This window comes from Amblyomma maculatum, chromosome 6 (genome assembly GCF_055883805.1).
Source record: "Amblyomma maculatum isolate TAMU_Amacu chromosome 6, ASM5588380v1, whole genome shotgun sequence".
NCBI lineage: Eukaryota > Metazoa > Arthropoda > Arachnida > Ixodida > Ixodidae > Amblyomma > Amblyomma maculatum.
The window spans coordinates 150,123,710-150,195,436 of NC_139349.1; the positions used below are offsets into that span (position 1 = coordinate 150,123,710).

General features: G+C 44.8%; 2 protein-coding genes, 1 long non-coding RNA gene and 1 pseudogene across 7 annotated transcripts; 2 read left to right on the forward strand and 2 right to left on the reverse strand.

Moving 5' to 3' along the window:
- Window positions 1–14,760: 14,760 nt before the first annotated feature.
- LOC146187023 (uncharacterized) lies at window positions 14,761–21,352 on the reverse strand. Of its 2 annotated transcripts, none has more exons than XM_084607554.1 (4): window positions 20,945–21,352; window positions 19,428–19,484; window positions 15,825–15,899; window positions 14,761–15,471 (listed from the first exon to the last, which is right to left on the reverse strand). In XM_084607554.1, exons 1-4 carry the CDS (start codon window positions 21,154–21,156, stop codon window positions 15,465–15,467), a joined length of 351 nt encoding a protein of 116 aa, XP_084463680.1. In that variant the 5' UTR covers window positions 21,157–21,352; the 3' UTR covers window positions 14,761–15,464. The 2 variants fall into 2 exon arrangements, with proteins under 2 accessions (XP_084463680.1, XP_084463679.1); XM_084607553.1 differs by having other exon boundaries at window positions 14,764–15,471; window positions 15,825–15,902; window positions 20,945–21,348.
- A 2,061-nt stretch (window positions 21,353–23,413) lies between these two features.
- On the forward strand, window positions 23,414–38,055 carry LOC146187024 (uncharacterized). 4 transcript variants are annotated; one of them, XR_014708208.1, is made up of 6 exons: window positions 23,414–23,699; window positions 24,837–24,925; window positions 25,636–25,690; window positions 29,467–29,558; window positions 35,319–35,504; window positions 37,908–38,055. It is a non-coding gene; the product is annotated as an uncharacterized LOC146187024 (long non-coding RNA). The 4 variants fall into 4 exon arrangements; XR_014708209.1 differs by having other exon boundaries at window positions 23,415–23,699; window positions 29,467–29,535; XR_014708207.1 differs by lacking the exon at window positions 35,319–35,504 and having other exon boundaries at window positions 23,422–23,699.
- A 19,810-nt stretch (window positions 38,056–57,865) lies between these two features.
- On the forward strand, window positions 57,866–59,822 carry LOC146187025 (uncharacterized; annotated as a pseudogene).
- A 345-nt stretch (window positions 59,823–60,167) lies between these two features.
- LOC146187026 (uncharacterized) lies at window positions 60,168–62,000 on the reverse strand. Its single transcript, XM_084608161.1, has 6 exons — window positions 61,776–62,000; window positions 61,505–61,715; window positions 61,174–61,423; window positions 60,892–61,030; window positions 60,573–60,793; window positions 60,168–60,522 (listed from the first exon to the last, which is right to left on the reverse strand). Exons 1-6 carry the CDS (start codon window positions 61,998–62,000, stop codon window positions 60,195–60,197), a joined length of 1,374 nt encoding a protein of 457 aa, XP_084464287.1. The 3' UTR covers window positions 60,168–60,194.
- Between the last annotated feature and the right edge of the window lie 9,727 nt (window positions 62,001–71,727).

The window sequence follows — 71,727 nt, forward strand, 5'->3', positions numbered from 1 at the left end:
TGATGGTGTCGCTTGCATTGCTCGGTGTCAATTTCAGTACGCAGATGTCTTGCGCATACGTGTTATGTCGCTACGCCGACTGTCTGTGTCGTTTTGCTTTCCTCGAGAATGCGAGCGTGATTAGCGATGCCTTGGGAAAGCCTGCGCTCTGCGTCGCCTCTTTCGCGTGTGTATCTATGTCTGCGCTATCGGATACCATAAACTCGTTTTCTAGCGAGGTCCTCGGGAATTTGCGCTCCCGCAGGCAGTCTTTGACCGAGAAGCTTGTTAGTATAAATAACGTATTGGGTCGTATTCACACGCTACTCGCCCGTCTGGCTTGTGTCTACCTTTCGACGAAGTACTTCCAACCCAGTTACAGGGTTAAAAAAGAAAAAGAAAAAAAGGCAGACAGGAAAGTAAATGGTATCTTTTTAACTGGCCAGGTTTCAAGGGAGCATGGCACCGCTGTTGTAGGATGGGTGGCAAGAGAGTTCTTTTTCATTTTTTTTTTGGCACCAGCTTCTGAGTTTGAAACTTTTCTGGTTACATGATATATATCCTGTTCTCTATAGACTGCAAAATACCACTAGGAAGATATTTGAGGAGCTAAAAAAATTCTGTTTGAGGAAGAATATGCTTCTGCATATTGGAGTTGGAGTTGGAGTTAAAAGTTTATTTCTTTCCTTTACAAGAAAGGGGAAACCAAGGCAAAAGGCGGCAAGCCTGACTGGGCCTTGGCTCCCAAAACAGATAACAACAGACAACAGCACACACCTCTAGTGTATATAAAATAAAAAAAAAATCGGGGCTAATAACTCGAGCATGGTACAAGAAGAGCCACTTGCCCTTTCTTTAGAGTCGTACACCTTTTTTACTAGACTGGGGAACAGCATATGATTGTCATTTTTATTGTGTTGTTTTAAACACGTTTCTTAAGATGTTACATATCCTTAGTAAAAGAATTGCATCATTTTGTTTTTTAAATTTCAGTTGCTAACTTCCTTATGAATTACTCTATTTGTACGCTGTTTACAGAGGCTTTCTTCACCATAATTTTCATCATCATCATCGTCAGCCTGATTATACCCACTGCAGGGCGAAGGCCTCTCCCATAGTGCTAGCTTCATACACTTGACCCCTGCGAACTTCTTAATCTAATCCGCCCACTTAACTTTCTGCCGCCCCCTGCTACGCTTTCCTTCCCTTGGAATCCAGTTTGTTACCCTCAGCGACCATCGGTTATCCTCTCTTCGCACTACATGTCCTGCCCATGTCCATTTCTTCTTCTTAATTTCTACTAGAATGTCGGTAACTTGAGTTATTTCTCTGACCCACTCTGCACCCTTTCTATCTCTTAATGTTACCCCTACCATTTTTCGTTCCATAGCCCTCGGGGTTGTGCTCAACTTAAGTAGAACTCTCTTGGTTAGCCTCCACGTTTCAGCCCCATAGGTGAGTACAGGTAAGATGCAACTGTTGTATACTTTCCTCTTGAGCGATACCGGTAAGCTGCTAGTCATAATCTGCGAGTGCTTGTCAAATGCGCTCCATCCCAATCTTATTCTTCTTGTTATTTCCTTTTCAAAGTCCGGATCTGCGGTTACTACCTGTCCTAAGTAGACATATTCGCCTACTACTTCCAGTATTTCGCTACCTAATGTAAACTGCTGTTCCTTCCCGATGCTGTTGAACATTACCTTAGTCTTCTGCATATTGATTTTCAAGCCTACCTTTCTACTTTTCCTGTCTAGGTCATCAATCATTATTTGCAGCTCATCTCCCGAGTTCCTTAGCAAGGCAATGTCATCAGCAAATCGCAGATTACCGAGGTATTCTCCATCTACCCTTATCCCTAACTGCTCCCATTCCAAGTCCCTGAACACTTCCTCTAAACACCCCGCAGGGGGCACCTGTTAAAGCAGGTGTTTGCGTGTACTGTGCGACACCACGGACCCCAGCACCCACGCTTAGCCGTGCGTGGCATTGCCGTGTCTGGGGAAAAGGGGATCCTGGTGGTTGAGCCGATGCCGAGTGTTTGGACCCTTAAGGCCCCTCGGCGGAGGCAACACACCACTTTGGCCCACGCTTCCCACAGACAGCACCTCCGGGCTGACCCACCCGGGGGAAATCGGCAGTCGCCTTTTCCTGTCCTCCCCCTTATCTTTCACTTTCCTATCCCTTTTCTTGGCCCTGTCCTGTCTCCTCCTCCTTTCTTGCTTTTTCTTTTTTCCTGGCGGCAAGGGTTAACCTTGTGTGGAGTAGCTACCCTGAGTTACCCATATTCGGTTATAGTAGAGGTGTACAGCTGGCGTCGGCAGGGCTTGTTGCAAGTTTCCTGTCTCGCCCCCTTGTTGGGCTCCGTGGTGGGTGGCTGGCACAACTACCGAAAAAGCAAACCCTTTCATGGACCCCGCAGGGGGCATCTGCTAAAGCAGATGTTTGCGTGTACTGTGCGACACCACGGACCCCGAGCACCCACGCTTAGCCGTGCGTGGCATCGCCGTGTCTGGGGAAAAGGGGATCCTGGTGGTTGAGCCGATGCCGAGTGTTTGGACCTTTAAGGCCCCTCGGCGGAGGCAACACACCACTTTGGCCCACGCTTCCCACAGACGGCACCTTCGGGCTGACCCACCCGGGGGAAATCGGCAGTCGCCTTTTCCTATCCTCCCCTTCATCTTTCACTTTCCTATCTTCTATCCTACAACTCTCCTGTCCTCTACTCTCTTCCGGTTTTTCCTTACTTCCAGGTGGCGAGGGTTAACCTTGTGTGGCTGACTACCCTGAGTTACGCCATATTAGGTTATAGTTACGGTGTACAGCTGACGTGGACAGGACTTGCCTGCCAATTCCTGCCCCGTCCCCTCGTTGGGCTCCATGGTGGGTGGCTGGCGCCGCGGCCGAACATCATACATTATTTATGGCTTCTTCCTCCAAACAAACTGATCGCCTTTCCAAGAAAAGGCGGACCGATGTATCAGCCCAGTTCTTTTCAGCAAAGCATGACACTTTCCCTAAATATCATGTGATCCACAGTGAAAGCCCTGCCAAACAAGCTCGGCTAATATCCCCCTTTGCAGTATCTAGGTCTCTCACAACCATACTAGGCCCAGGATACAAAGTTAGTAAACTGGCTAGCGGGGATCTCCTGCTTGAGCTGCAAAGCAAACTCCAGTACAGCAACCTTCAGCAACTTACAACATTTGGGGATATCCCAATAACGGTCAGTGCTCACAGATCCTTGAACACAGTCCAAGGCGTGATATCAGAGAATGACTTCCTGTCACTCACCGAAGAAGAACTTCTTGAAGGTCTTTCTGAGCAAAATGTGATCGGTGTACACAGGATCAAAATCCGGAAGAACAACCAAGAAATACCAACAAAGCACATAGTTCTGACTTTCAACTCCAGCAAACTCCCTGAATCCATTGAAGTCGGTTACATCAAAGTAGACATCCGGCCCTACATTCCAAACCCTAGACGTTGTTTCAACTGCCAAAGATTCGGTCATGGCTCCCAGAGCTGCCGTGGCCCCCTTAGCAAAAAGAAGTACGTTTGGAATACACAGCGGCATATTTTTTACGCATTTTAAATGTAATTCGTATTCACGAATGTGCTCAAAATATGTCTGAAATATGTTCATCAAATTCCTTGCTGAATATTCAAAATGTATTTTTAAAATGTGTCAAAAATATCGTATCTGAAAGTACATTTCGAGTATAGTTCAAATAGGTGAAAAAATATGTAGGCATTTTTTACATACTTAAAATGAATTAAATATGTACTTTTGCAAATATGAAATAAATTTGTCTGAAGTACACTTCAGGTATAGTAAATGGGTGGCCCTTGAAGATATATTTGCAGCACCCTTCAAGCATCCTTAGAAAAACCATGCTTAAAATCATATTTGGGGCAGCATCTTGAAAATGAATTTAAAATGTACTTTTGTAAATGTGAAAGCAATGTGCCTAAAGTATACCTCAATTATGAAAATGGGTATTCCTTGAAAATATATTTCAAGCACACTTCAAGCTGCCTTCAAAGATCAGTGCTCAAAATCATATTTGGGGTAGCATATTGGCAATGAACTAAAAATGTATTTCTGCAAATGTGTATTTAATTTGTCAAAAGTACAATTTTAATAAACGGACACTGGGGACTAAATTTAATGATAATTAGACCTTGTGCAAATAAAAATGCATTGTAATGATGTAGATGTGGATGACAGCTCATGCGGACTGGCCACACGTGCGCATCCGAACAGTGATGCCGTTAGCTGGAACGGTCAGGTAACGTGGCCGCGTGAGACTGGCATTCGGCAAGGCATCATGGTACCCTGCCAGCCGCCAGCCCGTATGTTATCTGACGCAAGCGCTCAACGCTGCAAGCCACATGCAGGCGACACACGCTGCTGTCCCACACCTCGCTGCCAGCCATTGGCATTAAACAATGCCATTCATGTAGGATGCTCTTTTTGTTTTATTGTTTTCCTGTCATTTTCGTTGCCGTCCGTGGGTCCACTACATTGCCATGTGTGTTCAAGCTGTCTCTGGCTCCTGGTGGACCTGGGGCCACTAACAATATCACAGACATTACACTACCTATTACCGCGCGAGCTTTTTTAAACACATAAAACAGTGCTTCGAATAGTGTGCAGAACCCATATTCATTGCTCAACCCTTAATTCCTTCTGTGAATTATTTCAAAGGTAATGAAAGATATATTTTTTGCATATGCAACAAAGCTACATTCACAGAAAGAGTGCTCAACAATTTCTGAAATTTTAATCCAGCATAAAAATTGACACACACATAGGCGCTATTGCACTGTATGGTGACAAGCAAAAGACATAATGTTGCATTTCAAGAAGAGAGCTTTGTCGGGCTGGCTGGTTCATGTTGAATGGAAGGAAGGAAAAGCTCAAACGGACGGGACGTGTAGGAAGGCGAGACAGACACATGAGCTGCTCATGCGCCTGTCTCGCCTTCCTACGTCCGGTCCGTTTGAGCTGTTCCTTCCTTCCATTCAATGTTGCATTTACCCACAAGCTCCTGTTCCAAGAAACTGCCAAAAAGTTCTTGCACAAAGTGAGACCGAGCAGGTCGGGCTTTTTACTCATTCTGGAACACACTTTTTTTCCAACTTTTGCATGGTTTTAAATATTGATAATGTCAAACTGAGCTACATTCATCAAGCTGACCATCTTTCCCAATATTTTTTCATTTAAAAGGGACTTCTTGCTTCTGCGGGTCTTAATCTCTGGCCATTAATGAGCTGGTGGCCAAGCAGCGCTGAATTAAGATGTGGGCTAAGGAGGCTGCGGCCCAGGGTCTTATCTCCGAAGATAGGAGGAGAGGGCCAATTTATTCTAACCTGCTTCATATATAGGACGGCAAATAACGTAACTTAGCAACAGGTATGAAGAGGAAAACTAAGAATGAGACGGGGTCCCTGCTTAATCCGACTGATTTGTTTAGCAACAGGAGAGACCTTGTCGAGCTGCAAAAGCAGGGATTCCCCACCATTCTCAGAGGCCCCTTTCATGTGAGGTGATCTGCACCTGCTTATATTATCACAGAAGTTTTAATAGTTTCCCCTCCATCCTGTGACATATATTATGTTGAGGCATGCAAAAGGAAAGAAAAATAAAGAGCCTCTGTCCGTGCCACAAAGTATAACGGGCTTCCATCCTGTGACAGTGGACTACATAAAAAAAAATTTAATTGAAAGAGCTGATGCAAGTAATTTTTTTTTACACCGCCACCTTCATCCCTATCACTATCGCCCTTCATCTCTCAAATAGTTCTGTCTGTTCTTTTCTGCTTCTTTAGGGGAGGAAAATGGGCTATGTCAGAGTGAGTGCCGGACTAGTCATGTCTGGCTGTTAATGACTTTGCTTCTGTTCTGTGTGGTGCCAAACTAATGCATCACTCTCGCACTAATTGCAATAATCACATCTTGTCCTTCTTAAATTTAATATATATAGAATAAAATGGGGCATATTGCAGAAGTGTAGGATAAAAGTGAGTAAGGACAAAAAAAAAAGGGGGGGGGGGGTGTTTAGGTAAGCGCTTTAGCCCAGGGCTATTTTTTAACTCTGCAAAAGCCCCGCAGGGGGCACCTGTTAAAGCAGGTGTTTGTGTGTTTTGTGCGACACCACGGACCCCGAGCACCCACGCTTAGCCGTGCGTGGCATCGCCGTGTCTGGGGAAAAGGGGATCCTGGTGGTTGAGCCGATGCCGAGTGTTTGGACCTTTAAGGCCCCTCGGCGGAGGCAACACACCACTTTGGCCCACGCTTCCCACAGACGGCACCTCCGGGCTGACCCACCCGGGGGAAATCGGCAGTCGCCTTTTCCTGTCCTCCACTTCATCTTCCACTTTCCTATCTCTTTTCTCAGCACTGTCCTGTCTCCTCCTCACTTCTTGTTTTTCCTTTTTTCTTGGCGGCGAGGGTTAACCTTGTGTGGAGTAGCTACCCTGAGTTGCCCATATTTGGTTATAGTAGCGGTGTACTGCTGGCGTGGGCAGGACTTCTTGCAAGTTCCTGTCCCGTCCCCTCGTCGGGCTCCATGGTGGGTGGCAGGCACAACTACCGAAAACACAAACCCTTTCATGGATTCTTTCTCCCAAACAAATGATCGCCCTCCAAACAAACGAGGGCGGACCGATGCTACAAGCCATTTCTTTGTGAAAACAAAAGAGACTTTCCCAAAGTTCCATGTCATACATAGCGAGGAGCTTGAAAAACCCGCTCGAAAAATCTCCCCTTTCATAGTGTCAAAGTGTCTCACTAAAGACCTGGGCCCTGGATATAAAGTATCAAAACTTGCAAATGGTGACCTCTTGCTAGAAGTACAAACCAAGTGCCAGTCCTCCAACCTGAAAAACATTGTGTCGCTTGGGGACATCCCTGTCGTCATCACTCCCCACCGATCCTTGAACATTGTAAAAGGAGTAATATCTGCGATAGACTTCATTGCTCTCACTGAAGATGAAATGGCAGAAGGACTAGCAGACCAAAACGTCATAGCAGTTCACAGAATAAAAATCCGAAAGGATAACAAGGAGATCCCTACAAAACATCTGGTTCTGACTTTCAATAGCTGCACCCTCCCAGAGTCAATTGAAGTCGGATACATCAAAATAAACGTCCGACCGTACATCCCAAATCCGAGGAGATGCTTCAACTGCCAGAAATACGGCCATGGTTCGCAAAGTTGCCGTGGCCGCAGAACTTGTGCGAAATGTGCTGCGAACGACCACAACTCTGATAACTACACCGCAAACCCACGCTGTGCAAACTGTGAGGGGGATCACCCCGCATACTCTCGATCCTGCCAAAAATGGAAAGAAGAAAAGCAGATCATTACACTAAAAACAACAAAGAACATCACATACAAAGAGGCACGTACTCAGTACAACAAAACCAAGAACGCATTTCAGTTCACAGCGAAACCAAATCTCGCCGATGTGGTGCGACAGGGCGGGGCACCACAACGGCCTTCGGCACCTACCCAGACCTCAAACGAGGCTGAGGTAGTGCCATCCCCTGCCCCGGTGGAAGCAGCTCCCGCTCCTCCACCACCCCCAAAACAGGCTACGCGTCCCTCAGGGTCGGCGGGCCACAAGACCTCCGCCCACGAGGCAAGGTCTAAAAAGAAAGAACACGTGCCTCTGGCACGTTCGTCCAGCACCTCAGACGAGGTAATGGACATAGGCCAGGACAGCTCTTTGCCGTCTTCGTCACAGAGACGGCAGAGCTCCTTGGAAAGAACCAAAACAGACAAGGCCCGAATCACGGGCCCTGGAAAAAACCTAACTTAATTTCTAAGCTTTCAACAAAATAAGATGGCATTCCTGGTACAGTGGAACTGTAGAGGACTTCTAAAGAATATTAATGACATAAAAGACATTCTAGATACAGTCTCGCCAGTTGCACTGTGCGTACAGGAAACAAATTTAGGTTGCATGCACTCGAATATACTGAAAAAATATCAAGTCTTCCGCCGAGATCGAGAGCAAGCAAGCAGGCTTTCGGGTGGTGCGGCCATCATATTGCAAAGTGGAGTTCCAGCTCAAGAACTGAAATTAAACACTCCCTTAGAAGCTGTAGCAGCCACAATAATTGCCTTTAAAACTCTTACTGTGTGTTCTGTCTATCTTGAACCAAATCTTAAAATAACACTCCATGATCTAGAAAACCTTTTTTGCCAACTACCAGAGCCCTACCTAGTAGTAGGAGATTTTAATGCACACTCCCCTTTGTGGGGAAGTGAAAAAAGTGATACACGTGGACAGCTTATCGAGGATTTTATTCTTAGTTCAGACATTTGCTTATTGAACTCCTGTAAGCCCACGTACTGTTCACCAAGGTCAGGAAAAATGAGTTTTTTAGATTTGGCTTTTAGTTCACCTTCCCTTTTTAATGATTTTAAATGGGATGTTCTGAACAACCCGTATAGTAGCGACCACCTGCCAGCAATAATCAGCTTATCATCCTCACCATCAGTCATGCCGACCAAACCGAAACGGTGGAAACTTCACTTAGCAGATTGGGAGCTTTTTAAAGTAGAGGCGAATCTAGGAGCAGTTTTCTCAGATGCCCTTAGTGTCGACAGACTAAATGAGTTGTTCACGACTTGCATTATCACTGCCGCTCATCTCACCATTCCACAGTCCTTAGGTGTGGTGCGACAAAAACACAAGACGTGGTGGTCTCGGGAATGTAAGGAGGCCAAAAAGCGACAAAATAAAGCATGGGGTGTTTTCCGAAGGTACCCTACACACGAAAATCTTACAGCTTTTAAAAAGGCCAAAGCTAAAGCTCGATACGTCCGTCGCAACTCTGAAAAAGAATCCTGGCAGAAGTATGTCACGTCAATAAATAGCTCAATGACGTCTAAGAAAATGTGGGAACAAGTTCGTAAACTCAGTGGAAACTTTTCCCCGTTTACAATTCCCATCCTCACAGCCCCTGGTATTCAGACTAGCATAGAAGAACAGGCCAATATACTAGGCGAACATTTCACACACGTTTCAAGTTCGTCACACTACACAGAAACATTCTTAAAATACAAAAACATAGCTGAGAAACAAAAACTCCCAACAAGTGGTGGCAGAAATGAATCATATAATAGTTTTATTACACTCCAAGAAGTAAAGAACATCCTTGCTGCTGGAAAACAGACTGCGCCTGGCCCTGACGAAATTCATTACGAAATGCTGGCTCATTTATCTGAATCCTCTGTAGAGGCACTTGTGAAATTCTTTAACAGAATTTGGACTCTGGGTAAACTCCCAGAGGCTTGGAAACAAGCTGTTATTGTTCCGTTTCTGAAACCAGGAAAGCCGCCGACCTCAGCGGGCAGTTACAGACCCATAGCTCTGACCAGCTGTTTAGCAAAATGTTTTGAAAGTGTTTTAAACATCAGACTAACTTTCATCCTAGAATCTCACAAACTTCTTAATGTTCATCAGTGTGGTTTTAAAAAAGGGTGCGCAACGACCGACCACTTAGTGCGTCTTGAAAATACTGTCAGGGAAGCGTTCATACATAAACAAAATTGCCTGGCCGTTTTCTTTGACATGGAAAAGGCATACGACACGACTTGGAGGTTCGGGATCCTACGCGATATAGCAGATTTGGGCATCCGAGGCCGGATGCTAAATGTTCTGAAGGACTTTCTATCAGGTCGTTCATTTCAAGTACGTCTCGGTACCACCTTCTCGAGGAACTTTATTCAAGAGAATGGGGTACCTCAGGGGTGCATTTTAAGTACAACTTTGTTTATTGTAAAAATGAATTCTATTAGCAAGGTAATCCCAAAATCCATTATGTTCTCGCTGTATGTCGACGACCTTCAAATAGCCTGCACATCCTCAAACATATCAATTTGTGAAAGACAAGTACAATTAACACTAAATAAACTAGACTCATGGGCTTTTAAAAATGGGTTCAAATTTTCCCCACAGAAAACAGTGGCAGTAATGTTCTCGCTGAAACGAGGTATACAGATCAATCCCAAGCTACACCTAAATGGGATTGAGTTGCCAGTAAAGAGCGAACATAAATTTTTGGGTGTAACGTTCGACAGAAAACTAACATTCCTGCCTCACATAAACATCCTAAAGAGGAAAGCCATAAAATCTCTAAACATACTGAAGGTTCTCTCTCGGAAACATTGGGGGTCTGATAGGGCGTGTCTTCTACATATATATCGATCTGTTGTGCGGTCTAGCTTGGACTACGGGTCCATAGTCTACGGGTCAGCTAGACCATCATATTTAAGGAAATTGGACCCGGTACATAACCTAGGTTTACGCCTTTCTTGTGGCGCTTACAGAACATCCCCTGTTGATAGTCTGTATGCAGAGACGAACGAGCCTCCACTGAAAGATAGAAGGGCTTCACTCACATGTGCTTATGTCCTTAGAATAAGATCACAGAAAAAACACCTCTGCTATCCAATAGTCTCAACATGCCGCTCACGAGTAATTTTCACAAATAAACCACAAGCAACGAGGCCACTGATAATGCGTTTCGAAGACATTTGCAGTGAGCTAGAAATTCTGGACACCTTGCCCGACACTGCACCAAAAAACAGGCCCCTACCCCCATGGTACAAACTTCCAAATGTCTGTGATCTCACTCTAACACGCTTCAACAAAAGCCAAACTCCTAAAGAACATATAATACAAGAATTTCGCACAATAAAAGAAAAGTACAGTAATTATACAGAGTTTTATACAGATGGATCAAAAACTTCTACTTATGTTGGCTGTGCCGTAGTTGAAGAGAACTGGGAACAAATAATTAGGCTTCCTCAGTGCGCATCAATTTTTACAGCTGAATCTTATGCTATCCTGACAGCTGTAGGAAAAATAGTGAATGAAGGCATTGGGAACAGTGTCATCTACACCGATTCGTTGAGTGTACTGACGGCTTTAAATCACAGAAATGCTGCCATGCCTCTAATCGGTGACATAATACATAATGTAAAAATGATCACAACACAAGGACATAACATAGTGTTCTGTTGGGTCCCTAGTCACGTAGGCATTGACGGCAATGAAAGAGCAGACAAATGTGCTGCACTTGCCCACAACAAATTGATTCAGAAAGCAAACATACCACATAGTGATTGCTTGAAATTAATAAAACATAAACAGATGAATAAATGGCAGTCCAGATGGCACAACCAAGAAAATAATAAGTTGCGTCTCATAAAGCCTGTACTAGGAGAATGGAAATCGAGCACACATCAACAACGTTTTATGGAAGTGATAGTATGCCGTCTTCGTATTGGACATACTCATCTTACACATAACTTTCTGCTAATGAAACATAACAAACCGACCTGTGAAGAATGCGACGAGATACTCACTGTAAACCACATTCTAATTACATGCTCAAAACTTGAGGCACTACGGAGAAAACATTTTACTATATTTTACAATCATACCATCCCATTTCATCCCACCTTGCTTTTAGGAGAAAGAGCACTTGTAAACCTAGCATCTGTTCTCAGTTTCCTAGAAGAAGGAAACTTTTTAAATAAACTATAGATTTAACATTAACCTTGCTCTTGGCGCATGATAGCCTTAGTTGCTTATGCGCCATAAAACCCAACACAACACAACACACTAACTCTGCAAAAGACAGAAAATTAACGCTCAAAATCCAGTCAGGCTCAGCAAAATGTGGTTATTTTCATCATGGTAAAAGAAAACAGCTTTTCTTTATGCCCTCTAACTTTCCAAACAAGTGTTTGTTGCAATCTATAGTTGTTCCTTTCTGTGCAAAAAAAAAGGAAATCTCTTATCTGGCATCTTTATTTTAATGAATTTGCAAAAAGCTATGAAGTTTCGAGCTCTAGACTCGCTGCTTCATCAAGTAGGCATGGCTGAAATCATATTTAAACAATGTGTTGAAACTTTACGGATATATGGAAGCACAGAAAAAGTGGAAATCATGACTCATGTGTCCCTTTGCAACTTATGAGCTGCTCAGTGATGTGTGTATCATTGTAGGACAATAATCACGAAGATTGCCAGACATTCAAAAAATTTTAAACATTTTAAACACATTTTAAACCAACAAAGAATGGTGACTGCACAAAGAAAATAATAGAATCAAAATATAACAGCACCTGTTCTACAAAATGAAATGAGTGAGAATACGAGCCATCCATTAGAATCAGCCAAGTGACACCCGAAGAGCAATGGAGTCAAAACAATAAGCTTAGCCCATTCACGAAGCCAGAGACAACCACGGCTTCATCTTGCGTTATGAGCCTTTGTTTTAGCCATCCTATGTAGTTCCCTGTAACCCAGTTGTTTGAGCATCAAAAAAAAAATTTAACAATCGAGTAAGACGTGCGAAAGCTTTCGTGCACAGGTGGCAGTTGATGGAGACGAGGACATCCAGTGCACAGTGCAAGAGTGTGTTGCAGTCTGCACATGGGGGGATCCACTGCAGTTATAGCTACAGCACTTCATACTTGCTTCCCATGAGTAATTCCTGGGTTTGAATCCACTATGTCCCCATTGTTTCTTTTTAGTGTGAAAGCACTACAAGCAGACACACAAGCATTAGACAATTTGGCTATGCCCTGAACCGCTGGATTAGTGCTAAATACATTCATGCTCACATAAGGCACAATAAAAGACACTAACTTCAAAGCATCCTGCCCATTCATAGCTGACCATATTTGTCAAAAGCTTAGACAGTCAAAGCCTAAGAAGCTGATGCCCACCTGCCCCCTTTGCCCCATTACTGCTGCCATAACACTCAACAAATGGGAGGAAGCCGCTGGCTTGGTAATCGCTGAACAATATTGTTATGAAGACGAAATAATCTACAATATTCTTACTGATATTGCCGCCAACTGACCCTGCCACTCTGTCACTGACACAACAGCTCTAGCCAACTTTGGCACCGACCCTGCACAGAACATGCAAGTTCCAACTGTTGACTTTCAGAATCGGCAAGCCTCGCTGCCTCAAGCATTCACAAGAGCAGTGAATGTTATATGACCTTGCTGGACTCCTTGATTGTGACTTTCAATGGCAACAGAAAGCTATTAATGAATAGATGTCAAGATGAACATAAGTATACCCAACAGCTTGCCTTTTCAGATCACTTGCCCCCCTCTCTCCCGTTTTATATCACCCTTTCAAAGCATGATGCTCCAAGCCTTCATTACCATTTAAAAGCTGATCAGAGTGGAAGCAAGTGCTTATAGTGCAGTTCGGCAAGCAACTTTTTCTTATAAAGGCAAGATCTTGTCAATGTGCCTGAGTAAGCCAGCAGCGAGGAATTCACTTCACCAAAGACAAGATATCTGGAACGTGCCCACTCTCATTACCTGACAAAGATATATTAGTAGCAGATTGAGGAGGAGGAACAACTTTTATTTCATTTATCTCTTTCTTCCCAAGTGGAGCCCTGCGTTCAGTGCTCCATGTGCCACCACTTTCCTCCAGGCCCGTTAGACTACAATTGTAAGAGGTGCAAAAGAAAAAAAAATGAAAGGCCAGAAAGTGAAAAAAAAACAAAACAAACAAACAAACATACATACAGACAAAAAATAATGGGAAAAAGAAGATGCACAGAGAACACATCCTTCACTACATCAGGTTTAAACTGTACCCAAATACTCGCCAAGCAGGCAAAATTAGGAAAGATGTATGAAAGGGTAAATGAAGCACAACTATAAATACATACCTCATAGAAGCCACATGACAGGAAAAAAAAAATAAGCTTACTTGTAACAATGGCAAAACACTTAGCAGGGAGAAGGAAAATGTACATATATATATGTATGTATACAATTGGAAAAAGAATGAGCAAAAATGACAAATGTAAAAGTAAAGGCAATAAAAAACTCAGTAAGCATCCATGACTGGAAAACTTCCAAAATGCATAAAGCTGCACAAGTGGAAACAAGGAGTGAAAGAGGAAACCGACACTTACTAAAGGTAATGCCTATTGCACCAATACTGCAGGCTTCTGGAGCTCAAGCCTCAGTGAATAACAGTGCACCACAGAGGAGTTATGAAATGTATCGACACAACTCGTGTAACTATTGTTAAAGCATCTAGCAGAGCTGGTTCAGTCTAAAGGAGTAACTCAGACCTGCACATCGCAGCACCTCCAGCAAAAAAATGATAATAATAGAAAATAAAAGAAATAATAATAAAAAGAAAGAAGTGGTATGCCCAAAGTACCTATTTGCTCGACAAAGAAGCAGGAGCCCTCCTTTGTACAGAGCATGGTAGGGGGTCTGCAGGGGGTCTGACACCTTCCAATTACCTAGCTCAGTCTTCAAACCTCATTGGGGTGCAGGTGATCTCTATTGGAGGTGAGATGGTCAACACCAGGCTATTTAGCTGAGTCAATTTGTTTCTTTTCTACCAAGGGCAGTCATACTCGCTTTCTAGCCACAGTTTGAGTAACTGTCACATGACACCAAAGCAGGCACAATGTTGGTAATCGGGGATGAAACCATCCACCACATCAAAACGAGGTCACGGCAAGGCAAGGTCCCTTGACTCTATTAATAAACAGGCACTTAAGATGTGCCTTTTCTAGCCACTTCAATATGCTTCACATCAGTCCTGCACACTGGAGCAGGATCTCAATATTCGTACGAAGAGCCCCCGGGGTAGTAACACCAGCCACACCCATAAAAACCATTAAATTGTTTATAGTTTCCGACTGCTGAACAAATGGCATCCACTGAATATGCAGCTGCAAATACCCTTATTTAGGCCTGTTCTCCATGTTTAACTAATGGAAATCCTAAGGAAAGCTTCTGTAGCTCCTTTGCAAAAAGTGTAAAAAGAGTGGTCATGTTTGGCTTTGAAAAACCAAAACAAATAGCAGGCATAAGCCTGTTCTGCTTTCAGACTGCAAGGTCCAGCTCAAGAATATCACACTGAACTGGCCAGATGTCAAACGTTAATTTTTAAAACACTTTAATTCTATCTGTATTCCACAATAGTGAAATATTGTGAGCTGAAAAATCAGCCGACAGCCTGGCATGTTCTATGCCATCCACTACGTCATCACACTTCCTCTGATTCTTTGCGGAAGCAACTTCAAGTTTTGCTGCCCAAGAATTCGTTGAAGCTGCTCTTTCAAAGGAATTACAAGGAAGGAAGAGCAAAAGGCTATGTCAATATCCCATTCACAGTTCTCGCAGTGAATCTCAATCTGAGCTGTACTACCCAAGTACCTGGTACAATCAAGACAATAGAAGTGGTTCTCAGCTTCAGGAATGTGTACACCCAAAGCTTTGAAAAGCAAGTATATTTCAATTTTTTGAGCTTTTCCCGGGTACTAGATGATATTCAGCAGGTCCAGCGGGTCTGTCATCCCCCTGGTCGCTGACTTTATGGCGCATCACATAGGACATGAGAAGGGCTGCAACTTGTGTCCTCTCATCAGCAACTTGCAAAGTACTTTGTTGAGCTCTGCAGTCAGCATCTTAAAATAAATGAGATATTCCACAAATATTAATTGGAGGAAAATGTTAGTTCACATCAAATTTTTCTACAGTCCACTTATACATAAGTGCCAAATAGCAGAGTCTAACTGATACAATGACAGGTGTATTTTACTGACAAACAGTGCGATATGGTTCCTTGTATGATAAATTTCATTTTTTTACATTTGTTAGGGTCAGCATAAAGGTGAGCATGTACTGAACATGCAAGCCAGAGAAAGGTTATCTGCCCAAAATGCTTAACATTTGCACTTCATTCAAAGCTTTTGGTGTCAAGATGGAATTATCTGGCATTTAAATCTTCAGCATTTCAGAAAAAAAGAAACATGCTCACTTGAGGACCTCAGTCTTCATCAGAACCTGAGCTGTCTGCATCACTTGGCACAGGATAAGGTACTGGCACTTCTTCCTGCTTTGATAAAAAAAAATGTGAGCCCAGAGGAGAAAATCTTGCCTCACTCAATAAGAACTTAGCCCAGCTTTCCTTTCTGAAATTACTGAAGCTTAAAATATTCATATCATGGTAAGCTTCATGAACAGCACTGCACGCCACTTACAACTATTATATGACAGTAGCATATTAATCAATGTTGCATGGCAGTTTCATTAAACCAAGGAGGGGGAGCAGAAAAGTGGACACAACAGAACCAATTCTTTAAAAAAAGAGAGGATGGCCACTACATGCAATTCATTTTTATAATCAGTCCATGAGGCTCGATAAACGTTTAAAGAGACAATAGCTATCCCTGCTAGTTTCCTATTTAACTAAAATTTGTTCAATTACTTTTTAAATCTTCACATAAAGGCTGGTTCACATGCAAGCAATTGAGTGAACTCAGTGGTGAGCGGCATCGACACAGCAAAAAATTTCCAACAGGTTGGAACTGGAGAGCTCGAGCTGCCGTAACAGCTCAAAATAAGTTTTTTAGTTACTCCGGCAGAAATTGCTGGAGTTCTCACTTGCATGTGAAAGGCTTAAGCGCTCATATGGCAATTATAATTTTAAAAGCAACTGTTATAACTGAAATTGATTGAAACGCCCACCTAAAGCCGTATATGTAAACACTTTGGATGTTAAGGGGAGTCAATGGAAGGAAAAGGAGAAATGCTACATGGTGAACGCTGGAAGGCCAAGTTTGCTACATGGCCGCTTGCCAACTACAAGCCAAAAAGTGTTCGTAATTTCAGTATCTGGAACGATATTCAGCCAGGAAGAGCACCTTTTTTAGTAGTCTTGGCGGCATTAGAGTTAAAATCAGCAATTCTCCAGAACTAAACATTTAAATAACTAAATGTACATTGGAAAAGTGTAAATCTTAAGCAACTACATTGCCATAGGTCAAGCACTCATCTTTTATGTCTTTTATGATAACCTGAGTCTCCTAACATTGTGGCATCCTATGGCAGACACGAGTAATTGTGTGCAGCGAGGGGTAATTATGGCGTGCTCTTGTTGCAGCAAAAACGTGAAGATGCACGTGGTAGCACTGACTGACCATGATTTTGCTTCTTCCAGAGCCACACATGGCTCCTCCTAATGGTCAGGCTAGATACGTACATAGATCTGATTCTGCTAAACAATATTTAAGTATATATTTAGCAATTCTTTGCTTCCACCTTGCGCAGCTGCTAAATTAGAGGAGAAAAGAGTAATTCAGGCCCTACCAATCTTGATGCATAGAAGGTGACAAAGCCCTGACTAAGCCTTGAAGCATATTTTTGTTTATCCACTTCCCTCCAAAATCACAGTGACATACCTCTCCAAGTCACTGAACTGCTTTTTTGCATAATTATCGCAGGCATTACTGATCACAGAATCTCACTCTTGGTAGCGCGAGTGACACTCAAGCTGAAAGAAAACTAAAAAACCTTCAGCGTGGTGCATATCAAAGCCACATCCCTGTTTATGCAACAATGTGACCAGGGCTTAAAGTGCTGTTTTGTGATATGGGTCAGGTATTAAAAGGTGGAAAAGAAAAAAATAAAAAGTATCTGAAGAGCCACTGACTTTTCAGTAAATCCATACAACTATAGGTGTGATTGGCATTAAAATTATGATTTTAAAGTCATCAATAAAGCTTGACAGAAGCAAATTAACAGACTTTAGTGAGTGACCTTATATTTATTGATGACCAACCTCACATAGGGTGTCCCCTAAGCATGGTAAACACACTTGATAACACTGTGTATTTTGGAATCTGCAACTTGGTGACATTGGAAACCCTGTCCTCCTACAGGTGCTCTCATTTTTCAGCTTTTGTCAAGCCATTTCCTTGCGTTAGCAGCAACTCAGCCACTAATTCCTGTTTCTTGCCTGAGGCTATCAGTGTTCAGAGCGATAAATGGATTTCAAACCTGCAAACCTGGTCCTTTCTCCATGAATATGAGCATAATACTATGCTTTCATACATAGTCATCTTAATTACTGCATTACGACTTGGGATTTCACATATCCTTCACACGTGACATCACACCACTACAACACGTACAAAACCAAGCTTTACGTATATTTACATTCAGCCCATACCGTGCCAATATTCCCAAGTTTTTTCAGCAACTTAACATTCTTCCCATCTCTGCCTTACTCACGTATAACTTAGGCCCTTTCACATATTGTTTTGTTAGTAACAACAATCTTCTCTAGTTTATATATCGTCAAGATCTTACTGACCCCAATACCATTAGATTTTCATCAAGAAGTAATTTTCTCCTGCCAAGAGTGTGCACTAATTACCGTAGTTGGATTCACATCAGTCAAAGCATGGAATAACATACCTCCGGACATCAAATCAAGTCTTTTGCTACATTTGTTTAATGGCGCTCATTTTGTTCTTCAATTCTTCAATCATTCAGTGCCATCAACTAATAAAATACTTCATACGCACTTCGTAAAAAGTTACTTTTAAAACTTGTTTTCTTGCACATGTTCACTTGTTTGTATAAATATTTGAATAATGGATACTTGTATTTTCTTGTATTACTTTACGCTATGCTGCTGTTCTTCCTTTCATTTTTTTTTATGATATGATACTACTTGTCGTTCTGTCTACGGCTACTTCTTTGTGGGGTATTCTATAATTTCAGAATGAATTTTTCTTCCTTGCCTCTATAACATTTATTTGTTATAGAGGCAAGGGAAAAAATTATTATTGTTATAACATACTATATTTTTACTTTGTTCATTTGCTGTAACCACTGCTCCCTTTCATAACTTGTTTTAATTAGCTGAGGAGGTCCCAGTACAGTACATTTCACTATGGGACTCCTTTTGTATTTATTTATTATGTATGTAATGCTATCATATATGAAGTGCAATAAACTTGAAACTTGACAAAAAAAAATTGAAATCTTGGACCCTGGTTGCAGTTTTAGTTTGGATCTTTAGACCTCAATCTTTTTTTTTTTTTCTACTTGCAGCACAATAGGTTACAAAAAAAAAAAAAGCACAAGAGCTACTGTAACGTTTCCATAACAAATTCTGGGACAGGCCAAACTAAAATGTTACAATTTTACATGCGCTGTTGCCGGCTGCTCCAGGAGAGTGTCATGCACATCTGTGCCTACTGGCAAGCACTATCTTGCTTTGGCCTGGTGTAAGAAAGGCAGGGTTATTGGTTATCACATTTATCACTTTTTAGTGGCAGCTCTAATAGGACACCAAGTTTCTCAACAGAGAAATAAAAGGTATTTTGAAATATCTCAAAATAAAGACCATCAAGAAAAGAATGCAGTGTGAGATGTCATGTGTAAACTATGCTAACTGTGCTTAGTTTGAACTGTGCTGAAAATTAGATACCAGATTATAAATCGAGAAACTTCGTACTGTGCGAATATGAAGTTCCTTGTAGTGGGGGCAACTGAAACAAATATGTAATTAAACACTGACAACTTTGTGCCATGAGCATTCTGTTTCTCTGCCAAAAAGCCTTTTTCATACCTGGCATCAATCCAGGGGCACCTCTCTATCCTCGTCTTCATCAATGCTCTGTGTAACCTGGTAACAAAGAGCATAGATGTTAGACATTAAATCAGCCGACTTCATGAAACATCGGGCACACCGTTAACATACATTCAAGTAAAGCTTCGAATGCAGAGCTCTATGCAACATGCTGAAGTGCATGTGCCCCCCCCCCTTACACACACACACACACACACACACACACACACACACACACACACACACACGCACGCACGCACGCACACACACACACACACACACACACACACACACACACACACACACACACACACACACACACACACACACACACACACACACACACACACACACACACACACACACACACACACACACACACACACACACACACACACACACACACACACACACACACACACACACACACACACACACACACACACACACACACACACACACACACACACACAGCGGCCCTTCCTACTATGCTATATATCTAATAATGTAAATAATATATCCTGGTTCATATGTTAACCGCATGGAACTAAAATAGTAGAGTTAGGGCAAGGGTGATGCATTAGTTTAATTTCAGCTCACAGAATCCAAGCACAAGCTATTTAACAATCAGACGTGGAGGTAATGCATAAAAGACTAGTCCTGGACTCACACTAATATGGCCTGTTTTCCTCCTCCAAAGCGGCAGAAAAACATTGATGGAACTATTTGAGAGATGTAGGGTAATTGTGACGGTGGTGGCAGAAAAATATTTTCCTCATTATCTCATTTATTGTGCAGTTCCATTTTTTCAATGTTGTCTATCACCACAGGACTGTGAGATTCCCAGTAAACCATTAAAATCACTTCTCAAGTCACTAAGCAAGTGCAGATCACCTCACAAAAAGGGACCTCCTAGAAATCCTGTTTTTGCATCTCGACAAGGTCTCTCGACAGCTAAACAAAGATTATGCGGGGTTCTGGTTTTCTCTCTAAGTGCCTGTTGCTGGAAGTTCCATTATTTGTGATTGCATATATGATGCAGCTTAAAACAAAGCCCCTTCCCCCCCCCTCCCTCCCCCTCCTCCTACTCTCATAGGTTGCAGCCCACTGGGAGCAGAGAGCTTATTTAAGATGACACTTAGTCTATGAAGGTGCTGTACGGAATACCGTGCCAATTACTGTAAAAGGTCAGTAAACATGGCGTCAGTGTAATGTCCAGCGCCCAGGCAGTGAGAGATTCAAAGTAGCAACTTCCCTGATGTTTGGCGTACTTATAACCCCCCCCCCCCCCCTCCGCCACTTTTTTTTTTTTTTTTTTTTTTTTTACGAGAGATCTCGACTGCGCACACACTTATGCAAATGAGACGCTCCTCAAAGATCGCGCTTTCCGACCCCAAAACAATTATTAGACTCGGCTCTATGTTTTCAAATGAAATGAATTAACACCATGAAAGCAAGCCCAGATTTGAGTCTGTCCGCGCGTCTTTAGCCAACCGAGTTCGAACGTATATATTTACCTCTCCGGCCGCCTTGTACTACTGCAGAGTGGTCGGTAGAACTGTCGTCGTCGTAGATCTCGCCAAACTGGGGGCGTCGAAGTCAGAAGCTCCACCGCTCGAAGAGGCATGAGAGGTCTCGGCAGCCATGTGCATTCTGAACCGCCGATTTTCTGTTTTTCTGTGCATGAGCACATATCTTGCTCAAGGTGGCGTTTGCACCTTAAAGGCATAGCGCGCGTCGTTCCACAGGTTCCACAGTCCCCCTTTTGTCACAAAACGCACATCGACGAATCAGTCCAATAAAACGTATCCAGAAATCGTCCTGCCTTTACAGCTAGGCCTAGGCCTTCCCTTGGCAAAGCGGTGTGTGTTTGTCGATTAACTCTATGGATCTATGGTTTGGTGTGGTTGGTGTGGTGATTAAATAGATAACTGCCACTTATCTGGTGAATAGTGTAGATCATGAACGTAAATGTACATACCACTGAAATTAAGTGGTACTATGCGCCACCTGCCTTTTGTATTTTGTGAAAACTACCTTGCAACAGTAGCCTTTAAGCCACAGAATCCTTGGCCTACATCGTTTTAATTCACTCGTTTTCATTCTCGGGATAAAAATTCAAACGCTGAAGAGCGTGAAGGACTGTCCGTTGAACATGCATGCATGGGTACATGAGCGCAGCCGCGGTATCCAAGTTGAAACGGACGTTCAGGGCACAAGATTAATTCCCGGGTCGCTCGAAATTGAATTTGGCTTTCCTGCAGTAACGCACTTGCACAAATGAATCGCTGAACGATTATGGTCTAATTGCCATAGTTTTTTTCTTCAAGGACCATATATAGTTATACTGCCCATGGTAAATTGCATGGTCTAATTTGTTTATAGAACTTAATTCCCAGTTGATATATCTGGCTGGCTTATAGAAATTTCTTGCAAAAAGGGTCCTGGGTTCGCGCTGCAAGCTTTCATGCTCTACGTGCTTCCAGCATTAACACACGCTCGACCCCATGACTAGAGCACTGCACCTGATTTTCCGGTCCGGGCCCGGCCCATGCCCACCGTTCAAAGGCCGAGCCCAGCCCGGGCCCATAACTCCAAGCCCGGGACTGGGCCTGGCCCATGCACACATGAACCAGGCGCGTACCTGGCCTGCGTTTCCACTAGGCCCGCCCCAGGCCCGACAAAGTCTGCATGCGCAGACGCCTTAAAAATGTACTGCTTACCGCCAGTACACAAAATTGGCCAAGATGAGACAAAAAAAAAAAAAAAAAAGAAACTTACAGTAATAATATTCTCAACAGAGAATTAAGGGCAGTAGTATCTGTAGAAGCAAAGGTTTCGTCGAGAGAGTTTTGGGAAGACATTTTACTCCTTTGTCTACAATACGCTTTCTTTTATTCGGCGTCAAATAAATCACTGGACCAAATTCAGCGGCAGGTTTCCTTCATTTCCGAAAGAAGCTGTATACACAGAAAGCCCCGGCCCGCGGCCCGTTCCCATGCAGTGTCCTACAGACCCCCTGCCCCAATCCCGATCACGTATATAACACAGGCAATTATACGGGACGTCATGTCAGACACGTATGGCGAGCTTAGTACGGATCACGCATATGCTCTTTCACATATGTACTACAATCAGCTGAATACGGCAGCGACGATGTCTTGCGATGTGTTTGCTAACACGTTGAAATGGCCACAGAGCGTAGCGTGGCGGAACGTCCGTGGCCACGATGGCCACGATGCCGATCTTCTCTGTCTCTTACTCAAGTGATTAAGAGGGACTCACGTATACCACTTTCAGGACTAGATCATACCTCCTAAACCTCCTGCGTCCCTTTTGTTTTCCTGAATACATTCGAGGGGTGCACATACATCATGAGTACTGATGTTTTGTGGTCGTGTGCGCCTCTCAGCTAGCAGTTCTAGTGAAATGATGCCGAGACAGCGAGAAAGCCGAATTGTTATCCTCTCGAACAATCGTCCTCATAACGCTGCGGACGAGTTCTTCGTTAACTTCCGGGCAAAAGGAGCAACATGCAGTACGACTTGTCTGACGACGGCGACCGCTAATTGACAAAAAAATAAAAATAAAATAAGAATGGAGTTGATAATGAAATTGCTACGCCTTTGTGTATGAAGCTGTACACATTATGGTGCGTTACAAAACCTAAGCAGACACAAAAGCAGATGCAGAAGGAGCTGTGTAAGAACATTGTGTGTGTCAATGTCAAGCGAGACAAAAATGTGTCGTGTAGGCCTATAAAATTTGAAAAATAAATATATAAAAAAAAAGTTGCTTGTATTACGGCCTCCGAGATTACCGTTGATCTCGGAGGCCATGCTTGTATACATGGTAAAAAGATGTCATAAGTGAAAAAAAAAGATAAATGAAGAAAAAGATCGTTAAAATAGAATAACAAGGGCTATATTTAAATGGTGTGAGTTACTACTAAAAGAAGAGACAGAAACATTATTTACTCCTTATAGGTGGCGGGTGCGACACACGTGCGATTAGGCCATTTTGGGATCCATTGGTGACATGTGATACCTTGTTCAAGTTCGCGCTGTTCCAATTTCCCGATGAGTCTTTTGCTGTAGAGTATGTTAATGTAATTCAGGGGCACGACGCAGTCGTCAAACGTAACTCAAAAACCTTGCCGACGTTCAGCGGCCCTTCACAGAAGGTCAATCGGATAAACGTTGCGAGAGGATAAAAAACGGCGGGCAACTGGCTCATCAAAGCTGCTCGTCGCGCAAGCTGTCAAGTTCAGCCGTAAGTATGCAGACTGTTATTGTATTTTTTGAAGATGTAGAACTGGCGCCCTTGCATTGAGCCAGATAGCGTTGCTATTTCGCTGTGGCGGTATGCATGCATGTTTATCAAGAAGGAGGAATAGATTCGCGTATCTCCTCCACCCGCGTCTGGCGCTTCGCCTCGGATGCTGGCTGGTGCGCGTTGTTCTTCGGTCACGTTGATCGCGCCCAGCTGGGTCTCAGGGTCAGAGCTGTGCAGGGTCTCCCAGGTTCTTTGGTTATTTATATTTACGGCCCTCCTTGGGGAGAAGGGGCATGCACGTAGTACTCAACATGTCGACAGTGCAGTAATTTTTTTTTTCCCCAACGTTGGTATTAAGGGAGAAAAAAATACGATGTCACACCACAGAAAGACTTTTGGCACATATCGCAGTGTCCGGATTTTGCAGTGACGTAAACAAGTGGAGCCATGGTTAAAATACTTTATGCTTGTTTCTGTACTCTGAAGGGACGGAAGAGGAAAGTTTTTCGTCAAGAACTGGTCCTAGATACCAAAAACCGGCGTTATTGGGTTTTTCAGATGCCGTAATTTTTTTACCGGCGAATGTTTATCAATGTTTTTTGGTTAGAACCGGAAAGTACATTGCCTGCTTGTGCCGTCTGTTTTCTTTTTTTTTCTTTTTTAACGATATTTACTGCCTAAGGGCATCAGTAGGGTATGAGATGAAGAATGAAGAAATGATTAAATTAATGGAAAAAGGTTGGGTGATTTTATGAAGTGAAGGAGTGAGCATGATGTCCCTCCGTCCAGGTGATATACGAGGCAGGATTGTTTGCTGGTAGGCTAGCTATCGCCAAGTGCCGGATTCGTGTCAATTTCAGTGCTGGGCAGTCCCACAGCAAGTGGTGAATGTCGGCTTCAACATTTTTGTTCTTGCATATCGGACACCGTGGGTGGGGATATAAGTGTCCCCGCCCAGGGTGTTCGATATGTAAAAGCAAATATGAACGTAGTCATTGCTTTTTCAGAGCAAGAGCTCAATTTTGAACTGTGCCATTTGTATGTTAAGGCAAGTGATGTCATTCACAAGCCATAATATAGAGTGAAGCAAAGACGGGTATGAGAATGTCTGCTAATAGGCTTTCTTCTTCCTAGCTGTGCGCAGCAATCTGGAAATATTACTGAATGCAATGCTTGAGGAAGAGGAGGGATATGGTGATGCCCATCGACTGAAGACCAGCAAGGTTTCTGTCTTCTGTACCTTCCATTCGTGTGTTATAGGCCATAATGAGAAAATGTTTTGTATTGCTTTTTAGATTTCTGTAAAAATGTATTGTTTTCCTTCTTTGACAACAGCATAAAATGCTTACGTTTGCAATCTAATCCCTGAGACAGAGTCAGAAATTAAATAGATCTGCAGGCCATTAAGATATGTTTTAAGATCATCATGTAGCAACTTCCTTATTCGAGTTAGCAGTGTGCTGCAGAAGCCTGTTTGAGCCAGAAATCCTGTACAGGGTGGTCGTGAACCCCATGTGTATCGGCCAGCTCCACAGCATCTTGGAGCTGGTAGATTGTCAAATTATTCAGCAGAAAGCTTTTTATGTTATTCAGCAAGTCTGGCACACCAATTTCAGCGAGTTTAACATGCAGTACATTGGCAAAATAAATTACTTTTCTGAGCCTTAATGGGCAGCTTGGTGGCATCACCTGTTGCCTTAGTGTTGATGCTAAGCTTTCACTATTCTCTTAAGTACCACAGCTTGCTATTGAAAATAATGTTCAAATTGCATTCTTCATTATACCATTAGTCTCTTACATTCCTCCAGGCCTCTTATTGATGAATGACTGCTGCTTGTTAAAAGCTAGGAATCAGTTCTAAATTGTTTGTGTTTAAGCAGTTAAACCTCATTTTTGAAAAAAAAAATTATGGTGTTTCTTTTTTGTATAATAGAAGCCAGGAAAACGAAAGGGGGAGACAGCATCTTAGGCTGGAATTAGATCAAAAGGTAAGCAACTACATGTTTTTGGCTATGTTGAAGTAGTTAGAAGGCTTATCTATGCATAACTCATATTGAATAAAAAATTGTCATTGGCAATTTAAATACACTTTTGCAATATTATGATCCTCCACATAAATAAGAGTTAAAATCAGTCAAAAATTTTTCATATTGTGTCTACTGGAGAAATGAATGGCTTGTTTGCAATTTTAATGGCCTGGGAATGCAGCATCATATTATGCATGTAGTGATCACACAGCCTCAGCTCTCTGTGTCAATTTCTACAGGTCATGTTACAGCTAATGATTACTTTTGTAAATGGGGAAGGATTTTCACGGTACAATTGAGTGTCACAATTAAAGAAAGGCCTGTGATCAATCATTACATGGCACTCTCTGGCACATTAAATGATTGGCATGGTGCATGTGCAGAATTAGACATATGATGAGGAATGTTTTTCAATGCCTGTCCCAGTCATATCTGCCATCACTGCAAATTTGTGACTGCCTGCAACCCAGTATTGATTTCAAAGCTCTGGCTTGACTTATAAAGGGGTCCATTCACAGCTGGTTCATTTATTGCTATGTCTTGAAGCCGGTTAACCATTGGAGGGCCTGTCTAAGAGTGCACTGTCTTAGCTCAGCGAAACTAACAATAAACGAACACGCAGCGTAGTGCTAATACAGTGGAACCCCACTATAGTAAACTCGGATATAGTAAAATGAAACTGAAGTCCCAGTTCCTCTTCCATAAGTGACATCTTTTGCCTAAATGGTAAAAACATTTTTGGTAACAATCAGTTGTCGTAAAGTGCACCTGGCCACGGGGATGTACTTCCCTTGAAATTACATCACTGCACACGCACTACTTAAAATCGAAGGGCAGATATAAAAAAAAAAATGCAAAGCTGCTTTTTTAATGGCTTTATCATCAGGCTCACCAACACTAAGGAGCCAACTTTACATAAGCCTTAGAACCGTGAAGGAAAGAATGCAGTGCATAGGATAAAAAAGTAAAGGTGGCTATGAATATGGAAGGAAGGTGGTGCAGTTCACTCAGAAGTAAAAGAGCGGAAAAGCGTAGCAAGAAGTAGGGAAAGAAAGAAATTTCCGAGCTGCAGGGCGAAACACAAGGGAGTGATGGCAAGAAATGTAGGCGCGGCATGTTCAGTTTTGCTGTGCTTGACTGTCACATACATTTCTCATCTATTGCCTTTTGAATACCCTAAACAGTGGAGCGCAGTGCCGTGTACATTCAAGGCTTTGGTTTTCACATGAAATCACTCAGTTGAACAATAATAGAGTAGAATGTTGAGCTAATTGGTGTAACATCTTGGAAGGAGGCAGCAGAGCAGGGGAACAAGACCGAAGAAGCGCACACAGACACAAGGACAACGCTGCACTGACAACTATATTGATCTGAACCCGCGCATCTTTTCTCCCTTCACTTTACCTCTGCAGCTAACTTATTCCTTATCTTTAACATCCTGCCAACAAGCGTAATCTGATTCCTTTTTCAACAGTACCACTGAAGGCGTGGTAACACACTGGTCTTCCGAGCTCCTGATTGCACGTGCTTCGAAAATTTCCCTTGTTAACCTGTCCTTATTCCTTCTCAAAACCTTCACATTGTGAAGGTCAGCTGGACATTTTTGGTCTTTGCAAATACAAATAAAGCAGCCTCTGCAGTGCACTGCGAGGTTGGTGTCTGACTTCTCCGATATTGCTGCAGCGTGCTCTCTAATTTTGTCATTAATGAATCTTCCTGTTTTTCCAATGTACTGCTTGATGTCGATTTTTTTTTTCTTAGCGCAAAAAAAAAGAAAAAAAAAACCCTACATCAAGATGAACTACCAACTCGCCCAGCAGGAAGTTTTAATCAGTGTATTGCTTCCTACTATGTAAGAGAATCTGGTAGACAATCCCCTCGATACAATCGGAGTACCTTGTCCGGTGCGCAGTTTATCATCTAGACTTAAACTCCTGGTTATTCACTCGAGCAAACTTGCCTTTGGCTCTGTTTTATGTCGCAGGACACAATCCGGATGCCATGTCTGTGTCCAATCTTCATCAAATTATGGGTCAATCCATGAGTATATGGTACCACTGACCACTTATTTCTTTGTTTAAAGAAATAATGTAAAGGGCATCCTTGGAAAGAGGAGCCGTCCAAGCTTACTTTGCGTGCGCCTTTACTGCTGATTCTGATCACATGTTGGTGGCAGCACTTTGCAAAGTGTGGAGGCCACGTGCTCCTGTGTTCTCTCTTATATTGCTTCTAGCTGTACTATGTCGCATAATTACATGCCAAAGTTATTGGCACGAGCACAAGACTGCCTGTCTTGTTTGCGTGATAGAAAAAGTTATGCGTTCACATAACCTTTACTGTGTTGAAGAGCTGGAAAGGAGCAGACATTTTCTGCCAGCCAAATAGTCTGTCTCATCATCATTATCATCATCCTTTTCTATCCCTTAAAGGCCCCAAGTGGGGTATTACATTGGGGGGGGATCGATAACATATGTATCAGCGGTCAGGAAATGAAAAACGAGAACAGGCACTACAATGCAGTAATACAACAGCAATACAAGAATACCATAAATTGTACCTGAGCACAATTCAAAAACTCCTAAAACAGACTATGGCAGTATAAGAGCAAAAACAAATGCAACATAGACCACAATCACATAAACTCGAAAGAATAAAAATTGCACAGAAAGGAAACCATTGTAGTTGTTCGTTTAGATCGGCAGCAAGTATAGCCGTAAATTTAAATGTCATGCTTGGAGGCTATTGATTCGGATAATTTATTCCATGCTGCAATTGGTCTAGAAAAAAAGGACCTGTTGAAAGCATCAGTGTGACCATGAAGACGCTGAACGCTCATTGAATTATAATGGCAACAAGAAGTGCCTAGTGGCAACTCTAAGAGCAAGTTTGGTCAATGAGGACAAAGTTGTGCAATTTTCCGTCGGAATTTCCAGTGGGTGAAGGTCAAGGGAGGCTTTGATACCAGTTATGTAATCCAAATAATGTGCGCTAAAATGTTATCTGAACACTGTTGCGATACAGTGCTTGTCGTTCAGACTTAGCGCTGTATGCGACTACCTTTTTAGAGTACAAACATTTTCGTTGAATTGGGAACCAGAAATCTTGCATCTAGAAAGAAAAGTGCAAATTTTCTTGGGCTCACTCATTCAGAATGCACCTTGAATATTTTAATCTGAGTGCTCGCTTTGTCTGTTTCATCTGAGGCAGTTGAGACCATTGCGCATTATTTTGAGCAAGTGAGTCCATTTAACTGAGCAGCTGGCGGGTGCGTATGTAGGCACACCTTCTTCCTGTAGGTATTGCTTTATGTACACTGGAATATGGACACTGCCTCCTTGCATTCCAATCTTATAGTTGGTGCTGTGCAGTGGTAGCTCAATCGGCGTTGGTTGTACAATACATAGCTGCCTTTTGTGGTGCCACCTCGAGGACGATTTCTAAACTCTGCAAGTGATACCTTTCTGATTATGTCTGCAGACCTTGTGCAGGAGCAAATGAAAAAAAAAAAAAAAAAGGTTATTTTCTAAGGCCCAGACAAAGGCAAATAAGTTTTACTCAGTAGCATTGTTGGTTGCTGCACGACATAGTGCAAATGAATTCTAGCTGAGTAGCATCTTTGTGTTGCTCTGTGCTGTCGGTAGCTAAATAAGTTTGCGAAATTTAAACTTCACCCATCTGAAGCTCCAATGTGCAGTGTTGCTCATGTTTTCTTTCTGTAATGTTCTGTTGTTTTATAGAGTTGCCAGAACTTGTTGACGTCTTCAATACTTCTGGGATGGCTGGTGCAGCAGCAGGAAATACTGGAGGTACTGAGTGTTTTGGCTGTCCTGTAAGTGTTGATTAACTGATGCAATGAAAATTAAGTTAACCTGTAGCCCTTTATAAGAGGCACCTATTCTGCATTATTTTTTTATACCCGTTGCTAAGCATGATTCTCTCAGAAAGTACTGTGTGTCAGTACTGTGTGTCAAGTTGGGTAGTGTAAATGCCTCATTGGGGCACTGAAAATTGACCTGACAGAGCTGCACAGTCTAAGCAGTAAGAAATCTAATCATCCCAGATACACCTTCAGTTTTACTATGAACAGAAGAATTTAACATCAAGTCTAAACAATGTTTGTTGCGCTGTTGGGACCATGAAGGTGGCACATCTATTAGATCAAAGTAGGGAATTCGCTTGTAGGATGAAAGAGCACTGAACAAGTGTAGAGGGGGAGCCTCAGTTAGCAAGCCGAGCCAACATTTCGACAAGGGGACTTGTCTTCGTCTGGCCAGCACAATTACTGGTGGAGGTTTTAAATACGGTTTTGCTTCCGAAGAAGACAATCTAGGGAGGGGGGAGGGGGGGGGGGGGGAGAAAGAAGCAGGGCGAGAAGTGAAAGAATGTTTCCTTGGGTATGAATTTCTATGAGCATGGAACCAGTGCTTTCATCATCACATGAAAAAAAAAAAAAAAGGAAAGCAGCAGCAGCAAGAAAATTTAATGTGCAAAGTAAACGATTGTCAGCACCTAAAGCAGGTTCGATGCTGACACGTGTTTCTTGAAAGGGGACAGGTAGAACGAAAGGAAGATGGTTTACCCGGTATGGAGAAGTACTGAACAAGGGTAAAAGGGGTGCGCCTCAGTTCACAGGTCGAGCCAACGTTTCGACAAGTGGACTTGTTTTCGTCTGGGCAAAGTGATTATCACTGGCAAGGGTTTAAATATTCTTTTGCTTTCGAAGAAGAAAAGATTAGGAGGGGAAAGTGGGTGAGAAGAAAGTAGGTGAAGGAGTGTGGAGGGGAGGATGGGTGAGAAGGAAATAGGTCATGCAGTGAAAAAATAAATAAATCTTCAGTATGTATTTCTCAGCCTGGAACCAGGGATCTTGTGGTGGCCTGCAAAAGAAGTAAAAGCAGCATACCAGGAAAAACTAAAATACCGGGTAGATGATTTGTCACCACTTAAGAGGGACAGGCTTTGCAAAGGGCCCTGATAAGGAATATATCTAAGGGGGCCAATTCTTAAAACTTTCTGCAAAGCTGGTGGTGGTGGTGGGGGGGGGGGGGGGGAGGTTAGTACAAAGTCACAGGATAATAACTGCACAGTGAACCACAAATGACATGCAAAAGAAAAAGTTTGAGGACAAACTCAAGCAACAAGTGATAAGGGGGAAATGTGTTTGGAGAAGCATGTACAGCTTATGCTATTGCAGAAGGGAATAGAGTGTACATGCGTTGTGAATAAACTGTACAATTAACGCTATGTGGGATTGTTTCCCCGAATAGTTATATTGCATAGGGAATATACTTAAGGGATTCTCTTAAGTGGTGACTAATCATCTACCCGGTATTGTAGTTTTTCCTGGTATGCTGTTTTACTTCTTTTGCTGGCCACAGGATCCCTGGTTCCAGGCTGAGAAATACATACTGAAGATGTTTTTTCCGTTCACTCCATGACCTACTTTCTTCTCATCTTCTCACCCATCTTCCCCTCCCCACTCCTTCACCTGCTTTATTCTCACCCACTTTCACCTCCACAGTTTTTCTTCTTTGGAAGCAACAGCGTATTTAAACCCCTTCCACTGATCATCGCTTTGCCCAGACGAAGACGAGTCCACTTGTCGAAACGTTGGCTCGACCTGCAAACTGAGATGTACCCCTTTTACATTTTAGGAAACGTAGCGCAAAGAAGACAAGGACAAATGCAAACGCACCAACTCACCCAATTCAGCATTCTTGTACCCCTTTTACCCTTGTTCAGTGCTCCTTCATACATTGAAAGGGACAAGCATTCCAAAGGGACCTGATAAGCAATACAGCTAGCTGCATGGGAACAGCTATCAAGAGGTTTTGGAAAGGGGAGAGAAGGACAAAAAAATTAAAATAACAACAAATCAGAGTATACTACAGTAAAAGCTCGTTAATTCAAATTCCACGGGGCCGCCAGGCCAGTTCGAATTAACCAAAATTCGAACTAATGAAAGTGAGCAAAAATGAAGGCGTTTGATGCCCGGAGGGCACGAAAAACATTTATTTAGCAAAAAAGTCTGTTATCATCTTCTGCTTCTTCTCTCTGAGGGCTACCGTACTCACTCGGTCTTCTAGCATGCGAATGCGACGCAGGGAGTCTTCTTCCCCCTCTTCAAAGCTGAAGAAAAGGCGCGCGACATTCAGCGCTCCCATAACTTCTGCCGCGGATGGACGCACGGGCTCTTGCTCCTCGTCGTCGTCCTCGTCTTCTGCCTCTTCTGGGACAGACTGCTCCCCAACAATTTCAGCGACAATGTCCTCATCACTTAGGGCACCGCACACTGCTGCATCGCTGTCTACTCCAACATAATCATCAAAACTGACGTCCTGCAGCACAGCACGCACAGCCGCAGGCGGAGGCTCCGGACTCCCATCGTCGCCACTTTCTTTCATACTTCCGGCAGCAAAGCCACAGTGGTGGAAGCAGTTTGCAATTGTGGACGGCGTGACCTGCTCCCATGCACGCACCAACATGTGCATTGCTGTGAGCAATGTGATGGTGCTGGTCTTCTGGTTTCCAGTGCACAAAGTCATGCGCTCGATCATGTGGCGCCTATAGAAACAGTTGATGTTTCTGATCACCCCTTGATCCATCGGCTGCAAGGCCGCAGTCGTGTTGGCGGGCAAAAAGACGAGCCTTGTGGCTTTCAGCTCGGCGTCGACTTTGTGTGCCGAGCAGTTATCCACAATGAGGAGAACTTGACGCTTCCCTAGCTCCATCCTCCGATCGAATTTCAAGAGCCATTTTTTAAACAATTCGCCCGTCATCCACGCCTTGCTGTTGGCGGAGTATTCCGTCGGCGGCGTCCTAATGTTCTTGAAACATCTAGGCTTATGTGCCTTGCCGACAACAAAAAGAGGGACCTTCTCCGTCCCGGTCATATTAGCGGCGACCAGAACAGTAATCCGCTCTTTGCTTCGCTTGCCGCCAGCGCAGCTGTCCCCTTTAAATGTTACTGTTCTGTCGGGCTGGAGCTTATAAAACAAAGCCGTCTCATCAGCATTGAATATATCATGTGCCGAGTAGCTTTCTAAGTACTGCTGCAGAGCACCGCTTCGCCACGTGGCACAAGTTTCTGCATCCACTTCTTTGGCTTCTCCAGACAACACCCGGAAGACAAGATTATGTCTGTCTCTAAAGCGGTGAAACCATCCTTCGGAGGCGACAAAATCTTCCACATTCAAGCGCAATTATCATGGCCGCCTTCGCCATGACAATTGGGCCGCTCAGTGGAATGTCAGCGCTTCTCATTTCTTTCACCCACGTGATCACAGCGGTCTCAATTTCCGGATACTTGGCTAACCGAAGCCTTTTTCTGTTGCTGGCGAAATCTTCGGCTTCATAGGCATCCTCGATGGTTTTCCTATTTCGGACGTACGTCGACAACGTGCTTGGTGGAATCCCGTGCTTTTTCGCGATTTCCACTTTGCTGGCCTTCCGTTCATCCACCTCGCGTAAAATAGCCACTTTCTCCTTCACCGTCTTGGCACAGTATTTCCCACGCGAACACATCTCGCGGACACAAGCTCACAACAAGCGGCGTGCAAAACGAGGGCTCACGAAATGCAACACGAAACCGTGGTCGATAACACTAAAACGTCGTTCCTCGAAGGAGTCGCGGCAGGAAAGACTGTTTAGTACTTGTTCCAGCACCCTAGCGGCGCCCCGATGGTTGTGCCATCTATCGTTCTGCCGTGAAAGCTTCCAACGATGGTTTTTAACAGCGCCGCTTGGCGGCGCGCAGTTCGAATTATGGGTGGCGGCGCCAATTTTTGAGTGAATTAACAAGCTGTTACGCGCATAGACTTCTATGCACTGCGGACCGGACCACGATGACTATTTCGAATTATCCAAAATTTCGAATTAACGAGCTTTCACTGTATACCTGCCAAGCATGGCATTATCTGAAACGATTCAAGGGGGAACCAAAGTAAGAAGTAATGAGAAACGAACATGTTTGAAAAAACACTTGGAGCTTTTGCTATTACAGGAGGGGGGGCGGGGATACAGAGTATGTACATATGCTATGAATAAAGTGTACTATTTACACTTTATGGGATTGTTGTCATGACTAGTTGTGGCAGAGAGGAAATATATTTAAGGAATACTAATGCTTCTTTCAAGATATTGTTGCAAGATAACGACAACGAAGTGTTTCCTTCACTTGCCTCTTGGAAGGGACAAGGAGATGACAACAAAGTGGGCCTGGTTCCATGTTGCTGCTTGCGGCTATGCTTGTTGAGGCTGTTGTAAATATACTGTAAATACATAGTTTCCACGTAACAATATTTGCTCCTGTTGGTTCCAATCTTCTAAATTTATGGATTAGATATGCCACCCTATATTTTGTGTCCCTTGAAGATTTAAAGCCCAACATGGAGAATAAATAAATAAATTTCAATAACCTTACGGCCCGTCTGATTGAAATGCTGGGAAGCTGCTTTTGGGAGGTTTTTGCCTGTGTCTGCCCGATGTTCATTTACCCTTCTGTTCATTGATTGCCCAGTCTCTTTCGGACAAGTTCGGAGCCATAATTGAAAACCTGCTTGAAAAGCCATGCCCTTTGCTGGCTGCAAATATCGCTCTGTAGGATGAGTAAATGAATGCGCTTCTTCGACTGCGATGGGCAAGGCACTGATGCGTGGGGTGCAGCACAGATGTCCGCACAGCTTCTCCGCACCTCCAGTTCCCCCAATTTACTGCATGTAACACACTGCTCCCCTGCAAGTCCACCGTCGTCTGGGGAAGCCATCGCGCAAAGCAAGCCACGAAACTTTCGCTTACCAGTGACGACTTGAAATGTGCCCATGCCACAAAAGTGTAATGCGATGATCAATTACAGTACTGGTACTGGCAGCTGATCAGAGTTATCAAAGCTTATGCTACGCCGCACGTTCAGACTATAAGGATGGTCGACTCTGGCAAAAAAAAAGAAAAAAAAAACAGATCTGCCGCTCCAAGCGGCCTGGAGTAGAAGTTGCAGTGAAGGCATGTCGTGAATGTGGCAGTTAGTCTTACCGCCATATTCACGACTGCGCCTTCACTCTAACTTCTACTCCAAGCGGCCCCCGAGGCCCGTTTTTCGTTTCAGAAAACAACCTCCACTCGAATAACTCCCAACAGTGGCAGAGAGAACTCGAGTTTTCTCAAGAATCTCTAGTCCACAGTGCCGCTGCCTTGGCGCCGCTCCTCGACCACTGCACTTGTAAACACTGAGGACATCACATTGTTTGCTCGCTGTGTGGACTTTGTTCTACCGGTATACCAAACTTCACGAAAGTGGATATGACGAGGATGCACCAAACCTTTCTCTAAAGCATTGGCTGAAAGTGACAGCGACCCAGGACATCTGGCACGTTATAGTTTTACAGGTGTGGCCGTAGCCTCTTGCTGCCCGTGCTGAGCTTTTATAACTGTGATCAGCCGCCGGTACCAGTACTGTAATTGATTATCGCATTATGCGTCCGTGATGTGGGTACATTTCAAGTCGTTGCCGATGAAGTGAACAACTTTTCGGAGCCTACTGAGTGCAAAGTTGAGGCGCGCATTTCACGGTTAATGGTGAGCTTGCTTGCAGGTGGACTCGAGCTGTGGGGGAGGCGCACTCCTTCCATAGCTCGCCTTGTCTGATGAACGGCGGCAAACTTGTCGTGGGGGAACAGCATGTCACATGCAGTAAGCTGGGGTGCACCGAAGGCGCGGTGGGGCTGTGCGGACATCTGTGCTGCACCCCACGCATCAATGGCTTGCCTGTCACCTGAGGGTACGTAGTGCGTCTTCGGACGCGCGGCACTGTCGAGGGAGTGCATTGGTGTGCTTGTCCTACGGAAGGATATTCGCTGCCAGCGAAAGCATTCTCTTCAAGCACATTTTCAGTTAGGGCTCCGAATTCAGTGTGTATGCGCTGAAACGCACTGTGAAGCAGCATGCTGGTTTTCACCGTTTGCCCCCGAGCCCTCTGAAGGCCAAAGCCATGTTCATAGAAAGTGCCGGCTTTTACTTTTTTTTTTTTTCAAATGTATTTTGATGTCTGTCAAAGCATGGCAATAAAAAAAAAGGCAAAGCAGCAAAGGGCGAGAAGATCTCACACCAAAGAAATAAAACTCTGTCACCAGCAGCGACTGTTGCCAGGCGCAAAAGCATTTTTGGTAGTTTTTCACAGCCACCCTTTTCATCTAGCCCGCAAAACAAGTTCCACTATGCTCTTAACATTGAACTTGCTTGCGAAGGTTGTTGACTCAACATGAAAAACCAAGCGTGCTACTTTAGCACACAGTTTTCGGGCTAAAAGTACGCCTTAATTTCATCCCCATACGCCATTTGCGCTGCTTCGAGTAGAGAGAGAACTTGTCAGAGGAAATGCCGAGTTGGATTCATGAATCCTAATTGGCCCTGAAGTGGAGGAGTGGCTGTTTTCTCCACTCCAAGCACTGGTGGTAGAGCGTCGAGTCGAGGCACGTTTACAATATGGGCGCTAGTTTGCATTCATGTGAGAAAACCATTGAGAACTTATAGTACAAGAATCAAACTGAACTTGGTGGTCTATATTGCTGAGCCTTTCAGTTTGCACATCCCATTCCTATTATACCTGCAATGCAGTTGCAGGCTTTCAGGCACCGTTAAAACATTCACAGTGCCATTTGGTTTCGTATTGAATAGGAGCACCCATTTCATGGCAGTTGTATCAACACATGAAGCTTATTATAATTTTTGATGGCAATGTTTGTACCTCCAGCCGTCAGTCAGGATTTTAATTGAGATGTCCCAAGTTTGGTCAAAAGGTTTTCTGTGGGTAAAATTAATGGTAGAGCACCTGTTTGGAGCAGCTTGGCTCCACAGAAAATTTCAACTGTACTGATATTTTGAGGTATGCAATTGTATGTTACCAAAGCTTTACTTGTTTCGTTTGCTGTTTCTTCCAAATTCGCTTGTATTATAGTCACAAATGCATGCACTCAAGATTAAGCGGAAAGGGAAGGGTTTGAAAACTTGGGTTTTGTATTTTCTACACCGCTAAAAGACAAACTGTTCATGCAGTGAAGTTCGTAATATAACAGTGTTTTTTTTTATATAAATGCTGCTGTGTAAAAACAAAATTTCTTTGTAAATTAGTATGGATTAGGGCGGACGTTAAGAAGCGGAGATTTCTTTTTTCTTGTTTTTTTGCCAGAGTCGACCGTCCTTGTCGTCTGAACGTGCGGAGTAGCATAAGCTATGGTGCATGCGAATGTTAAGAAGCGGCACATTTTTCTTTTTTTTTTTTTTTTTTTGCGAGAGTTGTCCATTCTTGCATTTATAAATCAACGAAAGCATGCGGTCAGCTGTGATCATGACACCGGCTTTTAGAAGGGCGGTACTGGTATATCTAACCTGGCCAGATTCGGGCTGCATTTGAGAATTTTATTCACTTATTTTGCGTAAATAGGGGCTGCCATATTTGTTACAGCTTACAGTATTTATTATTTTGTTACAGTATTTGATTGTTTTAAATGTTAAAAAGAGGGCTTTAATTTGTGTCTTGTTTCCTTCCTCTTCAGTTCATGCGATGTCAAAATTTCCCCACCTACCTTACTCTATGGTCCAGAGTTTTTTGCGTCACAAATTCAACAATGCAGCGAGTGCATTGAAGAAAGCAAGTAAAGAATCATAAGCAGGAAGGGTCAGGGTTCGGGCTAGTGGGTAATCTACATGAGGTTCCATAGTGCACATTAAAGAAGGGACAGAACACGAGCGCTCGTGTTCGGTCCTTTCTTTGATGCACGCTATGGAACCTCATGCATAAATGGGAAGTATGTTTCATTTCTCATTCTCTGATAAAAAAAAAAAAAAAATATGCTTCCAAGATTCTAACCCGCACTCCTTTATTCTGAAAAATGGAACTATTATATTCATGTCAGGATCAGATAAAAAAACAGAATGCCCCATTGTGGTTTCCATTACAGGTTGGTGGCTTTGCCATAGTCTACATTTCAAATACGGCGTTTCAGACATTGCGGTTTCCAACTCCAGCTCAGCTTTTTTACTTTTGTTTTGTCATCATTCATAACCATGTTAAGAAGGAACGAACCATCTGGTTTCTAAAGCTAGTTCTTGTAGCAGTATATGATTGTTAATTGGAATGTTAAAAAGCCTACTTTAATTTGTGTCTTGTTTTCTTCCTTTTCAGTCCACGTTGCGTCCAAAGTTTGGAACCTATCCAGATCTGCGGTCCGGACTTTCTACTTGCTTTCGTTTAGCACGAGATCAGTGTTTTGTTACTCTATATATTGGTGTATTGTAGCACTGTTTCTTGAAAATTAAACTCTGTAAATAGATATTGAGTGGCATAGGCGTATTTCTTTTCCATGGACTGTATTGTGATTTAATGTGTGATATGATATGGCCGAAATTGTTTGCTGCGAGTACTATGAAAGACTCCATAGTAAAGGGCTTTGGAAATTTCGACCACCTGGGGTTCTTTAATGTGCACTGACATTGCACAGCACTCAGGCGCCTTGCTTTCCACCTCCATCAAAAAGTTGCTGCTGCGGCCAGGATTCGATCCCACATCCTCGGGCACAGAAGTCTTGCACCCTAACCACAGCACCACCACGGTGGGTCATTGTACTCAAATGCTTCAAATAAAGATATAAAGGAAGTTGTGTCCCATATATTCAGACTGGGTGGGTAAAATACGGACGGAAATAACGGTAAGTTAGCTTAAGTAACATTGACTTTTGAAAACTGTCAACCAAGGAGCATGAAAAAGGGTCATGACAATGGACACAAATGTCGCATTGAGGTGTTTGTCGGTATTGCCCTTCATTTATGTTTCTCGGTAGCTAGTTTTCAAAATGTCGGACGTATTTTCAGCATTTGGCAGCTATATTTTTGGTGCATTTTTGCAACATTTTTGTAATGCATCAAAAATATGAGCGCATCACATTTTTCATGTATTTTTAGTGCATTCCGAGAATGGTATAAATTTATGCTTTTAGTATATTATTAGTATATTTTTCTTGGTTTGGAAAATATAACTGCAACATATTTGTAATGCTCCAAAAAATATGAGCGCATCCTATTTTTCATATATTTTTAATCCATTCCAAGGGTACTTTCTCCCAGCATGAAAAATAGGTCAAGTACATTAGTAATACTTTCAAAGTACATTGTCAGTCTATTGGTGCAAGATTTTGTGAACCCTGCCAAGCTGAAGAAAGTACATTTTCAGTATGTTAGAAATATGCTCAATAGGCGAAAAGCATATTTTAAACATATTTATATTAAGATATGCAGTGTTGTACTCCTAGTATATTTATAACATATTTGTATGGCATTGGGACAAAAAAATGCGAAATTAATATGAAATAAATACAATGCGTTTGAAGTACATTTTTAGTGTGCCTGTTTTTTGCTAAGGGCCGACAAACATGTGCAAAATGTGCCTCAAATGAACACAAATCTGACGAGTGTGAAGCTGCGCCACACTGCGCAAACTGTGCAGGTGAACACGCCGTGTACTCACGGTCATGTCCTTCTTGGAAGAAGGAGAAGGACATCATTACCATAAAAGTCAAGGAAAACATAACGTTTAAAGAGGCACGACAGCGATATCTTGTTAAACAGGGCACTTTTTTGTTCACAGCCAAACCGAACTATTCCAATGTGGTGGAGCATGGGGGCAGCACACCACAACAGGATTTGGTCTCCGCCGAGGGTAAGCCTCAGGCAGGGCCATCCTTGCCCCAGGCAGAAGCAGCGAAAGCTGCCCTGCCATCGCAGAAACAGGGCACACTGGCCCCAGAGCCAACAGCCCAAAAGGCTTCTCCCCCAGAAGGGAAGCCTGCAACCAACACTCCTAACTCTCCCCAAACGTCCAAAGCCCCTGAGGCAATGGACACAACCCCTTCCTCGTCCACGCTGCAGCGGCGGCATAACTCTCTAGAAAGAAAACGGAGAGAAAAACCTCGTATAACAGGACCAGAAAAACCTGAAACCTAAATTCAGGTACATTCAAAAAAAAAAAAAAATGGCGTTCCTCATACACTGGAACTGCCGAGGTCTCATAAACAACTACAACGATATAAAAGACATTTTACATTCATTTTCTCCTGTAGCCCTTTGCCTACAGGAAACTAACTTAGGACCACACCAAAACATTTTAAAAGGACACAACGTTTTTCGCTGCGACCGAAAAGAAGCAAATAGGTTATCTGGAGGTGTCGCTATTGTAGTGCAGAATGGAGTAGTAACACGTGAAATTAGCCTCAAAACCAAGTTCGAAGCTGTTGCTGTCTCTATCATTCATTATAAAACAATAACTATATGCTCACTGTATCTCCAACCGCACCTAACTGTAACCCTTCATGATCTGGAAGAGCTTTTAGAACAACTGCCAGAACCATATCTGGTTGTTGGAGATTTTAATGCGCACTCCACTTTTTGGAGAAGCGATCAGACAGACACTAGAGGTCGTATATTAGAGGATTTTATATTATACAATGATGTCTGCCTGCTAAATACAGGAAAGCATACATACTGCTCCCCAAGCACGGGGAAAATGAGCATTTTAGATTTATCATTTAGCTCCCCATCAATTCTTACTGATTTTTAATGGGACGTCTTTGACAATCCTCTAGGAAGTGATCATTTGCCTGTCATTATCAGCCTAACACCCTCACCCTCCATCACTCTAAACAAACCCAAGCGGTGGAAGCTGCACCTTGCGAACTGGGCTCTATTCCAGTCTGAAGCCAGCCTGGAAAAGGTCTTTTCCGAAAAACTCAGTGTTGACGAGATAAATGAAAAATTTACGGCCTGCATCATTGACGCAGCACTTGTAGCTATACCACAGTCTTCAGGAGTGGTACTGAAAAATCGCAAAGTCTGGTATTCTCAGGAGTGCAGAGATGCAAAGAAGAAACAAAACAAAGCTTGGGGAACCTTTCGCAGGTACCCTACAAACGAAAACCTCGTAAAATTCAAACAGGCGAAAGCTAGGGCACGGTACATCCGCCGAAACGCTGAGAAGGCTTCTTGGCAAAAATACATATCATCAATAAATAGCTCAATCACATCAAAAAAAATGTGGGAGCTTGTTCACAAACTGGATGGCAACTTCTCCCCGTACACAGTCCCCTTTCTAACATCTCCTGGCACCCAAACAAACTTACAGGAACAGGCAGATATTCTAGGCGATCATTTTTCTGCAATTTCAAGCTCACTACACTACCCAAAATCTTTTATAACATACAAAAACAAGGCCGAAAAACAAAAACTGCCAACAAGCGGAAGTACTAATGAAACATATAACAAGTTAATAACACTACAAGAAATAAACACTGTTCTATCTGCCGGCAAGAAGACTGCACCTGGCCCAGATCAAATTCACTATCAGATGCTAGCACATCTTTCTACACCTGCATTAGAAGCACTTCTGAAATTTTTCAACAAAGTATGGGTATCCGGGAGTATTCCTGAGGCCTGGAAACAAGCTATTATTGTGCCTTTCCTGAAACCAGGAAAGCCACCAACGGCCCCCAGCAGTTATAGACCCATAGCACTCACAAGTTGCCTAGCAAAGTCTTTTGAAAGTGTTCTTAATACCAGATTAGCCTTTGTCCTTCATTCCCAAGAACTTCTAGACATACACCAATGTGGGTTCAAAACAGCATGTTCTACCACGGACCATCTAGTCCGCCTTGAAAACACTGTTCGTGAAGCATTTATTCACAAACAGCACTGCCTTGCCGTCTTCTTTGATATGGAAAAGGCGTACGATACTACATGGAGGTTTGGCATCCTCCGTGACCTAGCATATTTAGGCATACGTGGTAGGATGGTAAACTGTCTAAAGGACTTCTTGTCAAATCGCTCATTCCGTGTGCGTTTGGGCTCAACTTTTTCAAAGAACTTTGTACAGGAGAATGGCGTACCACAGGGATGCGTCTTAAGCACAACTCTCTTTATAGTAAAAATGAATTCCATAAGCACAGTTATCCCGAAATCCGTAATGTATTCAGCTTATGTTGACGATCTACAGATTGCATACACATCCTCTAACGTATCTACATGTGAGAGACAGGTGCAGTTGACCATAAATAAACTAGCAGCATGGGCAGACACAAACGGATTTCAGTTTTCTCCTCAAAAAACAGTGGCTCTCCTATTCTCTCTCAAACGAGGCTTACAAACAGATCCTACACTACACCTGAACAAAACGAAATTACCGGTGAAAAACGAACACAAATTTCTAGGCGTAACTTTTGACAAAAAACTCACCTTTCTTCCTCATATAAATGTCCTGAAGAAAAAGGCTTCCAAATCTCTAAACATACTAAAAGTTCTTTCCCGTAAACACTGGGGCGCTGACAGGACATGCCTTAAACACATTTACAGATCTGTCGTACGCTCCACCTTAGACTATGGCTGCATAGTGTATGGGTCAGCTAGACCATCATATTTAAAAAAACTAGACCCGGTACATAACACAGGACTTCGACTCTCATGTGGAGCATACCGAACTTCTCCTATATCCAGTCTGCTTGTGGAAACAAATGAACCTCCTCTTGAAATCAGAAGCACTTCACTTACATGTGCCTATATATTTAAAATCAGATCTCTGCCAAAGCATATCTGCTATTCTCTAGTAACTAAATGCCCTTCTAGAACACTATTCACCAACAAACCCAATGCAGTGAGACCACTGCTCTTAAGATTTGAGCAAATGTGTCAAGAGGTTGAGCTACCGGATTGTTTACCTAGCATTGCCAAAAGACCTAACCCTCTGCCTCCTTGGTACCTGGTCCCTGAAGTTTGCGACCTCTCTCTTACACAGTTCCAAAAAACAATAACCCCACAAGAGCACTTCATACAAGAATTCCTTCAGCTGAAAGAAAAATACAGTAACTTCACAGACTTTTACACGGATGGCTCGAAAACAGATCATTATGTCGGAAGCGCAGTTGTTCAAGGCGAATGGGAGGAAATAATGAGACTTCCACAGTGCGCGTCCATCTTTACTGCTGAATGCTATGCTGTCTCTGTTGCCATAGAGAAAATAATGAAAGAAAACCTCAGGAGAAGTATTATTTACACAGATTCCCTAAGTGTAGTCACAGCCCTTCACACAAGAAATGCAGTTATACCAATACTTGGAAACATCATACACAGCATAGCAACACTTACAGATGAAGGACGAAGCATAAAAATTTGCTGGGTACCCAGTCATGTAGGAATCCGAGGTAATGAAAAAGCAGATATGTGCGCTGCCAAAGCTCGAGACAAGAAAATAAAACAAGTGCAGATACCATCTCAAGACTGCATGAAATTGGTACAGAGTAGACTGATACAAAAATGGCAGTCCACTTGGAACACTGAAACAAATAACAAGCTACACCTCATAAAGCCTGTAATAGAAGAGTGGAAATCGAGCACCCATCCTGAACGTTCCAAAGAAGTGGCTCTATGCCGTCTTCGCATAGGACACACACATTTAACACATAGTTTCATTTTAACTAAACAGGATAAGCCCCTGTGTGATTCATGCGGACACGAGCTAACAGTCATCCACATTTTAATCTCATGCAGACAACTTGAACAACTGAGGAAAAAACATTTTACACAGTTTTACAAACAACACATTCCTCTTCATCCAGCTTTGCTTTTAGGTGAAAATGCGCTTGTTGATTTGCCCTGTGTTTTCAGGTTTTTAATAGAAGCAAACGTCCTAAACAGAATGTAAGATTAAATTACATAAATACAACACTCTTAACCATGAAATTGGCGCATGATAGCCTAAGTTGCTTATGCGCCACTAAACCCAACACAACACAACACAACACCTTTCATGGACTCTCTATCTTCAACACATGATCGCCCTCCAAACAAAAGAGGGCGGACCGATGTAACAGGCCAGTTCGTGCAAAAACAAAAAGAAACCTTTCCGAAATACCACATTGTTCATAGTGAACAGTCAGAAATCCCAGCTAGAAAAATCTCTCCATTTACGGTATCAAAATGTCTCGCAGGAAGCCTAGGCCCCGGTTACAAGGTAACCAAACTAACAAATGGTGACCTCTTGCTTGAAGTCAGGACCAAACATCAGTTCTCTAATCTGAAAAATATTGTGGCACTTGGGGACATACCCATCTCCGTCACACCCCACCGATCTCTCAATACTGTCCGAGGTGTTATATCAGAAAGTGACTTTTTGTCCCTGACTGAGGAAGAAATGGCAGAAGGACTTGCTGACCAAAATGTCATAGGTGTCTACAGAATCAAGATCCGAAAGGATGACAAGGAAATCCCCACCAAACATCTTGTTTTGACTTTCAACAGCAGCACGCTCCCAGAATCAATTGAAGTGGGATACATAAAAGTAAATGTCAGGCCATATATCAGCTAAACCGCAAAATCCTCGCAGCTCAAACTTCGCGCAGGAATGGCATTTTGCCGTTAGTATTTTTATTACTAAATTTTTTTGAAGAACTTGCTTGCTTCGATCAGATGAAGTCGAATGTTCCCATTATATGCGGCGGCGGCGATGCAATCGCCGCCGCATACGATGGGAACATCCGACTTCTGATCGAATCAGGCAAGAACCATACCATCGACAAAATGCCATTTCTGCCCGAAATTTGAGCTGCCAGGATTCCACGGTTTAGCTGGGAGAAGCACTCTACGGCACGCCAGTATATGTGCAACGCGCTCTATTTGGCAGTTCATTGCAGCAGGAACAACGAGATGAAAAAAAAGAAGAAAAAACGTACCGACGTTCGAGCGTGTCATCATTTTGTAGAAGGAAAGGACCGGAAGAGGTGCGTGTGTGTGTGTGTGTGTGTGTGTGTGTGTGTGTGTGTGTGTGTGTGTGTGCGTGTGCGTGTGCGTGTGCGCGTGCGCGTGCGCGTGCGCGTGCGCGTGTGCGTGTGCGCGTGCGTGTGCGTGTGCGCGTGCGCGTGCGTGTGCGTGTGTGTGTGTGTGTGTGTGTGTGTACATGCATACGTGTGTGTGTGTGTGTGTGTGTGTGTGTACATGCATACGTGTGTGTGTGTGTGTGTGTGTACATGCATACGTGTGTGTGTGTGTGTGCGTCCATTTGTAAACTAAGAATGCCCGACTGACATACTTTCTGTGGTACGGTAAATCAGAGTGAAGAAATCCTTATTTTCAGTGTAGCTGGTCGCATTTAACAAAAAACGAGTAGAAAACAACAACTTTTGATGAAATTTGTCCTCGAGTGTCCCAGCTTTCAGCTGTCCATCAGCCTGCCTCTAGTTAACGCTATAAAATAAATAATCTAAAGCCAGGATGACACCAAAGCTGTAGACGCGATAGCGCCTTTAACGCGGAGTTTTCATTCTGCGAATGCTTGCCGTTAAGAGACGCAGAGTTTGGCAATGTGATTAATGCCTTTAGTTGGCTTGATTTGGGGGAACGGAAGGCGCTGTTTCTGTCTCACTCGGTGAACGCTGAACTTTAAAATGAAAAGCATAAAACCGGAGGTAGAGCCACCCAATTATTTAACTGGCGTGCGCATGACGACCTCCTTTTCTGTGCTCCTGCGCCTTAATGCGGACTATACTTGCCAGAAGATCAAGATTACGCAAGAGCTTGGTGAGCGCTTTCTTATACTTGAACTTTTCGCAGGTTAGCTGCTCTGTAACGCTCAGATTTTGGCAGCTGTACATATGTCGTTGGTTCGAATCTCTGTCGCAAACTAACCTTCAACATGACTAGCAGATAGATGCTAAATGTGACGCGAAAAGGGTATGACACCACACTGAAAGCTGTATAATGAATCGGTTTTATCACGATTTTAATATAAATCGGAGCATATATTTTTCCACGAGTTGCGAGTTTCGGCGACGACCATGGCAATGGCGATGCCTTTTCGACCGAACGAGCTGTATGCGCTTCAGGTAAAATGAAATATGTGCATAATTTTGTTGCTGAACATACCCCCCCCCCCCCAGCACCTCTTTCTCTCTTTTCTTTTAATCCACCTTCCTTCTTCCCCTTACGGTGTGGTTCAGGATTCTACCAAGAAGTGTGACAGATACTGTGCCTTTTCTTTCTTTTAAGAAGCTTAGGAAATACGTTTGCACAACGGCCCGTGACCGCTGTGCAGTCGGAGCGGCTCCACTAAGCCTGAAACAGGCTGTGTACTGCCAGAGCATTACTCCCACAAGCAAAACAAAAAGTATCTGCTGTTTCATTACAATTTAGAAGCAGTTTTGCAGTCATGACGTCACCACATAGAAACCATGACTCACTTGCAGCTTGCAGTTCCTGACCGGGGAGAGGTAAACATGGAGAGGGACCCAAAGCGCGCGCGAGAAAAACGGTGGCGAGGGTGGCACAAAAGGCGTCCCCTCTCTGAAAGCGATGGTACGAGAACGAGACATGATGTGACAGAATGCTGCATGAGCACCCCATCGTGACATGTGCTCAAACTAATCACACCGCTGTTTAGGGGGCAGGAACATACACACAAACACACAAACGCTGGTAGAGAGGGTAAGTAGGGTTACAGTAGGGTGCAAGTTTTCTAAGAGGGGGTAAGTGAAAAGGGACCTGCTTCCAGCAGGTGCAAAGTTACCCCCTAGGCCTTCTAAAGGGGGTAAATGACCATGCTATGCCCTTTTTACCCCTTTCGCACACCCTTTTTTCTTAGAGTGTAGGAATATGTAGAAAATGTATATGTATAGGCATATGCAGCTTGCAATGTTCAACGCCCCCGAGTATTGCTTTGCACATGGGCGTTCATCGAGTGCGTAAAATGTTTTTAGCCAAATATTATTGTATACGTTTTGATTCATTAGGTTCAACACAAAATATTATAACTTGAAGGCTCCGCCTTCTAGAATACGGGTTCGCGAGCGATGGTCTCGCCCGACGAGTGAAAACCAAGTCTTTCTTAAAAACACCGGTTTATTCCGGATCAACAGAAAAGTATAAAATAGAAAAGAAACAGCATTGGTCAAAACTGCGCTGGAAACATGCCGTCGAAGTTCGCGACAATGGACTATGAGGATAAAACGGGACAAGGGTCAGGGCTTCACCGCGACAACACAAAGCACACTGCGGCGCGATGGGGCGAGTAATAGGGTCAAAGCGTTGATCACGGTACAAGAACATTGCTACTCGCGTGGCAGCACTCACGCTAACACTCCTAAGGCTTCCTTGAAGGTGCCGCTTCCGTCTTCGCCTCGCAGGACTCCGCTTCGTCGTCCGTGTACATCCCGCCGGCTTGGGACGCTGCCACGCCGCCCTTCTGTGGCCGGCCTCCCGGCGAAAAAGCCCCGAGCCTTGCTTCCAACGCGCTTATCTACCCTCTGTCTCGCGCCGATAACATGCCGCCCCCGCTCCGGGCAGCTCGCTCATGCGTACTCGCGCTGCCCGGGCGGACACAAACACAAACAGAAAAAAGCGCGCGCGGTTCGAAACGCTAAAAGGGGCTGTGGGGCCCCACACTCCCCCCCTCTCAAGACGGGACACCTCCCGACGTGTAAAACAACAATAACGCGGGATAAGGGTGGAACTGGTACTGCTGCTGGCGGGGCGCATGCTTGGAGGTATCCGCCGAGCGTGGGTAGCCGTAGTGCCTGGTAGGTCAAGTGGCTCTATGTGGCTAGTGGACGGCCGTGGTAAGCTCGGAGATCGGCCACGTTGACTGGTCCGGCTTCTCGACCACCCTGCACATGGCGAATAAAGTAAGAAAGCCGAGACACGCGCTTTGTTATCGTGTAAGGGCCAGTCCATCGTGGAGCGAGAGAAGCAGCAAACCCTTTTGCTGCATCACTTAGTGGGTGCGTGCGGCGAAGGACTTTGTCGCCGACTGTGAATTCCAAAGGTCGCCTTCCCTTGTTGTACTGGTTACAGTGTTCCAGGCGGGCAAGGTCCAGGTTTTCCCTTGCCTCCTTCAGAGTCTCGGCCAAGCGGCTGGAAAGATCATGAGCAAATTTAGAATGGCTAAGACCCGGTAAATCAGAGCCATTCAGAGCATGCTCAATAGGGAACCTGAGCTCACGACCAAGGAGAATGGCCGCTGGCGTAAAACCTGTTGACCGGTTTACCGTGGTTCTTGTGGCGAAGGCCATCTCCTGGATACGAGCGTCCCAGTCCTTGTGTCGCTCCGTGAATGCCACCATCATAGTCTTGAGATTTCGATTCACTCGCTCTGTAATGTTTGCTTGAGGATGGTAGGGCGTAGTCTTTTTGTGCTGCACGCCAAGAACTTTGCAAGTGGCAGTGAATATCCTACCGGTGAAATACGTGGCATTATCAGTGATAAGCTGAGCTGGGAAACAAAAGCGAGTGAATGTTTCTAGTAGCTTATCCCAAATTATTTTCGAGTCTAGCCTACTCAGGGGATACAGTTCTACCCATTTCGAGAAATGATCAGTAATTACTAACAAGTAGCGATTCCCTTTCACTGATCTGGGATAGGGACCCATTATGTCGCAAGCTACAATTTCCCATTTGTATCGGCTCTCTACAGGTTGCATGAGGCCCGGTGGTTTTCCTCCCCTTGGCTTCGCGGTCTGGCAGGTATGACAAGTGCGGACGAATGTCAGGACATCCCTTCTCATGCGGGGCCATGTTGCAACGCGACACAATTTGTCATATGTTTTCTTGCCATCGCTGTGACCTGCGAGGCGTGTATCGTGGAAGTACTCTAGAAAATGCTTACGTAGGCCCTTAGGAACGACCACACGAAATGCGGACTCACCCCTGTCGGTGTCCGCAGCAGGTATATACCGCAGGATCAAACCATCTTCTGCTTCCACGTAGCAGTCATAGCTTCCGTTAAGCGCCCGGCTCCCTGCAGGGCTGGCGCTGTTCAGGCTTTGGCGTATCTGGTTGCACTGGTCGTCTGAAAGCTGAGCGTCAAGGAGCTGTTGACGGGACACCAGTGTGCCCCAGATGTCGGCAGGAGCTGTCACAGCATGGACCGCGGGTGCTCGCTCTCCCTCGCCCGGAAGTGGAGCTCATGACAGGGCATCGGCCACTTTGTTGAAAGTGCCTCTTCTGTATTCTATCCTGTAATTATACTTTTGGAGAGCGAGTGACTAGCGGGCCTGACGGCCAGCTGGATTTTGCAACCTCGAAAGCCACGATAGGGCCTGGTGGTCGGTCTGAATAGTGAATTCTGCACCATCCAAATACATGTCAAATTTCTTGAGGGCAAACACAATCGCGAGACACTCTTTCTCTGTCACAGTATAGTTCCTTTCCGGTGCCGTCAGTGTATGACTAGCAAATGCCAATGGGCAAAGCTTTCCTTGATGTTCTTGAAGCAATACCGCCCCAATTCCGTACTCACTTGCATCCGTTTGTACCGTGAATGGCCGGTTAAGGTCTGGAAGCCGCAGGCGTGCAGTATCCGCGATGGCTGCAGACAGTGAACGGAATGATCCCTGCTCGGCTTCTGTCCATGACCAGCGGGCACCCTTCCGGAGGAGCTGATGGAGGGGTCGCGCCAGGTCAGCGCAGTTCGGGATGAAGTGGCGGTAGAATCCCACCATGCCCAAGAAACGCTGGAGGCTCTTTATGTTGTTTGGTGGGGGGAGCTGCAGAATGGCTTGAAGCTTCTCTTCATCCGGGCGAACTGTGCCCTGTTCCACAATGAACCCAAGAAGATTGATTGTGCTTGTCACCAACTGAACCTTGCCGGGGTTAATGGTGATGCCCGCCTTCTGCATTCGTTGAAGGACATTCGTTAGATGACGGAGGTGCTCTTCTAAGCTTTCTGAGAGCACTACTACGTCATCCATGTAGGCCGTAGCGTAGTTAAATTTAGCGTCTCCGAGCACAATATCCATCACCCGTTGAAAAGTAGCAGGTGAATTGCACAACCCGAAAGGCAAGCGCACAAATTCGAACACTCCCCGGTGGCAAGTGAAAGCCGTTTTCTCAATGTCGCAGTGGTCAATCGGGATTTGCAGAAATCCCCTACTGCAGTCGAGAGTTGTAAAAAATTTCGCTGACCCAAGTGAGTACATGACAGAGTCAACAGACGGGAAAGGGTAAGAGTCTCGCACTGTCACAGCATTCAGACGTCGATAATCGACACACAACCGTGCTGTTCCATCCTTCTTAGGCGCGAGAACAACAGGAAACGCCCAGGGGCATTTTGATGGTCTCACCGCACCGGTAGCCACCATTTCGTCGAGGGCCCCATCCAGCAGCGCTCGCTTGTGGACACTCAAGGGCCTTGGATTGAATCTGATAGGACGAGCATCGCCGATGTCAATCCTGTGGGTTAGTACGTTGGCCTTCCCCGGAGCCTCCGTGAACATTGCTGCAAAGGGCCTGAGCATTGTCTCGATTCTGCTTTTTTCCGCTGGTGACCCCGTGAAGGAATTCAGAACGGTTAGAATACCACAGCCTGTGATATTGGCCGAATGGCCGTTCGTGGCAAGCAACTGTGACTGTGGCTCAGCGGCCTTAGTCTTGAACTGAAATGCTTCTGTACCGGTGCCATACCGGTAGGTTCCCTTACTGAGATCTATCACGATTCCTGCCTTCAGTATGAAGTTACGGCCTAGTATGACTGGCAAGGATAGTCCGGGGAGGTGTAAGAAACGCTGTCTAATCTTTCGACCATTTATAGCAACTGTTAGGCGGGCTGCTGAGGTTGCGGGTACTATGTGAGTCGATGCCATACGAAGGTTAGTGTTTACACTCCGCAACCGGACACATTTTGTCTCGCAGGCATTTTTCACCTGATCGCCGAAGACTGACACTGTAGACCCTGTGTCTAAAAGGGCTGGAAGCTCCAGTCCGGCCATTTTGACCAAGACCAGCGGGGTCTTGTCTGGTTGGCTTTCCTCAAAAGAAGTTGACGGGACTGCACTCACCGAGTGTTTGTAGGGCTTCTCGGGGTCTGCCTCATGCGCAGGTGGTGACAATGGTACCTGTGTCGAAGACACCTGGGTCTGTGGCACCTGGTTCGATTCAGGCAGGAAAGGTAGCGACTGGATCAGCTCTCCCGGTGGTTGGCCACGTCTGTGCGGCCTGGCCGCTGGATGGTGCGATGACCAAAACACCCTCCCCTGTGTTGTCCTGGATCTGCGAATCGGAGGACAAGTTGTGCCCGGGGGCGACGCCCGCTTCTCACCTGATGGCGACACCGTTGCACCCGGTGCTGACACCCACGTTGCACCCGGTGGTGACACCCACGTTGCACTGGTAGGAGACGTCCGCATTGCACCCGGTGGTGACACCCACGCTGCACCCGTAGGTGACGTCCACGTTGCACCCGGTGGTGACACCCACGTTGCACCCGGTGGTGACGTCCACGCTGCACCCGTAGGTGACGTCCACGTTGCACCCGGTGGTGACACCCACGTTGCACCCGGTGGTGACACCCACGTTGCACCCGGTGGTGACACCCACGTTGCACCCGGTGGTGACACCCACGTTGCACCCGGTGGTGACACCCACGCTGCACCCGTAGGTGACACCCACGTTGCACCCGATGGTGACACCCACGTTACACCCGATGGTGACACCCACGTTGCACCCGATGGTGACACCCACGTTGCACCCGATGGTGACACCCACGTTGCACCCGATGGTGAATGGTAGCCGGCAGCCGCTGTAGGAGATTTCCGGGATTTGCGCGCTCTGACGTGGGGTGTCCCAACTGCTGCCACACAAGGGGTACCCGCGCCTGCGTATGGCAAGAAGACACGGGGCCCCGTCTGACCTGTCGCCCCATGAAATCGGCTCGTCACCTGAGTAGACGCATCAGGGCTTGTGACTCCGTGCAAGTCGCCAGCCTCCGTACGGCAGCCTGGCGTCTCCAGGCTGCGTGCTGCCGGTGATCCAGGCCACGCACAGGACGGCTCAAGGCAAGTCTCTGCAGGGGGAGGTGGTTTGTAATGGAGCTCCGCCAGGAAAGATGCCTCGATGCGGGATGCTTCTCTAGCAATGTCATCGAAGTCCGCGAACTGGCGACGCCGGAGATATGGCTGGTACCTTGGATGGCACCGATGTATAGCATGAGCCACCTTCTCTGGTTCCGGAACTGCAGGATCTGCCCGCTCATGCAGCTCTTGAAAACTGCGCAAAAACTCTAGCAAACCCTCGCTTTCGCCTTGCGTCCTGGTGCAAAGCTCGTCTTTCATACGGATGTCATAATCAGGCGGCAAAAACTCTTCTCGAAAACGGTCTATAAAATCCTGCTTTGTTGCGAACGGCCGCTGTCTACGCCTCCAGGTTGCTGCGGAACCTACCAAAGCTACGGGAAGCACACGCGTGACCAGAGCGCTGTCCGAAATTGCCATTGCCATCTGATAATCGTCGATTTCATAGAGAAAATCGCACACAGATTTCTTATCGGCGTATCCTTCAAACCTTGGCACGGCCAAATTCAGCCGCAGCTGATTATCGCGATACAAGGGAGTGGGCGTTAACGAAACTGCCTCGCTTCCTACCATTTCTCTGAAATGTGCCTTTGATTCCAGTAGCTCGTTCAAGAGGCCAAGAATTCCGCTACAAATGTCCGACGGTTTGCTTTTCCTGTGTTCTGAGTGCTCATGCTCGGAACCCGCCCGTGTGGGAGGCCGAACTGTCTCCGTTAACTGGGCGCTTGCACCCGGTAAGTCCGACATCGCTACGCACGAGACTGCATGAACCTCAAATTCGTACACTCGCGGGGCAAGCCAAAGCTCGAGTAGAAATCACGTTGGGCGCCAAATGAAGGCTCCGCCTTCTAGAATACGGGTTCGCGAGCGATGGTCTCGCCCGACGAGTGAAAACCAAGTCTTTCTTAAAAACACCGGTTTATTCCGGATCAACAGAAAAGTATAAAATAGAAAAGAAACAGCATTGGTCAAAACTGCGCTGGAAACATGCCGTCGAAGTTCGCGACAATGGACTATGAGGATAAAACGGGACAAGGGTCAGGGCTTCACCGCGACAACACAAAGCACACTGCGGCGCGATGGGGCGAGTAATAGGGCCAAAGCGTTGATCACGGTACAAGAACATTGCTACTCGCGTGGCAGCACTCACGCTAACACTCCTAAGGCTTCCTTGAAGGTGCCGCTTCCGTCTTCGCCTCGCAGGACTCCGCTCCGTCGTCCGTGTACATCCCGTCGGCTTGGGACGCTGCCACGCCGCCCTTCTGTGGCCGGCCTCCCGGCGAAAAAGCCCCGAGCCTTGCTTCCAACGCGCTTATCTACCCCTGTCTCGCGCCGATAACATGCCGCCCCCGCTCCGGGCAGCTCGCTCATGCGTACTCGCGCTGCCCGGGCGGACACAAACACAAACAGAAAAAAGCGCGCGCGGTTCGAAACGCTAAAAGGGGCTGTGGGGCCCCACAAACTGAAAATGCTGAAAATGGTCAACTTCAGCTTAGTGGCATTTCCCATTGGAATTCAACTCTGCCTCCAATTCTTGCCAAATCATCCTTGCCCTAATTGTCTCAATACAAATTAAAGATGGCAACTTCAGTCTGCTCATAGCACCAACATGAGCTGAGATTTATTTTGAGAACTGGAAACTAATGATTTTTGAAAGACAACATATAATTGCATGCTTCTTAAGAGGCCTCTGCAGGACAGGCCTTAGAATAACAAGCAGAGGAAAATCTCCTAAACAATGCCCCAATAAGCTCCTAAAATACCCCGAACATGTCCCACCTCGGTATTGTTTGGGACGTCCTGAGGAAGTCACTTCTTGTTTCATTTGGGATGTTTTGGGGAATTTTGTGGGACTTGTCCGGATTTCCCTAGGACATCCGAATCTCTCATAATCGGAATTCCTGGGATGTCCCTGGGGCGTATGTGTGTTGTCTGGGTTGCGGCAATTTCTCCAAAAAAAGCATGAAACCACTTCTCGAAGCGTGTGCCGTCCATCTCCTCGTAGTAGTCGCCGCTCTTTTTACCGCGAAATACGTCCAAGCAACCGTCGACGAAGCCTTCCTCGTTGCCGATATGCGTCACGATCAGGCCCTGCCCCTTTCCTGACGGCTGCTTCAGACCTGTCGTCAGACCACACATGAATGCGTCACTGTGGGAAGCAACAGTTGTGTCTATCCACTCAGTCGAGAGATTGTGTCCTGCATTCACCTACGTTTCGCCAAGGAAAAATATTCTCCGGCCTTCCTTCCTGTAGAATACGATGTGACGCAGGTATCTTCACTGACAATCGATGAAGTCATCTCGCTCAATCAGCCGCGAGTCCTGGCCCCTCTTCTCACTCCTGAATCCTATATCATGGACTAGTCGGCGCATAGTTCATGGCCTTAGGGGAGTAACGCCGCCACTAGTGTTGAAATCGGCGGCAATCTTCTTCACAGTTGGGATCTCATTAGGGCAAAAAAACCAATGCAAGCAAGACCGCAATGCGCACTTCGTGAAGTTGTCATACACCTCCTTGCGCCGTCCCTTGCCTGCGTTTCGTGGGCGCTTCCGGGAGGGCGTTGTAATTTTCCATCGTTTTCTTTCTCCTCTTTTTTGAGATCCATCCCTAACACGACGCTATTCCAAGAAGGTCCCTCACTACCGCGCACGTTTCTTTCACGCTACGCTCAGGGTGCTGATACCTCAAGCGAACATACGCATTTCAGATCATCTCCCTTCCGCAACTCGATATGATATGGCCACTCTTATTCTTCTCGTACCACTTGCGAGGCGTGGACTGTAACTCTCACAATCCTCACTCGAGAAAGATGAAACGCCTTCCGATGTCACCACGCAGGGCTCCATGGCGGAAAAGAGATGCAGTGAAGCGCAGAACAGCAAAGCGGTTTCGTGAAAAACTTGACTGTGCTGAAATTCACCTTCAGAATTCGGCGTCTTACCTGTTGTGTGTACTCTGATAAGCGAATGACTATTGATCGAATTTAGTAAATGCATGTATTTTGCTGAATTTCACGAAGCATTTAGGAACTACTTTGCAGCCCGGACTCACTCGAAGAAACCACGTTCCAAGCACTACTCGTAGGTGCAAGGCGGTCAGACGTGACTTCATGGTACAGCTCGGCAGCTATGGGTTTGAGGGTCCTTTGATAGTTGGATGCCGTGTTTTCTTATAAAAATATCGCAGTTCCGAAAAAATACGAGGGTGGCGCTACGAACAACCTGAACTGGGTATTTACGAGAGGGTCTGTTGCTTCTACAACGTTTCACACTCCCCTTTCCTTTCCATCGGGCGAGGAAGGTAAACGCTGTTTGGTCGTGTCGAGGGGGTCGAGGCTTGTTGAGTGGGCCATGGTGGGACGTCGCGGACGAACTGGTCACCCAAGGGGACATCCGAACAATTGCTGGGGTATTGTTGAGGTCTCCCCCTCCGTGACGAATCCAGTCGCGCTACCTCCGCGCATGGCCAGCGTACACTTGCTTGCTTAGTGATTTATTTACCACCTCCCATTCAGTGTGGCATACTATTTGTATTCCGAGTCTGTCTTTAAACGAAACACCGCGAGCTAAAGCTCTCGCGCGTGCAGCTGAGCTGTGCCCCGGGTACAGCCAACACTGTACCCAGGGGAGCGAAACGTGCTCCCGGTCTTCTACAAGTAGTGGTTTTCGTTACTTCGTTTTTAGTTTTTTTAGCAACACACATGATGTATGCGTGTCTTGGGGAAAGCAGGCTTCTCGCTACTCATGACGCTGCAGCTCGCACGAGAAGGGAATAACCGCTTGTCCACTCAACACGGGGAAACCGACGAAGAGAGGAGGCCTCTTTCCTTCCACAGAAACGACTAAACGGAATCAGCCATTGAAAAAACAGTCCTGTTATATTTTCAACTTACCAGCTAGACATACATCCAGACAACGCGGAATCACCCTGCATTCCTAGTATCGAGTCAGTCTTACCCTGAAAGTGAGGCATTGAAGTCTTGTGCATTATAGGGTCGGTATCACACAAATCCTTGATGTAAAAATAAAACTCATTGCTATGGCAATTATCGAATGAGGAGAAGAGGCTGTTACTTGCCGCACAAAGTTATTGCATATGAAGAATTTGCCAGTTCACAACAAAGAGAAAAGTGGCGAACTACTAAAATTCTCCTTATCTCTGCAAACACATGGCAAAGATTGCAGTGGGTGCTAAACTGCCGTATATTTACTGATACGTTTATCCGCCCAAATGCGTTTTTGTTTGCTTATTTTCCACAGTTTAGGCAGGACAGGAAAGCATGCATTATAAAAATGTGAATAAACATTGCTTTGACTTTGCCGCTAGCAGTTCCGCACGCAGACACACGCACAAATAAGATAATGACTCAGTTGAGCATCCAACTGAGAGAGGGGAAGAGGATGCCATCAGTGCCTGCAAAACTGGCCCCGTTCGGACCTTTCTTCTGGCAACGTTCCTGTACAACTCACTTCCCCTTCCTCCATTTCCTACGTAGCTTACTGTGAATTCCCTTCATTGCTTAAATGAGCATAAATACAGGCCGGCATCCAGCGTGGTACATCACTTTGGGCATGCGCATTTGCGCCCCGCTATTATCCTATCACCCTAAACCGATAAGGTTACCCTATTCTAAAGCTGTCTAATGATTACATGATTGCACAGCGCTAAAGATGAGGGTCAAAAGAACACAAGACAGGCGCCGACTACAACTATAAGGTTCATTGATGATGCGTGTAGAAATATAAGCATGAGACAAAAACAAATAATTTGCATGATATCGCCACTTTTCCCTTTTTGGCATTAACTTTTATTTTTCACTAGTATTGAATGTGTACTGGGCAATCATATTGACACCTTATTCTATTTGTGTTTAGGCAAGCTAGCATACTGAAGTCCAGTCAAACAGCTTCACGCACGACGAGGAGGAGCAATCGGGTTCGTGGGTCTACACTGGAAACTAATGGGCGCAAGCGCCACCACTGGAGCGAACGGCGCTAGCTAGCGTCGACTTAGGGGAGCAAGTGAGATCACGTGACACTTCTTACTGCTGCTGAAGAAGACGCTCGATTCAATTTGTGTGTTTTAAAAGCTAATAGTCGCGTTTATTTGTGTAGTTCAGATTGATACAGAGTGGCAGCTTTGCACTTTTTGATCTTGCATCGTGAATGAGGCTGCTGAAGTTTATTTAAGCTGTTGCTACGGTCCGTTACTGCTCTGTACCCAGACGTAAGCGAGGGAACCCTGCGCAAGCTCCCATTGCTATCCGAAACATAAGCTCACAGAACCTTCCTTAATAAAAATTTGAATGGGTAAAACAGGGAGTGATTATTCTCATGATGTACGCAACAGACATTTCAGCGAGCGAGAATTCGTCATAGAGCTGACGCTAAGAGTTCAGCGAGCGGTAGTAAAAACGGCGCGCGCGTTTTAATTTGCGCTCATCACTTGTGAAGCGAAAGATAATATTGCTGGAACAATGGAAAATATGCTTGTATTATCATGATACGGTACCCTCCCAAAGAAAGGAGAGATCGTGCGAAGGCCGGAATGTCTCAAATTTTATAAATGAACGTGTTGGCACGGAAGTTTCACTGAAGTGAACTAAAAGATTCTGCCGCCTCGGGCAGCGGTATGCATGGTGAGCTGTCTCAAACAGCGTCTCCAGTACTGTAGTAATTTTAAATGATAGAGTCTGTGAATGAACGAAAGATAGAGCATTGCATGCATGTTGTGATGTGCTGATCGAGATATGTGTAAAAAAAAATCTACTGTGCGCGGGGAAAACAAATATCCGCTCTAACCTAGAGTGTTAATGGCGGTACTCAGTGCGCACGCAAGAATTCACAGCGTGGAACGCAAGTCTTCACACTTGTTAAAAAAACTAATTCACGTCATCCCCACAGTCAAACTTGTTTGCTCTACTGCGCTCAAAGGAGCAAGGGAAATGTGCCGCTTCTGCCGGCGCTATGCGAAGGAACTCGCATCTGTCAGCCTCCTGACAGTCCTCTGCTCTTGCAGAGAAATCCCATTACATGTGCACTGACTGCTTACCTCTGACTGGTTGTGGGGTAGCTTCAGTTGTTGTTTATTTTATTAGTATTTCTTCATAGCAGCAGAAATACTGCAACTGGTACGCGTCGTCATAGGCTCGTAGCGAACGTCGTTCCCGCGCCGACTAGGGCGCCCCTCACGGCGGCGAGCGCACACTCGGAAGGATACGATCGGCCCGCTGGCGTTCGGAAAGCCTTTTTGGGTACTGTTTCGCGCGTAGCTGTTGCCTTTTCGGAACAATGCCGAAATGCAACACGAACTGCTGCGTCGTGGGCTGCAACAGCACGTACACCAACTCACCAGGAACGAAGTTTTATAGGTTTCCGAGCCGACCGTATGAAATAGAACGGCGTCACCGCTGGATCACGCTCGTCCGCCGGCAGAAGTAAGCTGTTTTATGTTCCGGCAATATTCCAAGTGCGTTAACGATGAATGTGTTGCTTTTACAGCAATGACGGCAGCAACTGGAGACCTGCAGTGCATAGCAGGATATGCAGCAAACATTTCGTCGGTGGTGTGAAATCTAATGAAGAAGGTCACCCTGCTTACCACCCGTCAATATTTCCCGCTGCATATAAAGCGACGAGTGGGCCTCTGTCAAGCGACCGCTATACGAGGTTGAGCATATATTTTTTGAATTTGCCATCAGCTTGAGTTAGTGTGGCTAATGCCACCTCATTTTGTGCATTGACAGTTGATTCGGTTGCGTGATCGCGGTGCTTTAGTGAACCAATATTTTTTCGCTGTGACTACCCACAAATGCGAAGCGACGAAGTCTTTTTTTTTTTTTTTTTTGCCAGAAGAAGAAAGCGCCAGAAGCAAAAGATGTAGGAGGAGCGACAGATATCCAGTTATGACAATCAACAAACAGGGTGTGTCTCAAGCCCCGAACCACAGATTTCAGACTGCCCGCCTTACAGTGACGACGTAGTTGCCTCCGTCGGCGGCCAGTCTGCAGATGACACACATCGTGTGGATGTAAGCAAAAGTTTACTGCATGTAATTTGTGCTTTTCATTGCATTTAATTTGACTGGTGTGCTAAGCTGGTTTTAAAATGCTGGTTTCAGGCCTCAACAATGACTGAAGACGGCAATGTTACTTTCAGCGTGAATTTCACATTTCTATCAGAGTTGTGCGATGGAAATGCTTCATCCTATATAAGTCACAAAGAAGTGTGCAGCACAAGCTTGGGCAGCTCATGCAGTCCGGGCTTTTCGGACAAAAGCACTGGACCAGCGTGCAAAGAGCCTTTCTTCGAGGGGTTCAGATCTCTTCAATACGATGAAAACGCCTTTCATGCGCTGACAGCAATTAATGTTTCATTATTTGCTCTGCTGTTAAGCATACTGCCAGCTGCTCCAAGGAAGATGAATGAGCTGTCCACTGAGAACAAGATTCTGTTATTTCTGATCAAACTTAAACATGGGCTGCCATTTTCTGTTCTCGCTGTTCTTTTTGGCGTCCGCAAAACAACGGCCTCTCGCATCTTCAAGGGTATACTTGTAAACATCCATGCTGCAACAAGGAAATGGTTATACTGGCCATCACATCACAAAGAGCCGTTCTGGCCACATTACCTCCATGCTTCAAAGTACACTATCCAAAATGCAGAGTTGTTATAGATTGCACTGAACTTGAAACTAAAGTGCCTCCAGGAATTGAAAAACAAAACCTGTGGTATTCGGACTACAAAGGAAGGCACACCATCAAGTACTTTGTTGGAATAGCTCCGAATGGCCTTATAACGTTTCTTTCAAAGGGGTTTGGAGGTCGAACTAGTGATACCACGCTAACAGTTGAATCAGGTTTTTTGTCTCTTCTTGAACCAGGAGATGTCGTCTTAGCTGATAAAGGATTTCCAGGCATAAAAACAGGTGTTGGCTCGCAGGTTGCAACGTTGGTGATGCCACCTTTTGCTACCAGCCCACAATTCACGGAGTCCGAGGTGGATGCCACATATGAAACTGCCTCCGTGCGCATTCATGTAGAAAGAGTGATTCAGAGGCTGAAAATTTTTGATATCATTACACGCAGGATACCACATGAGCTGACTGGCTGTGCTGATGAGATTCTTCATGTACTAGCAGTGCTAACAAACCTGAAGACGCCCATTTTTTCCAAGCCACCGAAATAATGAGGCTGAAAAGGGGAAAAAATTTATTGCACGTTTTTTATATACACAAGAAGGGTCAAAATGACTGACCTTACTGCGACATATATGAGGCTTTACATGTCACTGTATTAACAGTGTACAAATTAAATAAATCAGTTCTCATTATTAGCCACTGTTTTCCGGTCTCTGTTGGTGATGGGATGGCGACACTTGTAAAAGGATACTGCCTCTACACCCACCTTTTCTTCCTGGGAGGCTGCTTTGCGGACAGCTCAACCAGCCGGTCAGAAATGGCTGGTAGATCGAGCTCTATGTGAAGCAAAAGCCCGCGAACTCCTGGACTAGTAGGGGACCACCCTGGAAGACTTTTTCTTTTTTTTATTAAATAAAGTGTTTCTATCCATCCATGAACAATACTAAATTAAGTAAACACATCACATGTCTGTACATTCATGCAATGCCCTGAGAAAGTGCTGAAAATAAAAGTTTCGCAGCTTGGGCACTGCACACGACAGGAACTCATCATTTCTTTTTACTTGGATTGTGAGTGAGTCCACTTCTGTGTGTACATAAAAGTAGCAGCGCTGCAAGCCTAGCACATGTAAGCAGATTTGTATTTGTGTGAAATACGAATGGCTGCGTCTTAAATCCAGAATGTCTTCACCGCACAGGTATTTCAGCAAAGGTCTCTTGGTCAAGCTCTGTTGTCTTCTTGAGAATGGACACTTGATTTCAAGTAGCACTGCGCTGCCGTCTTCATCCCTGAAAGTTAAACTTTCTATTTGGAAGAACAACCCAATAAAAGTGATTACCTGAAAATGCCGTCGCGGGAGCACGCAAGCCACGGCTCTCCAGGACAAACTACCAGGCCGAATTGGGCGACATTCACGTTGTGCTTCTTTTCAAACGCCTTACGGGCTGATGGCTCCTTTAACAGCCCATACTGCACCTGGTAGCCATTGTACGGCACCTCGGTAACAATGGCCTTTGCACGCTCGTAGAGGTTTTCACAGCAGGTCAGAATCCTGTGTGCCTGCAGAAGACAAAAGGCAGGGAAAAGACTACGTCTGTATTAGCGCAATCAGTGTCAGGGTCAGAAAATTGATCAAGCTGCGAGATACTTCTCTTTACCTTTGTAGCAGTTATTCTCGTAAACCTTTCATTGGCCCAAAGACTACGATCAAGCGCCGTCCTAGCTGATAGGTCAGGCACATCTTCAGGCGGCACAGCGACGTAGCGTTCATGAATTCGTCGCTCCGGGCCCGACAGCCTTTGGGGGAAAGGGGGGGGGGGGGGAGGGGGGGCATTGCGAGCCAGACACATTAGCAGTTAATACATCTTTGTTTTTCTATTAGGTTCTCTTAGAGAAGAAAAAGATACGAATACTTAAGTACTGTACACTAGGATACAAACCTCTCTAGGAAGTTAACTTGTTTAAGAAGTATTTTGTTTCCACACTGCATGGCAGTAAAGTAGTGGAACTCTTTCTCGATCCTCTCCCATTCAAAAAGCACCAGGGCTTGCGCAGAGCTATGAGGAGGGGTTGTAGCGGGCTCAGCTGGCATACACTCTTCTGCGCTCAACATATCAATTAAGGGGCAGTTGAGGTCACCGAAATATTGTGTGACATGGTTAAGCGGAACCTCCTTTGCACGCACTGAAAAATCGCAACATAAAAAGACTCGAATTTACAGCAACCTGCGAGAAAACGTTTTCCGGAGTAAACACAGCTGGTAGTGTTCCTCACCTTTTTCTTTTTTGGGGACAGCAACGTTAGAGTGCCTCGGGTATGCCTTACGAGACGCCGGTACGCCCCACGATCGTGGATGAGAGGTTTTCGAGTCGCATTTTCCTTCTTGTACGTACAGGGCAACTGCTGCGGCGTGCTTGCATTTCCCTGCGATGCCCGCACGGCAATCGCAGCTCCCTGCGAAGATTCCTCTTCTGCCGTCGACCTGCAAGCATTATGTCATCTATAATTCCGTTCGTCCACATGGTCAAATGAAGGTACTTACGCTGAGCTTCACGCATCTCGCAGGTCCGTTGATTTTCGTCTGTGGAATGCACCTAGCTGTGACCTCCGATCCGTGCGAGTCCAGTATTTCCCTCACGTCGTAAACGTGCCCCGCTTCATATAGAAGCCTTCCCTTCTCCAAATTCTTTCCCCGAAAAAAGCTGTCAAGTTCTTGTAGCTCCCGAAACCCGGCTAAAATTAATATTGGCACGTTGTTTGCCGCCATCACTGAGTTTCAAACAAGCAGTGCGAGCGCCGCTGACTGCGGGAGTAATCCTGCCACATTTGAGCAGCAACTCCCCAGATGGCGCTAGAGGTCCAAAAGACTGGAAAATGGAAATAGACGAAGAAGGGGAGTGTAGTCTGGGAAATGATCATAAACGTATTAGTCTGCAGATGGGGCCCTTGATGAAAAGAGAAATGGAACTTAGACAAAACGTAAACGCAAAATTAAACGACGATCAATAGCACAGATAGCAGCAGACATAGAGGAAGCAATAGAGAAAAGCCCCATGGAAGACTGGGATTATGAACAGGTAGAAGTACTCATAAGGAGGAAAATTCGGGAGGTTAAAGTAGCAAACCGCTGGAGTGGAAAGAGGAAGCCACGGAGCTGGTGGAATAAGGAAATCAGGGAAGCTATTGAACAACGACGGGCTGCTTCAAGGGAACACCGAGTGGCAAAGAAAGCACAGGTATCTCAGGAGGATATCAACCAAAAATGGGAATCATATCGACAAAAGAAACTTGAGGTACAGGCCCTCATCCAAAGTAAAATAAAGCAGTCCACCGATCGCTAGATGGCTGACATACACGATGCCTCTAGAGGCGGAGCAAGAAAATTCTGGAACCATATAAGCTGGCTAGGGAAGAAGAATCAAAGAAAGCAGGATCGGATTCAAGATAACGAGGGAAATTGTTTAAAGGGAGACAACGCAGTGAACTACATTACATCAGTTAAAGCCGAGTCATTTAAGAGCGACGATAGGACAATCTCTGCAAATCAGGAAGCAACACAAGGTAGCAGAATACAAAGCAGCTTAGAACTGACCAATCTTAACTGGAAAAAGGAAGAAAAAAATATTCCTAAAAACACATCTACAGGAATAGATGGAATTCCGATCAAGCTGCCCCGCAGGGGGCACCTGTTAAAGCAGGTGTTTGTGTGTTTTGTGCGACACCACGGACCCCGAGCACCCACGCTTAGCCGTGCGTGGCATCGCCGTGTCTGGGGAAAAGGGGATCCTGGTGGTTGAGCCGATGCCGAGTGTTTGGACCTTTAAGGCCCCTCGGCGGAGGCAACACACCACTTTGGCCCACGCTTCCCATAGACGGCACCTCCGGCTTGACCCGACCGTGGGAAATCGGCAGTCGCCTTTTCCTGTCCTCCCCTCCATCTTTTGCTTTCCTGTCCTCTTGCTTACAACTTTCCTGTCTCCTCCTCTTTTCTTGGATTTTTCATTTTCCAGACGGCAAGGGTTAACCTTGTGTGGCTAACCACCCTGTGTTATGCCATATTTGGTTATAGTCAGGGTGTAAGGCTGGCGTGGGCTGGACTTTCTCGGAAGCTCCCGTCCCGTCCCCTTGTTGGGCTCGGTGGTGGGCGGCCGCCACCCTGGCCGAACGTCAACATTATTTTATGGCTTCTTTACTCTCACATGATCGATCCCGAAAAAGGGGTCGCACCGACGAAACCTCTAAATTCTTTCTGAAAAACCCAAACAGGTTCCCACGATTTCATGTAGTACACAGTGACAACGCTGAGAAAACGGCTAGACAAATCTCACCTTTCATAGTGACCAAGACACTGACAGAAGTAATAGGTCAGGGTTACAACGTAAAGAAACTTCCGAACGGAGACCTTCTGTTGGAAATCTTCTATAACCATCAACATGAAAAACTGTCCACATTAAAGTCTTTTGGAGAAATCCCAGTGACCATCAGTCCACACCGTTCTCTGAACACTGTCCGCGGAGTTATCTCTGACGATGACCTCAGATCCTTAACCGAAGAGGAACTTCTAGAAGGCCTCAGAGACCAAAACGTAACAGATGTTTACAGAATAAAAATGAGGCGCGATGACAAAGAGATTCCGACCAAGCACCTTGTCCTGACATTTGCACAAAGTATCCTCCCCGAATCAGTCGAAATAGGTTATGTGAAACTTCAACTCAGGAAATATATTCCAAATCCTCGCCGCTGTTTCAAGTGCCAACGCTATGGTCACGGCTCCCAGACCTGCCGTGGCCAGCCGAGATGCGCAAAATGTGCTTCCCATGAACACGATTCCCAAAAATGTGAGGTTCAGACACACTTGTGTGCCAACTGTGAGGGTAGTCATCCTGCCTATTCACGCACATGCCCAATATGGAAACAGGAAAAGGAAATCATTACCATCAAGGTCAAAGAAAACATAACTTTCCGGGAAGCACGAAATCGTGTTCTGTCAAAAAAACCGGCCTATTCTGTTGTGGCACAACAGGGCACTGAGCCACAACAGACTCTGGCACCTGCCCAGGTTTCACACAGTGAACCGGGAGCAGGGCCATCCGTGCCCTTGGTGGCTGCGGCCAGCGCTGCACCACCACCAGAAAAACAGGCTGCGCAGACCCCCAGGTCAGCCGGCCTCAAGGCCTCCCACCATGCGGTGAGGGGAAATACAAACGCACCTGTGCGGTCCGCACGGGCGTCCAGCGTGTCAGAAGACGCGATGGACACAAGCCAAGGCAGTCCTGTGCCGTCGACGTCAGACGGACGGCACAGCTCCTTGGATAGACAAAAACGAGAAAAGCCCCGAATCAGAGGGCCTGAAAACAAAACTTAACTTGCTCTACTCATTTAATACAAAATGGCTTTCTTACAATGGAACTGCAGAGGACTTTTAACTAATATAAATGACATAAAACACTTATTGGCCACTCACTCACCACTAGCCTTGTGTTTGCAAGAGACAAATTTAGGTCCCAAACATAAGAACATACTCAAAAACTATACAGTCTTCCGTCGCGACCGAGAGCAAGCTCTCAGGCTCTCAGGTGGCGTTGCCATAGTAGTAAAAAATGGAATAGCAGTTCGAGAATACAAACTAAAAACTAAGTTTGAAGCTATAGCGGTAACCTTACAGGCTTTTAAAACTATAACTGTGTGCTGCATATACTTAGAGCCGCACCTTAAATTTAGTAGTTATGAATTAGAAGACCTTTTAAAGCAGCTTCCAGAGCCATTTTTAATAGTAGGAGATTTTAATGCACATTCCATCCTTTGGGGCAGTAGAAAAACAGATACGAGAGGCGAAATCATCGAGGATTGTATACTATGTAATAATATCTGTCTTCTTAACACCGGAAAACCAACCTACTGTTCATCTAGTTCAGGCAAAATGAGCTGTATTGATTTATCCCTCAGCTCACCATCAATTTTTACAGATTTTAAATGGGACGTTTTAGATAATCCACACGGAAGTGATCACTTACCTATACTAATCAGCTTAACATCTTCACCACAAATCATCCCATCCAAGCCGCGACGCTGGAAGCTGCATTTAGCCGATTGGGCACTGTTCCGAGAGAAGGCCAGCCTAGAAAAAATTACTCTAGATAAATATAATATAGATGAACTAAACGATGCTTACACAAATTGTATCCTTACTGCAGCACATATAGCAATTCCTCAGTCCTCAGGAGTGGTGAAACAAAATCACAAAACCTGGTATTCAAAAGAATGTAAACAAGCAAAAAAAGAACAAAACAAAGCATGGGGAATTTTTCGCAGATACCCAACACAGGACAATTTCGTCAAGTTTAAAAAAGCAAGAGCAAAAGCCCGCTACATCCGCCGCCACGCCGAAAAAGCCTCCTGGCAAAACTATGTAACTTCTATAAATAGCTCAACAACAACAAAACAAATGTGGGAACAGGTTAGAAAGCTAAATGGCAGCTACTCTCCATTTACCATTCCCCTTCTAACAGCCCCCGGAGTACAGACAACTATACAAGAACAGGCCGACATTTTAGGTGAATACTTTTCTGAAGTTTCCAGTTCATCACACTACACTAAAACATTCCTAAAACACAAAAACACAGCAGAGAAACAAAAACTCCCTACAAGTAGTGGTACAAAAGAACCCTATAATAGCTTAATTACACTACAAGAAATAAAAAATGTCCTAGCTGCCGGTAAACAAACTGCACCTGGTCCTGACCAAATTCACTACAAAATGCTCGCCCACTTATCCGAACCTGCCATAGAGGCACTATTAAATTTTTTTAACAAAATATGGGTCCTAGGAAAATTGCCAGAGGCGTGGAAAAAAGCTGTTGTCATACCTTTTTTAAAACCCGGAAAGGAGCCGACATCTCCTGGTAGTTATAGGCCCATTGCTCTCACCAGCTGTTTAGCAAAATCATTTGAAAGTGTTTTAAACATCAGACTAACTTTTGTTTTAGAATCTCATCAACTTTTAAACATTCATCAGTGCGGTTTTAAAAAAGGATGCTCAACAACTGACCATCTCGTACGTCTTGAAAACACTATCAGAGAGGCTTTTATACACCGACAGCATTGCCTTGACGTTTTCTTTGACCTTGAGAAAGCATATGATACGGCTTGGAGGTATGGGATATTGCGCGACCTAGCAGATCTAGGCATATGTGGCAGAATGCTAAAGGTTTTAAGTGACTTTTTCTCACATCGGTCGTTTCAAGTACGTCTTGGGACCACTTTATCAAGAACCTTCCTGCAGGAGAATGGTGTGCCCCAAGGGTGCATTTTAAGCACCACACTTTTCGTGGTAAAAATGAATTCGATCAGTAAAGTAATACCAAATTCCATAATGTATTCACTCTATGTGGACGACCTTCAAATAGCCTACACGTCATGCAACATGTCCACATGTGAGAGACAGATCCAATTAACAATAAATAAGCTAACAAAATGGGCCAGTGAAAATGGGTTTAAATTTTCCCCGCAGAAGACAGTGGCAGTTATGTTCTCGCTCAAACGAGGCATACAGCCCAATCCTACCTTACACCTAAATGAAATCAAATTGCCCATAAACAATAACCATAAATTCTTGGGCATTACTTTTGACAAAAAACTCACTTTTCTCCCTCACATACAAGCACTAAAGAAGAAAGCCTCCAAATCCCTAAACATCCTAAAAGTCCTTTCACGCAAACATTGGGGATCTGATAGGGCATGCCTTTTGCATATATATCGCTCCGTTGTGCGCTCCTCCTTGGACTATGGAAGCATAGTCTATGGAGCAGCTAGGCAATCATATTTAAAGAAATTAGACCCAGTGCATAACTTAGGCCTCCACCTTGCTTGTGGTGCATACAGAACGTCTCCTGTGCATAGCCTCTATGTTGAAACTAACGAGCCTTCTCTGAAAGATAGACGAGCTTTACTTACATGCGCATATGTCCTCAAAATAAGGACACGGAAAAAACACATCTGTTACCCGATTGTCACAACTTGCCCCTCCCGAACAATATTCTCAAATAAGCCTCAGACAACAAGACCATTGATAATGCGATTTGAAGACATTTGCCGTGAGCTCCATATTCTGGACACCTTGCCTGATGTCGCTCAAGAAAATAGGCCCCTGGCCCCATGGTACAACTTTCCAACAATCTGTGACCTCACTCTTACACAGTTCAAAAAGAGCGAAACTCCTACAGAACATATATTACAAGAATATCACGCACTAAAAGAGAAATACAGCAAATGCACAGAGTTTTACACAGACGGATCAAAAACTGCCTTCTATGTGGGCTGCGCTGTAGTGGATCGGAACTCCGAAAAAATTATTCGACTTCCTCAATGTGCATCAGTATTTGCAGCCGAGTGTTATGCTGTCCGGGTAGCTGTAGCAAAAATTGTGTACGAGGGTACTGAGAACAGTGTTATCTATACAGATTCACTGAGTGTGCTCACAGCTCTAAACTCCAGAAATGCAGTCATGCCATTACTCGGTAACATAATACACGATGTAATAAAGATATCAGCCCAAGGACATAACATAATATTCTGTTGGGTTCCAAGCCACATGGGCATTGAAGGAAATGAGAGAGCGGACGTGTGTGCTGCTCAAGCAGGCAGGAAAGAAATAGAGAAAGTAAACATACCTTATAAGGATTGCATAAAGTTAATTAAACGAAAACAAAAGGATATATGGCAGTCTATATGGAATAACCAGGAAAGTAATAAATTGCACCTCGTAAAGCCTATAATAGAAGAATGGGAAACAAGCACTCATCAGGAACGCTTCATGGAGGTTACAGTATGCCGTCTGCGTATCGGGCACACACATCTCACACATAATTTTCTACTAATGAAACAAGATAAGCCTACGTGTGGAGAATGCGGAGAAGTACTCACAGTCAACCACATCCTGATTGCATGCCCAAAACTAGAGACACTACGGAGAAAGCATTTCACTATTTTTTATGATCATGCCATCCCTTTCCATCCCAAATTACTTTTAGGAGAAAGAGCAATAATAAACTTAACATGTGTTCTTAGTTTTTTAAAAGAAGCAGACGTTCTGAATAAACTGTAAACTTAAACGAACCTTCTTCCCCTTTTCAAATAAGAACAGATTTTAACCTTGCTCTTGGCGCATGATAGCCTCAGTTGCTTATGCGCCATAAAACCCCAATACAATACAATATACAATCCGATCAAGCTGATTAATGAACTCGGTCCAAAAAGTAAAGAAACGTTGTTAAAAGCTCTGGAAACAGTCATAACGAATAAGCAAATTCCGGACAGCTGGCGGCAGAGTAAAATGAATTTGATTTATAAAGGGAAAGGAGACAGGATGCACATAAAATCCTACAGGCCGATTACCATAACATCTGTCATGTACAGGTTAGCCATGCAGGCGGTGAAATTAAAGGTGCAAGCATGGGTAGAAAGTAACAAGATACTCGGAGAACTTCAGAACGGCTTTAGAAATGGTAGACGCTTAGATGATAGCCTGTTCGTGCTTACCCAATGCATCGAAATATCTAGAGTGGAAAATAGACCTTTGTATTTGGCCTTCCTGGACATAAATGGGGCGTACGACAACGTAAGCAGGGAACTCCTGTGGAACATATTAAAAGAGGAAGATATCGGTTATGAGATAATAGAGTTCCTACAGGAAATATGCAGGGATAACAAAGTAGAAATTGCGTGGGAAGGGATAAGAAGTACGGAGGATGTCAAAGTATGCAAAGGATTAAGACAAGGTTGTCCTCTATCACCGGTGCTGTTCATGCTTTATATGATAAATCTGGAACGGAGGATACAAGACAGTAACCTAGGTTTTAACCTGTCATATAGATTAGGTGGAAAGGCGGTAGAGCAGCGCCTCCCCGGTTTGATGTATGCAGACGATATTGTGCTGCTAGCTGAGAGTCTGGAAGAATTGCAAACTCTAGTTAAGTATTGCGGAGACGAAGGGGATGCTCTAGGCTTTAGTTTCAGCGCAGTTAAGTCGGGTCTGATGATTTTCAACGACTCAACTGACCAGGGTCTTAAAATACAAGGCCTTGAAATACCTAGAGTAGCTGAATATAAATATCTGGGGGTATGGGTAAGCGAAGGATTGGCGTATATTGGAAAGCATGAGCAGTCACTTAAGGCCAAAGGGCGAAGGAATGCCAGGATAATGAAGCATAAGGCATTGTGGGGATACAATAGGTATGAGGTTTTGAGGGGTATTTGGAAAGGAATTATGGTGCCCGGACTTACTTTCGGAAATGCGGTTTTGTGCCTAAAATCAGAGGTACAGTCGACATTAGAAATAAATCAGAGATCCGTTGGACGATTAGCACTAGGTGCCCACGGCAAAACTACAAATGAGGCGGTACAGGGAGATATGGGCTGGGCATCTTTCGAAGTACGGGAAGCTCAGAGTAAAATATTATATGAGGAACGCCTGAGGAAATTGGACAGTAACAGATGGGCAGCTAAAGTATTTAAATACCTGTACTTAAAAAGCGTGGACTCACAATGGAGGAAAAGAACTAGGAAACTAACTAGTAAGTATGCTAGTCACAAGGACGGAGAAATAAAGAGCATTTAGCAACAGGTGAAAAAGACAGAAGGTAAAAATTGGATAAATCGGATGGAAAAGAAACAGTGTGTGGAATTATACCGAAAGTGGAAAAAGCAGGTCAGGAAGGAAGCTTTCTTTGATAACTCAAGAGGCAGTGCCCTACTTTTCGAAGCTAGATCAGGGTGCCTTAGAACACGCAGCTACAAAAAGAAATTTAACAATGGAGATGACACATGTGCTGTATGTGGAAACTCCAGTGAAACAATTGATCATATTATACTCGAATGTAAATTGTATCCATCCGGAAGTTGATGCAGGCGTAGTAACTGTTCCTGAAGCTCTGGGGTTTAGAGATACCAGTGGCCGGGTGAATAAATCGGCGGTGGAAACTAGCAAAAAACGACTGGAAGATTGGTGGCTTAAAAGCAGAGAAGTGACATAATGTTAGTAATGCAGGAACAAAAATTTAATAAATAGAATGATGGTTTAGGTAACCATCCTAAATCAATAATTAAGATATATGGAGAAAAATGAGCATGATAGCTACTGCTACCACCCCGTTTCAAAGGGGACGCTCCTATATTCCATCCATCCATCCACTGGGCGCCTCCTAGCACTTGCAACTTGCCTGTAGCAGTAAAGCCGCCAACTACTATAACCCTGATTCGGTCAAGTGTTTTTTTGTCGAATGAGTGGCTCTCATACCTCAAATTAAGCTTATTCGCAACTCTAATGAACGAAAGGGGGCGCTGCGAAGTCTGGCCAATCTGGGCAAGATGGTGGAAATATGCGGGTTCCCACCTAACTCGTCCATTGAAAATGTATTGCTGTTGCTTGTTTGTGACAAAATTTGTAGTGTTTTGTGAAAAGTGGTCACGTTTGTCACCGTTCACGCTTCATTCTGACATGATCCGAGTGTACCAGGGACTATCAGACCGATGTTCAAGCGCCGGCGTCGCTGAAGATCCTCAAAAAATTGCGATCAGCTGACGAACGTGTTACGAAATCTACCGGGGAGAAAAGCGACGTTTGTCGCCGATGCTTCTGAGAGACGGAAGTACGTTGGCAGTGCAGTGTGTGTACATATTGCTACAGGTAAGGACTTCAACGATTTCGCCATTATTCAGCGTGAATGGAAAGGCGCCGCGCTCATCGTGCGAGCCTCTTTTCGTCTCGCTTGTTGCCGCTGTTTGATAACGGTCAGCTCTAAACTTCTTTTTTTTTTTTCAGTCTACACTTTTTTTTTCGTTTCCGAGGATAATATGAAGCAATTCGTGGCGAGAAGGTCATCACGAATATTTAAAAAAACGTGTGCTTTTTTGATTAGATTTGCCTTGTGCGCGATAGTGCGTTTAAATTAACAGCGCATTTCGCAGAACTAGTAAAACAATTCTAACATAATTGATGGTGTCGCTTGCATTGCTCGGTGTCAATTTCAGTACGCAGATGTCTTGCGCATACGTGTTATGTCGCTACGCCGACTGTCTGTGTCGTTTTGCTTTCCTCGAGAATGCGAGCGTCCTTGGGAAAGCCTGCGCTCTGCGTCGCCTCTTTCGCGTGTGTATCTATGTCTACGCTATCGGATACCATAAACTTGTTTTCTAGCGAGGTCCTCGGGAATTCGCGCTTCCCGCAGGCAGTCTTTGACCGAGAAGCTTGTTAGTATAAATAACGTATTGGGTCGTATTCACACGCTACTCGCCCGTCTGGCTTGTGTCTACCTTTCGACGAAGTACTTCCAACCCAGTTACAGGGTTAAAAAAAAAGAAAAAAAGGCAGACAGGAAAGTAAATGGTATCTTTTTAACTGGCCAGGTTTCAAGGGAGCATGGCACCGCTGTTGTAGGATGGGTGGCAAGAGAGTTCTTTTTCATTTTTTTTTTGGCACCAGCTTCTGAGTTTGAAAC

Bases quoted from the DNA above. Each gene is read 5' to 3' on its own strand.
- LOC146187023 (XM_084607553.1), bottom strand. From the start codon at position 21,156: ATGCCTTTAAGGTGCAAACGCCACCTTGAGCAAGATATGTGCTCATGC. The intron at 19,485-20,944 runs GTAAATATATAC...CTTTGTTACCAG, and splicing joins AGTACAAGGCGGCCGGAGAG to GTTACACAGAGCATTGATGA. The intron at 15,903-19,427 runs GTATGAAAAAGG...TTTTTATCAAAG, and splicing joins TGCCCCTGGATTGATGCCAG to CAGGAAGAAGTGCCAGTACC.
- LOC146187026 (XM_084608161.1), bottom strand. From the start codon at position 62,000: ATGGCGGCAAACAACGTGCCAATATTAATTTTAGCCGGGTTTCGGGAG. The intron at 61,716-61,775 runs GTAAGTACCTTC...TAATGCTTGCAG, and splicing joins CGAGATGCGTGAAGCTCAGC to GTCGACGGCAGAAGAGGAAT. The intron at 61,424-61,504 runs AGGAACACTACC...TATGTTGCGATT, and splicing joins CCCCAAAAAAGAAAAAGGTG to TTTCAGTGCGTGCAAAGGAG.